At 40.7% G+C, this 72089-nt stretch overlaps 1 protein-coding gene across 1 annotated transcript; it reads left to right on the top strand.

Moving 5' to 3' along the window:
- The first annotated feature begins 48748 nt into the window (after positions 1–48748).
- On the top strand, positions 48749–69248 carry LOC147422076 (TATA-box-binding protein 2-like). Its single transcript, XM_086503164.1, has 8 exons — positions 48749–48780; positions 48896–48983; positions 49091–49162; positions 49557–49607; positions 68662–68718; positions 68798–68890; positions 68979–69080; positions 69171–69248. The coding sequence occupies exons 1-8, from the start codon at positions 48749–48751 to the stop codon at positions 69246–69248; spliced, it is 573 nt and encodes a 190-aa protein (XP_086359290.1).
- Positions 69249–72089: the final 2841 nt, after the last annotated feature.

Genomic DNA, 72089 nt, shown 5'->3' with positions numbered 1-72089 from the left:
AGGATGTCCTATATGGATGGCAAATGATGTTCAATTGGGTTGAAATTTGATATATAGGCTTCTTATACCATGTAAAAGACTCCCATGAAGTCAATTCCTACACAAAAGGTCAATATGACCCTGGAGACATTCTACGCGTAGGATGTCTACTTTTTCAGAATGACCTGATTTTGGTTCTGTGGGTAGCCCTTAGCATGTAGAACATGGCCCTACTCTTAGATTTTGGTTTTGTGGGTAGCCCTTAGTATGTAGAACATGGACCTGCTCTTAGATTTTGATTTGGATAAGCAGTGGTGTTGTTAGGAGCATGTGTAGTGTTTTTAGGCTCAGAAAGTGCATCTTGGAGGTTTTGGGGACCAAATGTGATGGGTCTGGCTTGAAATTTGATATATGAGCTTGTGAAGATGTTATTAAGATATCTGGAACTCAAAAATGTTACCATATACATGTGGTAGTGATGTGTGTGAACACACTAGGACCGCCGGGGTATTTTTTTCCCTCTTTAGGAGGTTTTTTCCCCGGTGCATTGTATATACGCCCATCACTCTAGGGCTATCTATTTTTCCATTGCACACTAAGTAACACACTCTCTATTGTGTGCCTTGAGCTTCCTTTGTCTTCTCCAAGCTGTGTGTGTTTCTCTGCAACCCTAATTCCAACAATTGGTATCAGAGCAGGTCACGTCCTCCCGGGCTTAGTCGCCAGCTGCTCTAGCACACGCTGCTCACTTTCTCCGATTTCAGTGAGCTTTGGTGAGCGTTCGCAGGTCGACAATTTTTGGGAGATCTCAAAGAGCTTAGTCTGCTCAGAATTTTGATTTGGGCTCATTTCGGCCTCCGTTTCCACTACAGGCAGTACTGCACAGGCTATTTTATCATTTTGTGCAGAATTTCTGTCAGTTCCGTTTTCTGCATAACAGGTGTCTTATAGTCTTCTAAGGTTTGTGCTATATAGCACAGGTTGTTCCCGCTCCATTTCTCCTATTTTCGGGCAGTTTTCACATCAGGTGCAGCATTTACCATGGCTGACAACAACAACACAGATGTGTTCAAGATGTTTGTTGTTGAGGACAGGTTGGATGGGGACAACTACCCTATGTGGGCTTATATGATGCAACATGTTCTTGTGTCAAAGGTGTCTGGAACATTGTGCAGGGTATTGATGTACGTCCTGGTTCTGAGGATGTAGGCGATGTTGAGGATGTTGCAAGTCTTGCTGCAAGGATTGCAGCTGTTAGAGTTGTTTTGCCTACGACAGAACAAGCTCGTTGGGATGTTAAGGATGCGCAGGCTCATGCATTGATTGTGTTGTCTGTGAAGCGCACCATTGTTCCTCACATCCGTTCAGCAAAATCTGCAAAACAGGCTTGGGATATTCTAGCAGGTCTTTATGCAAGCCGCAATGAGGCTAAAATTGCTTTGCTGCGTAAAGAGCTGGAGTCGAAGATTATGCATGAGGAAGATGATATGGACACTTTCCTTGCTAGTGTCAAGGATATCAATGACCAGCTTATTTCTGCAGTTGAAGTCATTTCGGACAGTTCCCTTGTGCAGGCTGTTCTTGATGCCTTACCAGATTCCTACCAGACTTTTGCTAGTACTTGGAGACTGATGACCCAAGGAAATCCTGAAGTTGTCAAGTTTGATGCATTATGCACATTGCTGTTGCAAGAGTCACTTTCTAGAAAAAACAGGACTAGGCAGCGTGCAGTTGAACAGGCTTTTATTGCTTCTCAAAGAAAGGGTGGTAACAGTAATGCAGCCACTTCTTATTGTTCTGCTGCGAGTGGCAAAAATTCTGTTCCTAATGCTTCTGCTGGCAGCACTTCGTCTGGAAATTCTGGTGATAAGGGCAAAAAGAAGATGCGTTGCCATTATTGTAAAGCTAATGATCACTTGATCAAGTTGTGTCCTAAGTTGAAGGCCAAAGAGGCTAAGAAGAAAGAGGGTGGTTCCACTGCAAATGCTGGTTCCACTACAAATGCAGCCATTGTTGAGTCTTATGTGAAAGGAGACTGTGTTGCTGATGTTGATGCAGAATGGGCTTTTAGCGCAGAGTGCACTTACAATCCTGTTGTCCATGATGCATGCTTGTTAGTTGCTGCAGATTCACATGTGTGGTATTTCGACAGTGGTGCTACAAAGCACATTACCTCACATCGTGAATTGTTTACCTCTCTCGAAACTGTCCCTCATGGGAATTCAGTCACTTGTGCCAACAACGCCTTTTATCCAGTTCAAGGAGTTGGAAATATTGTGCTCACTGCTGCTAATGGCAATTCCTTCACACTTGTTGATCCACTTTATGTACCTGGGATCAAGAAGAATCTCTTGTCTGTATCTGCACTTGCTAGACTTGGACTTGTAGTCAAATTTGTGGATGACAGATGTACAGTTCATAATCTCAGTTTTGGTGATGAAATTGTTGCATCTGGCCTTTTGCGCCGTGGGCTGTATAAGCTCACTTTGTATGACAAGTGTGGACAAAATTTTGCAAATGCTATTGCAGATTCAAGGGCTATTTCAGATGCAAAACTTTGGCATGCACGTTTTGGTCATCTAAATTTTGCCAGTTTGCTACGTTTGCAGAAATCTGATATGGTTGCTTCTTTGCTGCCTCTTGAAGCACCTATCAAACATGTTTGTGAAGGCTGTATTTTGGGTAAGATACAGTGTTCTAAATTTCCAAAGGATGGTTCAGTTAGGGCCACATGCAGGTTGCAGCTTGTGCATAGTGATGTTTGTGGGCCCATGCAATCTCCGTCCTTGGGCAATTACCTATACTTCGTGACTTTCATAGATGATTACTCCAGGCATGCATGGGTATTTCCGCTTAAAGAAAAGTCCGAAGTTTTTATGTGCTTCAAACAATTTTTGGCTATGGCTGAAAATGTCTCAAAATGTACTATGGGCACCCTCCGTTTCGATCGAGGGGGGAGTATATGTCTCATGAATTTAATGCATTTCTGGCTAGTCGTGGGATAAAACACCAATGTATAGTGCCTTATACACCTCAGCAAAATGGTGTTGCTGAGAGGAAAAACAGGTCACTGACGAAAATGGCACGATGTATGGTCAAAAGTCAAGCTTTGCCGCATTCTTTTTGGCTTGAGGCCATTATGTGTGCCACTTATGTACTTAACAGGTGTCCTACGAAAGCTTTGCAGTCTATTACTGCATATGAAGCATGGCATGATAGAAAACCTTCTATTGAGCACATGCGTGTTTTTGGCTGTTTGGCATATGCTTTGGTGCCACAAGTGCAGCGCAGAAAATTGGATGATAAGGCTATCAAATGTATTTTTTTTGGTTATAGTGCTGAAAGCAAAGGTTACAGGTTGTATCATCCGCAAACAAAACGTATTCTGGTTTCTCGGGATGTAGTGTTTGTGGAAGATTCTGTTCAGCCCTTGCTGTCATGTACTAGAGACAGTAATGTAAGCTCACAGGACATTTATGACACTTTGTTGCCTCTTTTCAGTGGTGGAAATACGAATGTAAGTTCCAATGAGGCAAATGTACAACCTATGGGGGTTTCTGACAATGTTCTAGATCAGCCTATTACTGATGTAGATGTACATGATGTACTTGATGAGGAAAGGGCTGAAAATGAGCAGGCTAGAGGTATGCCAAAATGGCTGGTGCACACCTTGCGGGACAGTAAATTGGATGCACCTTTGTCTAGTCGTACTCGTTCAGGATTTTGCCATGCATCTTATGCATCAGATTGTTATGCTTTGGCTATGTCTAGCTTACATGATGTTGAGGAGACTCTGTCTTTTGATGAAGCACAGAATTCAGAAAATTGGATGGCTGCCATGCAATCAGAATATGATGCACTTATAGAGAATGACACATGGACTTTATGTGATTTGCCTCCTGGAAAAAAGGTCATTGGTACGAAGTGGGTTTACAAGTTAAAACGCAAGCCGGATGGTGAGATCGATCGCCATAAGGCTCGACTTGTTGCAAAGGGTTATGCATAGCAAAAAGGCATAGATTATGAAGAGACTTTTGCTCCCACTTGTCGTATGACTACTGTGCGTTTTCTATGTGCATTGGTAGCTCATTTTGGTTGGGATGTACATCAATCAGACATTGTTACTGCTGGTGATATATTTGAGGAAGTTTATGTAACGCAGCCTCGCGGTTTTGTCATAAAAGGACAAGAGGACAAAGTGTGCAAATGTAACAAGGCTTTGTATGGGTTGAAGCAATCTCCTCGTGCTTGGTATGAGAAAGCTGACACTCATTTGGTCAAACAAGGCTTTTGTAATAGTCCAACAGAAAGCACATTGTATGTAAAGCGTGAGGGTGATGTACTTCTCATTGTGGTTCTTTATGTTGATGATTTGCTGATCACTAGACCAAATGAGAGACATATTGCTGAATTTAAGGCTGATTTGAATGCTACTTTCAAGATGAAAGATTTGGGGCTGTTGCATCATTATTTGGGTATACAGTTTAAGCAGTGTGATGGTGGTATTGCCTTGTGTCAGAAAAGTTACATAGAGACATTTCTATGTAAGTTTGGACTTGAGGATTGCAAACCTATTGCCACTCCCATGGAAACAGGTTTGAAGTTGAGTCTACATGATGCTGGCGATCCTACTGATGTCACTCTTTACCAAACTGCTGTTGGCTGCCTCATTTATGTATGCAACACGAGGCCGGATATTCAGTTTGCAGTCTCATAGGTTAATAGATTTATGCATAGCCCAGGGTCTAAGCATTGGCAGGCTGTCAAGAGGATTTTCCGCTACCTTAGTGGCACTTTACATCTTGGCTTGTTTTATCCCAAGGGGGGATCATTGCCGCCAGACTTACATGCTTTTTCGGACTCAGATTGGGCTGGTTGTTTTGACACGCGAGTGTCCACAAGTGGTTTTTGTTTCATGCTTGGCAGTTCATGTATATCATGGTTGAGCAAGAAGCAACCTACTGTGGCCACTTCGAGTTGTGAGGCTGAGTACAGGGCAGTCTTCACAGCTACGGTTGAGTGTGTATGGCTCAGACGCCTTATGGCTGATTTGGGTGTTGGACAAGACACTGCCAACACTATCTACACTGACAATCAGAGCGCATTGGCAGTTGCGAGGAACCCAGTTTTTCATGCTCGCACAAAGCACATTGAGGTGCATTACCACTATGTCAGGGAGAGGCTCTCAGTAGGAGAGATCAGCTTGGCTTATGTGCCAACACAGGACAACCTTGCAGATCTTTTCACAAAGGCATTGTCTCGTGAGAAGCTTGAAGCTTTCCGCAAAGCTTTGGGCTTACTCCCCTTTGTGAACTGATCCTGTCCTCAGGGCATGGCACTTCCCTTTACTCATGTGCCAGCTCTCGTTCATCGCATCACTCCAGGGGGGATTTGTTACCATATACATGTGGTAGTGATGTGTGTGAACACACTAGGACCGCCGGGGTATTTTTTTCCCTCTTTAGGAGGTTTTTTCCCCCGTGCTATCTATTTTTCCATTGCACACTAAGTAACACACTCTCTATTGTGTGCCTTGAGCTTCCTTCGTCTTCTCCAAGCTGTGTGTGTTTCTCTGCAACCCTAATTCCAACAAAAAACACTAGCTAGAGGTCAAATAGGACATTTAGACATCCTATGCGTAGGATGTGTATTTCATTAATTTTCTTATCTGACCCCACAGTTAGCTTGGCAATGTGCTAATGAGTATATTGTGCAAGTTTCTTGTGATTTGGATTAGTTTTGGTAGGTCTATGACCCATTATTGCCTCTATGCTCTGACTTTTCATTTTTTGATGCATATGAGGTCAACTCGTGTCCAAATGTGAAGAAACTTGATGGCTAGCATGTATAAGCTATGTAGAAGCTGTGTATGAGGTGAGATATTGAGTTTGGTGCCCAGACATGGCCTTGAGACATCCTACGCGTAGGATGTCTCCTGATGAATTTTTTATGAGAAATGCTACTAGTATATGCCCTGAGCCCCCCTAAGTCCCCTTTAAGCCCTATTTCAATTAAAAAGTCAAAAAGATAGATAGAAACACCCTGTTTGGCTTTCAGATCCTTTGAGTCGTTTTCTGGCTCTTGGAGTGCTTTTCAGCCAATGAAATTTCTTGATGTTAGTCTCCATAGCTTCATGGTTCCTTGGGGATCCTTGCCAAATGGTTTTTGTTGGCTTTGGCTTCGCTCTGGAAGCGCCCGTGGTTGCATTTGCATGCCATCAATGACTTGTGGTGGTCTACCACCATAGGACTTGGTTGTTGATGGTTTAGAAAAGCCGCTCCTGAAGTTTGGTGGCAAACGGACATTCGGTTTGGCCGTTAGAGCTAGTTGACGCTTTGTGTGTCTGATGCCGTTTCTGAAGCTTAGTCCCGCTTAGGGTCGCCCTATGGACATGTAAGCTATATAGCCTTGTAAAGCATGTCGAGATGCTCCTACCCATGAGTTTTGGTAGCATTTGGGGGACTTTCCACCGATTTACCACTTGGTGGCCTCTTGCAGGGCTCTAGAAGTTAGGGTTTTTCCCAATGGCTTTTTGCCACCTTTGTGCATGCAAGAGTCGTCTCCTATGCTAGGGTAAACCCCCTATGAAGCCTTATTGCTTTTGGGTTAGCCGTTAGGTGGCCACCTCTACCTATAGGTCTCTACTGCCCGTTCCCCGTGTGAACCCTACACTAGTTTTCGCGACAAAACATCAAACATACGCGAAAAGCTTAAGGTGTTGAGCCTACCTCTCATATCTGGAGCCTTTTGGGTGGTCGTGCATGTCGTAGAAGCAGCTGGAAGTCCGGTTCGCTCTAGGTGGCAAGAGCTCTCTCTCTCAAGAAGGAAATAGTAGAAATGAGCTCTAAGTGAAGTGAAAAAAATATTATAATGGGGGTCCCCGGACCACTTTCTATGAAATTTGACATGTGCTCCCAACTTCTTGCAAGATGTGGTTTAGGCTCAAAAAGTTCTTGATTTGGACTCCATTTGCCCAGTTTTCGAGAAATTTGACGTTTCGGTCAAAAATCTGGCCAAAACACGCCTTCCGCTCCATTCACATAATTGCACCCCCATTGTACCATAGTTTTTCCTATAGTCACTGATTATCCCCATATTTTTTGTTTTTCATTACGACCGTATTTCACCTGCTTTTTGTATTTTTGAAGTTTTTCTGCCGATAATTAGTAAAATTAAAAAGAAAATAGAAAAATAAATCCAAAAAATCCTCAAAAATTATAATAACTCAAAAACATCACCACATAACACTATGTACACTCACATGCAATTTTTATGGCCAGATTTCTCCGTTTCACCAATATTTTGCTCAAAAAATGGTTATTTTTACATATATACACACACACCTAGAGGCCTAATTTGGCATTTGGCCCCATATACTTGTAGATTCATGCTGTATAAGGGCATATGTACTTAGGTTAGTCCAAAAAAAATTGCAATCAAATAAAACCTTTCAAAATAGTCAAAAAATATGCCCTTTTTTGCTCTTTTATCTTCATTGGGTCCGCATTGAGAATGCCTCCCCCCCTCCTAGTCGGAGTCCTCCCGGACAACAAGGTATCACCTCGGGGTATGTGCAGTGCATGGATTAAAAATTGTGCTAATACGCGGCCTTGTAATGTGGCCCTATTTGATGCATACTCAGTCAATGCATGGAAAAATCAATGTTGTGCAAGAGGAGGGAATAAGCAAGATGCTTATTGGCATTCGATGTCGAGGTTTCCTGTTTGTTGTTGATTTGTTTGTCTGATTTTCTTTGCAAGTAAAAGTTGTAACTCTACAGCTCTTTGTTTGATCGTCTTTCTTGCAAAAGTTGCTTGGTTTGCCGCTACTATCGATATGGCCGTGGTTGTCTCCGTGGAAAGAATTGTCGTGGCTGAATTGGTCGTAGTCTTTTTCTCTTTTGCTTGCCATTTGTAGCTTTTTTTTGGAGGCTTTTGTAGGTTTATTGCCTCATCCATGATCGTCATTGTTGTTTTGTTGATCGGCACCCACATAGATCGGTTTGCCGGTTTCATATGTAGTGAGTGTCTGGCTACTGGTGTTGCTTGTAGTGAAGGGAGTTCCTGTTGCTTTGGTTTTGGGATCCAAATACGATTCGCATTTAAGTGGTTACTGAGAATTCTCTTTGGGATCCATATCTTTTTTATTCCCGTGGTTGTTGGTTTAACTATGTTCTTCTGTTGACTTTTGCTGGTGTATGGTGGTTTGTATGCCATTTTGCCTCTATCCTTCCACACCCATACTTGTTTTTCGCATGTTGCTAACCTTGATCTATTCACTGTGGTCTATGTTGTCTTATTTTTGTAGTGAACATGGTTGGAATTTTCCTGGTTGTTCTCCATGTGTATCGTGTTGTGCTTTATGGTGGTGCTATCATCTGGTTCTTCTGGGTTGTCTGAGCAAAGGCTACCACCTGTTGTTCTTGTGCATGCTGAAGTTTGTTGACTGTATCCGAATTCCAATCTATCTGCACATTATACTCTTTCTGCCAAGGTTGTCCCAACAACATGGCATGTAGTGTGCTCACATCCTCAACCACATAAAATATTGTCCAGCCCAATGTTCCTAGCGAATGTGATGTACTACTTTCCAACACTTGTGGAGTAGGATGTAGTTGATATTTGGGCTTGAGCTGTTTATATAATTTGTAAGAGATCAGATTTGCTTGAGCTCCAGAATCAAGCAATGCCGTCGATTCAACTTGATTGCTACCCACTTTGAATGCAATTATTGGTTCCACTGTGTCTTCACAAAAATTCGTTAATCGAATAGCATTTATTCGCAACGGTGATCCACTTTGTTGTTATTGTTGTTGTCATAGAATTTTTCTTTTTGCAATGCGTTCTTTTGCTTCTGCTTGTGCTTCTTCTCATACCCTCTGCTTCTCCTTCATCCGTTGTTTTTCTTGATGGATTTGTTGAAGCATATTCTATGTTAGTGGTAAATGATACTTTTTAAACGACACCCACTAATCCAATTTGGCATTTCTTCTCCTGCCAATGTAGTAAGTTTGATAGCTCCACTTTGTGATAAGTCACTAATCACAAAGGGTCCCATCCCTTGCTTTTAAAGTTTCTTGGCATGTTGCTTTAAAGTATAAACAAGTACATAATCACCTGTTTTGAACTCTTTTATATGCACATGTTTGTCAAAAAACTCTTTTTGTCTTCTCTTTTTAGCATAGATCAAAGCTACAACTCTCAGTCAAAGTTCATCTAGCTTTTCAAGATCATCTATTCTTGAAGAGATCTCATGACCTGTCCATTCTAAGCATTTCGCTACTCGTAGAGTTGTAACTAAAAACTCTATGGGTAATATAGCGTTTAGATCAAACACCATGTTGTACGGTGTTGTTCCGATTGATGATTTGTCAGCTACTTTGTATGCCCATAGTGTTGAGCGTAATTGTTGATCCCAGTCTGTCCTTGACTCTGATACAATTTTAGTCAAAACAGTGTATAGTGTTTTATTTGTGGCCTCAGCTTGTCCATTTGCCTGTGGATGATATGGAGCAGATTTTCTATGTAAGACCATGAATGGGCCTCTATCAAATATTCAATGACTTCATTAAGAAAATGTGTTCCTCGATTACTGACAATTTCTATTGGTAATCCATATCATAGAAAGACATTCTCATACAAAAATTGTGCAGTGGTTCTTGCATCTGCTTTTTGTGTTGCTTTGGCTTCCGCCCATTTTGTGAGATAGTCCGTAGCCACAAGGATATATTGGGTATGGGTGCAATATGCAAGGGGTGAAATAGGCCCCACAAAATCAATTCCCCATTTTGCAAATGCCCGTGCTCCCATCATTGGCCGTAGTGGCATCTCATCTCTGTTTATTAGCACCTTAGTGCACTAACATGCGTCACAACGCTTTACGAACTCCTCAGTATCCATGTGCAATGTAGGCCACCAGATTCCTGCGGTTAAGACAATTTTTGTTGTCTTATCGCCTGAAAAATGGCCTCCACTTACTCCTCCATGTGCGTGTTCTAGAATGAGCAGGTATTTACTTTCACTTGCATAGATTCTAAGTTGGTTGTCATTTTCTCTCTTGTAGAGTTGATTTCCAATTAAATTAAAGGCTCAAGACTCCAACTCTATAGCCCTTTTTTGCGCTTTTGTTATGTTTTTAGGAAATGTTCTTGTTGTTAAGAAATCAATGATATATTGACTCCATGCAGGTGCAATGCTTACCTGAAACAATGTCGCGTGATCCACCGGTCGTTTGGCACTACATATAGTACAATTGTTAACATAATCATGTGAGTCAGCATACATAGTTGGCCAATAGACTCCTAAGTGTTTCAATCTTTGGTGTGTTTTCATTGTTGAACAATGAAATGCACAATCCTGGATGTGTGCTTCTTCAAGATAACACTCGAATTCCTCTAGATTTATACATAATCGTAGAATTTGGTCCGAGCCTAGATGGTACAGTCGTCCTGCAATCAACTAAAAGTTTTTTGTTTGTTGAAATGTTTGTTGTTTGGATCTGTCTTCCTTGTTATCAAATCTACCTCCAAAGGAAACAATGCTAACAATTTCCTGAGACCATTTGGGTATCATTGCAATATTGAAAAGATAAGCATCAGGTATGTCATCGTCTACTCCTTCAGGAGCTTCCCTGTTTTGCAGCCTTGAAAGATGATCCGCCCGTAGATGAGTTTTACCCTTTTTGACTACCACTGTGAAGTCAAACTCTAGCAATATAATAAATCAGCGTACAATTCTCCCAGTATTGCATGGTTTATTTACTAGATACAAAAGAGCTTGATGATCTGTGAAGAACACAAATTTGTTTGCAAGCAAGTAATGCCGAAATTTCTTTACAGCATAAATCATTCCTAATCCCTCTCTTTCAGTGGTGGTGTAGTTCTTTTCTGCACTATTTAGTTGTCGGCTCGCATAACAAACTGGGAAATCCATTGTTCCTTCTCCAGGTTGAATAGAATACCCCCAATTGCATATGCAGATGCATCAATGTGAACATGGAATATCTTTTCCCAATCTGGTGCTTTAAGTACAGGTGCTCATACAAGGTTTTCCTTAAGCTTTTGGAATGAATTCTCACACTCCTCAGTCCATTCGAAACTAACTAATAAGCGATACAAAGGTTGTGCAATGATTGCATACATATATATGAATCTTTGATAATATATGCAGTGTCCCATGAAGGATTGTACTTGTTTGGCATTATTAGGCCTGGGCAAGTCTACTATGACTCTAATTTTATCTAGGTCACTGGTTATGCCATTTCTTGAGACAATATGTCCTAAGATGCGGCCTTGTCTAACCATAAAAATGGACTTTTCCGGGTTGAGACAGATTCGATATGTTCTACACTTCTCAAATATCTTTTGTAAATGGTCAATATGTTCTTCTCGTATAAGAGAGTGGACACAGAGATCATCCATATATATTTCTAAGAATATTCTCAGGTATTCTTTGAACGTATGAGTCATTAACCTTTGGAAGGTAGCTAGGCCATTGGTTAGGCCAAAAGGCATAACTCTATACGCATATATTTCCCACTCTGTGGAAAATGTTGTTTTGTGTTGATCCTCTATTGCAATTGCCAATTGGTTATACCCTGAAAACCCATCTAGAAAGGAGTAAGCCCATTTTTCAGCCACCCTCTCAAGCACATATTTTGTGATCAGCAAGGGATAATTATCCCTTATTGTGGATGCGTTCACTTTTTTGAGGTTCACACACACACGCAGCTTTTCGTTCTTTTTGGGGACAACCACAATGGGTGACACCCAATCTGTATGCTTGATTTCATAGATGAATTCAGCATCCATCAGCTTGTCAATCTCCTCTCTGATTCGTTTAGCTGATTTTTCTGTCTTGGATGGTGAATTTTTGATAGTGGAATGGTACATTCATGTTTCCTTTTTCTGAATCCTCCTTACCATCACTTTCTCCCTTAGTAGTCCATACCTCTCGTAACGACCATTTTAGTTCTTGGTATTTCTTTTTACACTCCATTTTGGTACACTCTGGATCTTTTGTCTTTTTCTATTTTGATTGTTGAGATTTTCTTGATTTTGTTTTTGTTTTAGTCTTCCGTGCTTGTTTTATTTCCTCATACGTCCTTTCCTCTCGAACTCTTGAGAATCTTCCTAAATTTGGTCTTTTACACAATCCTCTGCCTCGAAAAACATTAGATAGTGAGTTTTGTCTTTTATCTTGGGCATCAGGCTCTCTCTAATTTTGTTTTCTGCTCTTTTTTTTCTATAGCGTTCTTGGCGTCTAGGGTGTTGATTTGCAAAATCATAAAACTTGATATTCGCGGTTGTCTCCCCACTCTCGCTTGAGCTGTCTGAACACTCGTTATCTACAGCGTTATTTAACTCCAGATGCTCAGAGGAGTCATAAAACACTTCTTGTTCTGGTGAGTCTACATTCTTATCTCCTACTGGTATAAGGCTTACCATGTAATAGGGTAGCACATCATAGCCATCCTTATCGCAAAATTTTGTCGTTGGGCTATCTGTAATGGTACAGACATCCAATGTTGCTACTATGTGTTCCTATTCCAGAGGTTCTAAGGCATCTTCAGGAAAAGGTTCCGGAATGTAATCCTTGTCCTCAATAGCTCTTTCTAAAATGCATTTCTCTCTTTTTAAGCTCCCACAATGTGAAGCTCCACACATCTATAGCTCTTTTTTCTGCCCTAACCATGCTGGGAGTTCAGACCCTGCCATGTAGCTGAATCAAACTTTTCCACTGGTGTTTGGTTCACATCCTTGTAACTATGGTCTTTTAGGTATATTTTGGTTGTATTCTTCCCACGTCTGAGGTATATATGGTCATAACCCCAATCTTGGACCATCTTTAATTGTCTCATGAATGGTCTTCCCAAGATGATCTCGTAATTGTTCTTTTTGTCGAAATCAACTATTGCAAATGTATGCTCATACTCGATTCCGCAAGAGGTGACAATTACTTTTTCTAAAAATCCTAGAGGCTTTTCCATGAACCCATCTGCCAATTGCAATTTCATTCTGGTAGCTCTCAAAGCCGGGTTTTCCCATTTTTTCTAGATTTTTTTGGTGGCGATAGCAACTCCCGCTCCACTGTCAAGAATAGCTTTGGAAACTACTCCTTGGAATTCTATTGGTAGTGTGGTATTTCCATCTTCTCCCTCGCAATATTCTCTAACCTTGTTTAAAGGTAATGGCCTAGTGTTTAGTTGAGGCTTGTCCAATTCTCTGATCCCTTCTTGAATCTTCAAGGTAGGGTCTTTTACTCCAAATTTTTCTAAGCATTTGCCTACGGTGATCCACATGTTTGGTTGTAACCTCAGGAGTTCGGCTAACGTGATTGTGCATGCCACAGGGGTGGACAATAACTCAATCAACCCTTGTGAATCCATCACTCTGTTGGAAGAAAGTCTTTGAGATGGGATTTCTCTCACCTCAAACTTAGCTTCATACTCCCCTAGGTAGGAGAGTAGAGTTTTTAGTGAGTCTGGTTGGCTGTGCCCCGAACTAATTGAACCCTGGTCTCCCCCTTCTGAATGCATATCAAAGTTCATTTGTAATCTTGCCTCAAATTCTTCAATGGGAGGTAAGATCTCATTTTCCTCCTTTCTCGTGCTATTTATTTGGTGGCTCACCCTGTTAGCTTCATTTGCTTCCCGGATTTTCTTCCACAGGTCATCTAGACTGTTACAATCTTTAACCATTTCTACCAATGTTTTAGGCTAGAAACCATCAATTGTCTCATCTGTCATTTTTGGCACTATGATAGGTTCTCTCCTAGACTCAGAGACAGTCGTGAGTCTCTCCTTCGTGTCTACTTGTTTCTCTAGAGTTGGTTTGATAAGGGTTGGAGCTGGTACCTCATGCCAACTTGCAGGTTTGCCAAGCGGGTTTTCTATCAAGGATTGGGCTGTTTCAATCATCTTTTGACACATTTTCAATCTCTGTTTTTCTATTTTTGCATATGGATAAGTCATCATCTTTGCTCTTGGGTCTGCTTGTTTTTGAGTCAGGCTTCGTATGCTTTTAAAAGTGTGTCTAACTGCTCATTTACTTTTTCTACCAGCACTGATCCTCCTGATCCTACACTTTTGGGTTCTACTATTTCCTTGGGTCCTATTGTTGCCGCAGTGTGTGAGCTTAAACTAGTTAGATCCTCTAACCGCTCTAATCTATCCTTTGTGTGTTTAACTCCTCGGATAGAGCCGTTTGCTCTCGTTCTCTCCTAGATTTCATACGCGCCTTTCTAGCTTTCCAAGTGCTTCTTTCATTTTTCATTTCTTCACTTGGGGCATCGGTCTTTGGTTCTTCAATTATGGGTTTTTTTGTCATTCGTTGAGCTTGTGCTCGTGTCACTGCATGAATAGGTATTAATGTCTCTTTTTCTGACCCTCCACTGGAAGGTACTACTTCCAGCATGTTCAAAGTAGTTTTTGCTCCTTTGCTTGGGTTCTTAGGGCAATGAGGAATCAAGTGAGTAATTCCACACCCGGTGCAATACGCGTTGACTATAATGATTTCATCATGAGGACAGTCTCTTAGCCAATGGTCTCCACCACACTTGTAGCAGGGTCCCTTAGGCTGTTGAGGTGCTCCTTGAGCTCCTCTTTGTTGGCATGCATTCCTCTATCCGCTCATGCCTCCGTTGGCTATGAAAAACAGTGTTCGTTCATCCAAGCTGTATCTTCCTTCTCATGCTGCCTATGTAGCTGTTGGTGGTCCTGTACTTCCAATCATGCTCCAAGGTTCTGGCGTTGTGGGTTCTTCCGATGGATAATAGACAGGATTTGCAGCATATCCATTGGAATCTGCATAATATGCATGCATAGGTACCAAAGCCTTCTCTTCTGGTTCGTTTACCATTGGTGTGTATCTTATGCCGACTGGTCGTAATCCTGGTAGGGGTGGTTGTTGCCCCAATATTGGTTGTGGTCTTTCTACACCTACAGGTCCTGGTAGGTTGCCTGCCTGATACCTAGGCATCGGTGGAAGTTGAGGAGATGCTACCTGAACTTGGGGAGCATATGGTCGCTCTCTCACATATCCCTTGTTATAATAACATTCCTCCATCACATGGTTTGTCCATTTTTGTTCAATAGCACACCACTTCAGCTGTTTAGGCTTGGCATATATATTAATTTTTTTTAGCACTTCCTCCACAAGCTGCTCCTGGCTTACATCTACTTCTCCTTTCGGTGTTGTCTTAGCGGACTTGCTTCCACTTTGTTGTGAAGATGAATCGTCATCAAGATCTTTGAATTCACCCTCCTTGTAGACCACACAATTGTCTACAAGGTAAAGAGCCTCCATAGTTAACTCATTTAACGTCGTTCTCCTCTTCATATGTAAGTCCTTATGGAGATCTGCGTTCCTTAGTCCTTGAATAAATATAAGCATAAGTATGGACTGAGTTGGTAGTCCTTCCACAGGGCAGAACTTCACATATCTTTTTAGTCGTAGGGCTGCCTTTCGCACAGATTCCCCTTCTTTTTGTTTGAATTTATGGATTTGTGAGACTGTATTATGAGCTATCCCACTTTGTGAGAATTCCTCAATATACTCGTCAAACACCTCCTCCATAGACTCAAAGTCTCTACGCTCTACAGGGTCAAACCAAGTAGCAGCATCCTCTTTTAGGGTAAGTCCAAACCCTGCAAATTGGGTAGGGAAGTCCAACACTTCTTCAGCTCTAATTACATGCACAAAGGGTACTACATGATCCCTAGGATCTCTGTTTCCCGTGTATTTCTTGTTTACCCATTTTTGCACCTGAGAAGGTCTAATTCTACGATGGTCTACAAATCTCATCATTGGTTCTCCTCGTGCCTACTCCATATACCTCCTCTGGCCTTCGGTAGTGGCAGGGTTCCTCTCCCAAAGGTGCCCCTAAGCCATAATTTCTGATGGTTCTTGCAAGAGGTGGTTCATCTCTCTTCGAACTCGTTCTATGGGTTGTCTTCCGGGCTGTGCCGACTCTTGAGTTTTTGGCTTACTCTCACCTTGATACTGTGAATAGAGTGGTGGTTCTTGTAAATCTCTTAGCCCTCGTGCGGCTAGATAACCATCTCTGTTTTGGTCTTGTTCTAATGTCGCACTTTGTCAAAGCCATGCCTGCAATGATGGTTGGATTGCTTGTTGGTTCTGATAGTTGAACGTCTGTTGTCGGTTAGAATGTGATGTTGCGTCGTACTCTTCTGAAAATGGATTTGTCGACTTGCTAGGGGTATAGGTGGGACCTTGGTACTTCTTCAGGGGCATATGTTGATGTTTCTAGAAATGTTTCCTTTTCTACCTCCTCTGGGAGAATTCGTTTGTATTCTCGTCCGTACCTGTCAACAAAAATGATATCCTTACCCATAGCAATTTCATAAGAGAATAAGTAAAGAACCTTGTCTTTGCTTAATTCATTTGGGTAGGGTTCTTTGCAAAATTGCATCAAAAATAAGAGACTACTCTCTCGCTCTCATGCTTGTAAATTCCCACATTCTCATTATAGGTAGAGACCCTGGTTGTTTTTTTATCATACATAAAAAGAGCTCCAGGTTGATCAATTTTTGGAGGAGGCTCTTGAGCCTTTGAGACCATTTTTCCTTTTGCCACGTTATCTCCATATCTGTTGTAATCCTCAGGGTTACTAACTCTCGGATAGTGGTTCCCCCTTTCGTCTCGGAATCTATCTTCATCATCATAGACTCGAATTATCTCCAGTCTCTGAGAAGGTATTTCTTCTATACAAATACACTTGCATCCCCGATAGTCAGAATAAACTATGGCTCCCCTAGAGTTTGTTCCTTCTAAGAAGATTATAGTGAACTTAGCATCGTTCAAAGGGTTTTGGGAGGTACTTCCTCCTAGCATCGGTCCTTCACCGAAGAAACCTCTTGGATGTTGACTACCCATCATGAAGAAGGACTTATCTAATGAAGTGTCAGTATCACTACCCTCCTCAATGATCGGTGCTAATGGATTTAGCCTTGCTTGAGTTACGCTCTCCTCAGTGGACACTAAGCTACCCTGATCACCTACCGACCACTTTTTGGTCTCTAGGAATGTGTCTTCCTGATCTTAAATTCATCAAACTTAGCAATGCAATTTATCACAAATTCAACCACTCACCTTGCAAAGGATTAGTTTCCGCAGAACTGCTTGTCTTGCCGCTGAATATACCTGTACACAAACGTTTAATTTCGGCAATCGAATCAAAGCATTTAGCTGCTAGAGGTGGTCTTAGTAATGATTGGTATAACTAGAGGGTTAACCTCAACCACTACTGTACTTTATACACTTTGGATGTTCTTGATTTGGTCTGCTAATCTAGAACTCTACTTTACTCGAATGTTTATCAATTTAGAGGGAAAGTCTTAATTCCGTCTTTGCTTCGTCAAAAGGTCAAACAAGGTCCAATTTCACTTCTGAAAGAAGTTTTGGAACTCTTAGGTCAATTGGAACATCACTCTATGTCCAAGTCAGATTTTGACTTCAATAAGCCCTTGTAGACATCCTACATGTAGCATGTCTACCTACTCTGTTTTGGCTTAAATTTGCACTATACATTCCCCTTCATGTGTTGATTCCACAGGTGTTCTCACTTTTTTATTTGGACACCTATAAGTTGGTCAATTGATCAGAAATCTATTCCAACAGCCTGATGTTGGTCTGACCAGTCAAATCAACTCCAATTTGGACCAAAATTGACTAGGAGACTTGCCTCAGGCTATACAACACCCTGCTATGCCTACAGTCAGATTTTGACTTCAATATCATGTAGTAGACATCCTACATGTAGCATGTGTAACTGCTCAAAATTGCTCCAAATGCAAACCACAGACTCCTCTTAAGGTGTTGATCACTCTGGTATGCTCACAATTGGATTTGGAGTGCTAAATCACTGTGAGCACATCCTACACGTAGCATGTCTAAGAGATCTGTTTGACCCTAAACTTGAGCCATAGCTTCCTATTGATGTCAGCAACCCAATGCTATGCTCACATTTTAGTTTGGATTTCAAAAGACCCCAATTTTAGCTATCCTAGCCTTTTTTTAGTCAAAAATGCTAAAGTCTACTTAAAACCCAATTTTCTCTCCCAATTGGGATGAAACCTTTCTCATGCACTCAATAATCATGTAGATCATGCTCATGAAGCCATCCTACGGTTTTGGTCTTAAAATAATGCCTTGGCACAATTTGGGTAGGATGTCTGGCAATTTCCTTTCTTTTGCCCTTATCCTATCAAGATATGGTCAAACTTCCACTTTCCAGGTGAAAATAGGGTAAAACCTACCTTCTAAACACACTCGTCAACTCAGATTTTCAAAATTCTCACCAGAACACCCTGTAGACATCCTACACGTAGGATGTCTACTATCTTAAAATTTAACTTTTTTCTGACAGAAGAACTCCCTATGCTCTGCAGCTCTCTCAAAAATACTCACAAAAACGTTTGAACCTCAATTCAACTTCTAAACACTCTTTTCCGTCTTTTACAGCTCTTTGATGAGCCTAAAAACAAATATAACATGCATGAAGTGCTCCAGATCATAAATCATGATATCCTGCTTACCCTACTCCTACTCATCATGTGAGATGGTGATTTTGGTGTCTCGGTTCCTTCCTGGCCTCTTCGGACTCTCAAGCTATCCTTTCACCGCCTCTACCACTCCAACTCCTACTCTCTACACCACAACTTAACTAATACCTAAAACTACCTAAGTCTACCTAAGTCTTCCTAAGTTGAAGGATCTAGGCCAGACACTCGCTCCCTAGACTCCTCCTAAGACCTAGAGAGTCCCCCACCCCCTAATCCTATCTAAATGTAAAACAAGACTCTGGCAAGCTAGAGAATCCCTATCCTCAAGGACTAGTCTCGGTCACCTACCTAGGGTTTTCATCCCCGGCAGTGGCGCCAATGTTGGCGGATATGCCACGACGGACGTCAGCACAGCGAGAACTCACCTAACAAGATTTGTCGGCTAAGGACGAAGCTCGACCCGCAGGCGCGTGGAAGCAAGCATAGGGTGTCAACCTACTCTCGACCGACTATTGACTACTTCCTACAGAGGTCTCTATCCAATGTCTAAGCTACATCCTTCAAGAGTACACAAGAGGAGATTTCCTACAACGCTTTCAAGAGTCAAATACCCATCAAACGTTCTCGAAACGCTACAGAACTTGAGGGAAATCCTATTAACACCAATAGGTCGCTCTCCCTAAGGTCCAAGAACCAAAACTCCAACCCTAAATACCCGGTGAAAAATCACGTAGGATGTCTAGTCGAAATTTATAGGTCGACGTTTCTGAAATCTAAAGTGCCTAATGTGTAGCTCTACTCATTGCGAATGCGTGGATATGCTGAAATGAAAAAACACACAGCGTATGCTCATTGAATCACCAGATATAGCTCGTGGGTCGATTTTGTGAAGCTGGGCCGTACACCTGCAATGTAGGTGTTGGCGCGTAGCTCTCTTCGGGGGCAACACACTGCACTTCTTCGCACTCAATTCCGACCACTAGTGCACGCGTAGCGTCAAGATAAAACTCTCACTCTCTCTCATACACAGAGTACGCTCAACTCACACAAACAAAACTTATAAAAATGACAAAGGTTTTTTGCATTAAGGTCAAAAGTGGTATAAATACCTTACAATCTCAAACCCTAATGTTCCAATTTAACCATTTACTCAGTCTAAATGTCAAAAATGAGATACAATTTGGAAGCTTCTGCAAGCCCCACTATTTACAAAGGTGAAATGACGTTTCTTCTCAATTAAGGAATAATTACAAAAGAAATTAGTATCCCGCCGGGCAATCATCCTCCGTTGGGTATGTCCAGCCGCTAACAGAGCCCCTCCCTAACTCCATGGCTTGAAAGATCGTAGCTCGCAAGCTGCTACGGAGTGTAGTGCCAGGGGATATCGAACTATGAAGAAATATCATAGCTCGCAAGCTGCTGCGAAGTGTAGTGGTTAGGGGATGTCGAACGGAGGTACTGGTCCCGTAAAGAGAGCGTCCACTGTAGGTCTAGATCTATCACCGATGGAGGAACCTGAGTAGAGTAGGTGTAGGATGGCCATGCCTGCAAATAACAAAGAGAAACCTATAACACTCATGCTCACAAAGAACTAGCCACAAATAATCTTAATTTCTTTGCTTGGTCTCACCACCTTAAGACTCGGGTACACTAGAGGCAATGTCCACCCCGAGTGGGAGCCCACCTGGGATGTGGACAAACCAAAAGAAGAACCAGATGGATGCTCCCCAGCAGATGGTCTCTCGTTTGACATCTACATTAGAGAGAGCAATATGAGATTTAGCTACTCCTATTTCTCTTTATCTCCCTCTGTTTTCCTTTCCCTCTATTGCTCATTATCTACTCATATTGCACTTTATTGTCCTCTCTCTATCTCTCTGCTTTCTCCCTCTACTCACTCATATATATATACATATATATATATATATACATATATATATATATATATACATATATATATATATATATATATATATATATATATATATACATATATATATATATATACATGTACACAAGTATATTTGCACACAAGCACATAGATACATATACATACCAGTAGACCTAAGCAGGGGCTAGTAGTGCAAAGGTCAAGTGGCACCTCTTTAGATATCATCACAGTCTCAACCATGGTAGAACCAAAGATACGTAATCCATCCATGAGTGGATCAATGATTGCAACGCCACGATTAAAAAAGGACTATACCCAAGAAGAAGCATTTAACCTTTGGGTTCTATGATCCCATACTTAGTGCCTACATACATGCATAAAAAAATATATACGTACACCCCCTCTATAATTCAAGTATACACAATTACATACTCTCTACAATTAAGTACAATTTAAGTATATACAATAACGTATATGTAGCCATCATCTTGTGTAAATTTTATAATTTAAGTATATATGTCATTAAATATCTAATATCTAACCAACCCAAATGATTTTCTCATATTAAATTGATCATTTAATGTGGGGTAATAAACGGGAACAAGGGTTAGAATATAGACATGTGCTTACGGATCTATCTCAACACGGGGCCAATGGTAAAGGGACCCAAATGAGAGATGGTATGTCAAAGAACAAGGTTAACTAATGGATCTTAAAAGACCTTAGGGTTAGCTTCATTAAAGACCTCCAATGGTTAGGGTTAAAAGTCTTTTGCCCGTAAGCAAGCTAGGGCTGAAGCTTGAGGTGGGAACCCGACCTAAACTTGTCTTTGACCTTAAGCAAGCTAGGGTTGTGCTTGAGGTGGGAACCCGACCTAAACTTGTCTTTGACCTTAAACAAGCTAGGGCTGAACTTGAGGTGGGAACTCCACCTAAGGTTCTTGTCATGCTTGATGACTAAGGTACTTGAGGTACTTGCCATACTTAATAACGAAGTTGCTTGAGAAGCTTCCTATGCATGGGGGGTAAGATGGTAGAGTCAAAAAGAGACCCTACACACTTAATGAGGAAGTTGCTTGAGAAGTTTCCTATGCATGGGGGGTAAGATGCTTGAGTCAAAAAGAGACCCTACACACTTAATGAGGAAGTTGCTTGAGAAGCTTCATATGCATGGGGGGTAAGATGCTTGAGTCAAAAAGAGACCCTACACACTTAATGAGGAATCTACTTGAGAAGCTTCCTATGCATAAAAGTCCCAAAGTTAGGGGAATCTTTGACCTAACCTTCCACTCAAGGGGCACCCCTTTTCTAAAAGGGCACATCGGACACATGTAAGACTCTCACTAAGCCTAACCACATGGTGTGCTTGAATGCTATTGGTTGGGCTAAAGAGGGGTCCAATGAGCTTCTACTTCCATCCAACAAATATCTAGATATTTTCAAGCTCTCTCTCTCTCTCTCTCTCTCTCTCTCTCTCTCTCTCTCTCTCTAAGGGGAAGGAGGACACTTGTCAAAAGACTACCCATGTACTTGACCCCATGGTGCATGTGATTGGCTAGGGGGAGAGGGGTCCAATGAGCTTGCATCATGTAGAAAATTTACCACTCGCCCAAAGCATGGAGGGCGGGTGCTAGGGGGATATACTCCACACACACGCTCATTTGCAGGGGATTCTCACTTGGTGAAAGTTGAGGAACACCACCTCCTTCTCCAAGCTTGTGAGAAGTGAGAGCCTACATCAACACTCTTGGCTATGGAATGCAAATCCAACCAAGAGCCATGCTTCAATGCTTAAGCTTGCCATCTTCTCCATCTCCATTACTATGCTATTATGTATGCTAACAAGAAGAGTAATGATAAGTGAATAACTATTTCTTTCTCCTATGGAATGTTTCTTCTTCCTCTTCCCTATCCTCATTCCCCGCTAGCTCTCTCCACCTTTGAAGGTGTTTGAGGCCTTGGGACTGAGGCTTGGGATAGTTAATGCTTTCTACAAGTTTATGGTATGCTTGCGATGCATGAAGCTTTCCATCTTCATTGCATCACGTAGGTCACAAGGAACACAAAGATTGTATTCTACCAAGTCTCTCTTGATGGGAGAAACTATAATACAAATACCTATTGGTGGGGAGACCGGCTCCATATGAATCCGGTCCTCAACTATTCTCATGTTCTCTAAACTCTCTCTCTCTTGCAAAAGTATTGTTCATGCCAAGTTAACTAAGTACCATGTTTATGTTGCTACCATCAATTAAGTTCACCCGCTATGCTCACAAAGTAATCTTTTAAAAGTGCTTCACCTAATTTCCTAATTCCGCTACTCTCAAAGTTCATAGGCCATTTCCATTACAATATATAATTATGTAAATGTAGCCATCGTTTTGAGTAGAGATAAAGAGCTATGGTTGTAAATGTAGACATCAATTTGTGTTGTGCATAGTATGAGAGTGCTCCCGCTTCTATAGAGTGCTTTGAAAAAGAACTTCTTTATAGTGCTTCTTGTACAACATCCCTTCACAATAGCTCCTTGTTCAAGGGATTACTATGCACATTGCATGCCTGCCTCCATTTTAAGGTACGTTATCGTTGAAATCTTTCCAACCTAATGTAACATCCGTGGGGAGAAAGAGAGCGAGAAAGCGATACATAGATAGGAAGAGAGACAAAAAGATAGAGAAGGTAAGGAGAAGAGAGTAGAAATTCATTTTTGAATTCCATCATTTTTGCGTAAAGGTGATCTTTTCAAAGCACTATACACAAGCAGAAGCATACCCGCACCGCGCACACCACAATATAGTGGCATCGTTTATTACAACCATTTCTCTTTATCTCTCTCTCTCTCTCCCCCTCTCTCTTTCCCTCTATCTCTCTACCTCTATTTCTCTCTCTCTCCCTCTATCTCTCTCACTTACCATCCCTTACCCTGTTTCTCTTTCCCTCTCTCTCTCCCTTTATGCCTCTCTCTCCATCTCTCTCTCTCTCTCTCTCTCTCTCTCTCTCTCTCTCTCTCTCTCTCTCTCTCTCTCTCGCTTTCTCTCTATCTATCTCTCTCTTTCTCTGTATCTATCTCTCTCTTTCCCTCTCTCTCTCTCTCTCTCTCTCTCTCTCTCTCTCTCTCTCTCTCTCTCTCTCTCTCTCTCTCTCACTATCTCTTACCCTCTCTCTCTCTCTCTAACTTACACTATTTTGACACTACTCTAAGATTCAACATCTCTCTCTCTCTCTCTCTCTCTCTCTCTCTCTCTCTCTCTCTCTATATATATATATATATATATATATATATATATATATATATAAGGACTTATTTAATAATGACTATTAAATCATTTCTAATCTCTCATCATCCCTTTCTTTTCCTCTCTCTCTCTCTCTCTCTCTCTCTCTCTCTCTCTCTCTCTCTCTCTCTCTCTCTCTCTCTCTCTCTGTTCGATCCCCGCACACCTCGGTCTAGAGGGGCTTGGAGATTAGAACCAACGAGTTATAATCTCATCTTTATTGGTCAAAGCCTATATTTGTGGGTACAAGAAATCTACACACCCATGTCTACATGACAATGCATGTACTAGACAATATCCATTTGCCTCTTGTTCGGCTGTAGCCATTCCCTATTGTAAACTGCCTCGAAGAGCTATGGTTGTAAGTGAAGACACCATTTTGTGGTGTGAGCACCGTTTTATGTGCACATTGCATGTATGACTCCATTGTGAGGTACAGTGTTGTTGAAAGCTTTCCATTCTAATGTCGTATCTGTGGAGAGAAAGAGAGGGAGAAAGACAAAAATTATCATAAACCTACTACAAACATAATCATAAACCTAACTCTAAATTTAATCCGTGATATATCCTTAAGCTAAACTTAAATATAACAATTAAATCCAAAATATAATCTTAAATATAAACCTAATCTATCATCTCTGAATATCACTAAATATCCCTAACTATGCTCTAAACCTTAAATATAGAGTTAAATCCCAAACCTAACCCCAAAGCTCTAATATTAGATCTAAACCTAAACTCTAATCTAAATATAAAAACTAAACCTTAAACCTCTCTCTCTCTCTCTCTCTCTCTCTCTCTCTCTCTCTCTCTCTCTCTCTCTCTCTCTCTCTCTCTCTCTCTATGCATTGTATACAACAATGAGCAACTTGAAGTGGTAGATAGCTTCAAATACCTTGGCCTTGAGGTTCCATCCAATCATAGATGGAATGATTGCGCAATGCGTCGCTTGGAAGCCGGAAAGAGGGCTTATTATGCATTTGATAACATGTGCAATACTGGAGAGATCAAGTGTTGGCTCTCAAAAAGTACCTCTTTGACATTGGTGACACCGGTGCTTCTTTATGCAGTGGAGGTGTGGGGCGGTAGCATCGGGAAGTCTACTTGGAAAGAGTTTGAGAATGTCCAAAATCATTTTCTCACCAACTTTCTCCAAGTCAAGACACAAACACCCTACATGCTCTTACTTCTTGAGTCCGGATCGCTTCCCATTGAGGTCTTGGGCATGCAAAGGGTTGTGGAGTACATGCTTAAGACACAACGTAGCCCTTTGTATTGACTTCCTAGAATCGCATCTGAAGCAAGTCAAAAGGTCCAAAAGACATGCAAGAGCAAAATACTAAGTTTGGGGTGGATGCTTGACATCAAGAAATGGTTTGGAAGATGGGGTGCATGTCACCTGGTCAAGGATGTGTCGATCGACTCCCAAGTTAATGAGGCCTTCTTACAACACCAATGTATCACGGCTTGGGAGAAATATGGAGGTTCTCGCTTTAGCCATTACACCACACACGTTGCCCCAAACTACAAATCTCTCTTCTTCTCCGAATGTGGTAACTGAACCCATCCCTACATCCTTGAGCCCATCACATTGAGTGCAATCCGCACCATTTCATCCATTTGTCTTAGCTCCCATTCTCTACGCTGTGAGACAGGACTTTGGGGCACTGGCAAGGAGTCTCATCGACTTGCACCTTATGCCCTCGTCAAGTGCGAGAGAGTGAGTACCACACACTACTTGAGTGCTCAGCTTTTGACTACATTAGGTCCTCTTTTCCCCATATATTCAGCCATGAGCTCTCCCTACATACCTTCCTCTCCCAACCACGATGTGAAATCTCTATTATGAATCTCATTTCAACCATTTTTGAGCATCGAGAGTGCTGAACGATAGAGACAATAGCTATTGGACGAATTAGGCATGACGCATGGTGACCCTCCCACTAGCTCTACTTCAACAATTCCTCATCTAGCATCTCAGGTGCACTTTGAGGTAGAGTATGAGCACATGTTTGACATGTGTGATGAGTTATTGGCTCATGAACATGACTGTGCGAGAAGGATTGTCAGCCATGCACTCAACGAGCAGCGACAACCGAGGACAGATTGTTGACAAGTGCCCAAACACCTCTTTAAGATGGTGCACAATGCTTAGTGCTTTAAGCATCGTTGGAAGTCCTCAACTTGCAAGAAAAATTTGGTTGGAACAATGAAAGTGTAGATGCACTCCTTGGGTAAGTTCTTTATATGGATTTTTATACATCTCTCTCGCTTCATGGTCTCCTTGCAATTGTATTAATACTTTTTTTTATTGCAGTTTTATGGGAAAATGTTGCCAAAAGATCACCACATGCCTTTGGATCACCAACGAGCTAGATCATATGTCACTGCACTTGGCATGGAGTATGAGCTCATCCACGCATGAATCAATGATTGCATACTATACCGCAATGAGCACGCACATGCTACCTCATGTCCCGTGTACAAGGAAGCACGCTACAAGATTGCATACTATACCGCAATGATCACGCACATGCTACCTCATGTCCCATGTACGAGAAAGCACGCTACAAGATCGGAGTGATAGGGGTGCATACCCGGCAAGGTATTGATAATTTTTTAATTTATCCCTTGCATTCAATACATGTTTAAAAGCAAGTCTATTGTGGAGCTTCTCACGTGGCACACTGACCACCTCTCAAATGATGGAATGATGCTTGTCCCTGCCAATTAACCTGCATAGAGGCACATCAAACTCATTGGCCAGAGTTTGGGTTGGAGCCTCAAAAATTGAAGCTTGGGTTAGCAAGTGATGGTGTCAACCCCTTTGGCACTAAGTCTACTTCATGTAGCACTTGGCTTGTGGTGATCGTCAAGTACAATGTTCCACCATGGGTGACAACCCAGAAGGAAATATACTTCTTTCTTTGCTTGTGCCACAGAAGTATAAAGTGGAAAATGTTGATGTCTACCTCGAGCCCCTCATTGAGGAGCTGGAGGAGTTATGGAGACGCATCCCTATTGTAGATGTCTCACTTCCAAATGGGGGGAGAGAAGCCATTGTGAGGGGAATCCTTATGTGGACTATGCATGACTATCCTGGGCTTGTAGAGATTTTTGGTATCTCCCTTTCCATTCTCTCTCTATTTCACTCCCTCTATTTTGAAGCTTCTCTCTAACAATATGATATATATTTAGGGCTTTCCACATCGAGCCACAATGCATGTCCTACTTGCGGGCCATCATTGGTGATAGAGAGGTCGGATGCCTTGCGCAAGGTAATCTATCCAACTAGCCATTGTTTCTTACCCCAAGGTCATAGCAAGTACAAGGCTCCAACAAATTGTAAGATTCCAAGTGGAAAGGGAAAATTATTTAACACTAGAATGGTAACCTAACAGGACATAAAAGTGTCCTTTCAGGGTTATGGGGAAAAATTCCAAAACCATAGTAGATCCACTCATTTTGAAAAATCCTTTCATGAGCTTATAGTTCAATAACTACTACATATGAAAAAAAATGAGAAACTTGTAATTTTTCTCATCCCTTGGTCAATACAAGCCTCCAAAGTTGATGGACCAGTGCATTTTGCCCACAACAGCAATTTTCTTATGGTTGATTGCATATAAATAAGAGTGAGGATTTTTGTAGGACATGAGATAAAATGCCTCGTTAACTTCAATGGGTTGGTGACCAAAACATATGGTTGCTTTTACCTCACTAATTTGTTTTTGGGCAAAAAAATAGGTACAAAAAAGTTGCATTTTTGCCATTCTGCGGACCTATCATCAAAGTTTCTATAGTTATGCTCAATACAGATACTATATACATGTTTTCTTAGTTCCCTTTGGGCCTTTGGTTTCAAAAGGAGCCATGGAGCATGTCAAAAGGATAATGGATCTCTTATAATTGGAACCTTGGGGGCAATGATAAAGTGCTAAATACAGCAAATATGAAAAAACTGGGTTTAGCATTATGACCTCTAGAAACCCATAGAAACTACTCAATATCTATCCAGGTTTGTAGTCTATGATTAGGTATGGTTACTACCTAAAAAATACACACAATTGGCCTAAGAAACTAGCAATATGGAGAAAGTTAAACTTGCTACTCTAAAATGTATCGTATTCTTCAGCAATCAAAAAACTCAACCATCATCATATACTATGCTATATAGAATATTAGGTCCCCCAAAACTCAAGGAAGATTAGCTTTATGTTATACATTACACTTACACAATCAAAATTGAATTTGGATATCAAGGAAGTCACCAAAAAAATCATAAAAGTGCTAATTTTGGCCAAAAAACAAGATTATGCAATTCTTGTAAATTGGTCATAACTTTCAATTTTAACACTTAGCTCTCCCTACAAGCATCAAAACATGTTGAGAACTATGAATGCCTAACCTCTAGCCATCTAAACCTCACAAACATGAAGTTTAGAGTGGTATAGTTGCCAAAAGTTGAAAAAAAAAAGGCAAAAACAGGACCCGTTTTTTCACAGAGTTTAGGTTCAAAAATGTTGTGCAAGAGTAAAGTTAATGGTGAGATCGATACTCCAAAAAAAATGCTAAGTTTTTTTCAGATCATAAGGCAACTTTGTCGATATATAGCACCTAGAAATTCATTTCAATACTCTTCAAATAATTCAAGCAAAATGGTCACTTAACAGGACACAAAAGTGTCCAAGGACATTAAAGCGTCCTGTTACCATTCTAGTGTTAATGGTAACCTCGCAATTAGGGTTAAATACTAAGAGTATCTATGCATCATTAAGTTAAGCTTCAAAGGTAGATTTGTACTTTTAAGCTAAGCTTTAACACGAGAATGGTAACCTAACAGGACATAAAACTGTCCTTTCAGGGTTTTGGGAAAAAATTCTAAAACCATAGTAGATCCACTCATTTTGAAAAATCCTTTCATGAGCTTATAGTTCAGTAACTACTACAAATGGAAAAAATGAGAAACTTGTAATTTTTCTCATCACTTGGTCACTACAAGCCTCCAAAGTTGATGGACCAGTGCATTTTTCCCAAAACAGCAATTTCTTACGGTTGATTGCATACAAATAAGAGTGAGGATTTTTGTAGGACATGAGATAAAATGCCTCGTTAACTTCAATGGGTTGGTGACCAAAACATATGGTTGATTTTACCTCACTAAGTTTTTTTTGGGCAAAAAAAAAGGTACAAAAAAGTTGCATTTTTGCCATTCTGCGGACCTATCATCAAAGTTTCTATAGTCACGCTCAATACAGATACTATATACATGTTTTCTTGGTTCCCTTTGGGCCTTTGGATTCAAAAGGAGCCATGGAGCATGTCACAAGGATAATGGATCTCTTAGAATTGGAACCTTGGGGGCAATGATAAAGTGCTAAATACAGCAAACATGAAAAAACTGGGTTTAGCATTATGACCTCTAGAAACCCATAGAAACTACTCAATATCTAGCCAGGTTTGTAGTCTATGATTAGATATGGTTACTACCTACAAAATACACACAATTGGCCTAAGAAACTAGCAATATTGAGAAAGTTATACTTGCTACTCTAAAATGTATAGTATTCTTCAGCAATCAAAAAACTCAACCATCATCATATACTATGCTATATAGCATATTAGGTCCCCCAAAACTCAAGGAAGATTAGCTTTATGTTAAACATTACACTTACACAATCAAAATTGAATTTGGATATCAAGAAAGACACCAAAAAAATCATAAAAGTGCTAATTTTGGCCAAAAAACAGAATTATGCAATTCTTGTAAATTGGTCATAACTTTCAATTTTGACACTTAGCTCTCCCTACAAGCATCAAAACATGTTGAGAACTATGAAGTCCTAACCTCTAGCCATCTAAACCTCACAAACATGAAGTTTAGAGTGGTATAGTTGCCAAAAATTGAAAAAAAGTCAAAAACGGGACCCGTTTTTTCACACAGTTTAGGTTCAAAAATGTTGTGCAAGAGTAAGGTTAATGGTGAGATCGATACTCCAAAAAAAATGCTAAGTTTTTTTCATCTCATAAGGCAACTTTGTGGATATATAGCACCTAGAAATTCATTTTCATACTCTTCAAATAATTCAAGGAAAATGGTCACTTAACAAGACACAAAAGTGTCCAAGGACGTAAAAGTGTCCTGTTACCATTCTAGTGTTAACATGGATATGAATTTATCCCGAGTGGTCAATAAATTTTGTATTCTCAATTCAAAGGTTATGACCAAGTGTGAACTTGTGGACAATGACAAAGGCGAGGCGTTTGCAAGAGAGAGAAGCATGGAAACAAGTACATGGAGGAAGGAGGGCACCGGAAGTGCCTAGACACCTTGCATGTTTTCCATATCTCATTAGAGAATGACCAAAGCAAAAGTGTGTGGGGAAGACATCACCGACAAAGAATAGGAGTATGAACGAGGCTGCGTACCAAAGGTAGAGTACTCATATACCTAAACCATATTGTATAATTTATTCTTGATTTTATATTTTTAATTGATAAAAGATACTTTTCCATTTTGTAGTGCCTTTCCTTTAACTCTATGTGGTCAAAGGGTCATCACTTTGTATGTGCCACATTGATGAGCATAGAACCACCATGGATTGTGGCATCATGGGAAACTTTGACATAGATGGTGATGAAACCATGTACTATGGAAGTACTGAAAGGATACTAAAGGTTAATTTTAGAATCTTTCATACCCTTATCTTTGTGTGCAGGTGGTTTGTAAATGTATCTAGACAGCATGAGAATGGCCTCTACATGGTGGACTCTAGTGTGCATCACACAGGGAGGTACGACAATTTAGTTTTGCCATGCAATTGTGAGCAGGTGAGTGACTACCTTTTTTATTCTTATTTGCTTGTAACATTAATTATACCAATGTTACTCACTTTGAGATTCTCTTCTATAGGTCATCTATATCCCAATAATCCACCAACCAAAACTTTGGTTTGTAATTCCCATAACACCTCGGGTGAGAACCACTTTTTCCGCTAATGAAATGGAGACCATCTTCGACCCTCTTCTACCTCCTACTTTGGATGAGGGTGAGACAGAGGAGAGGGAGATCGCTGATTCAAGTTCGGTGGCCGCAAGTCTTAGCGAGGATGATTGTCATGATGATGATGATGATGAGATAGACGACGAGGAATTCAAAGATGATGAAGCAACATGTACATCCACAAACGACAATAATTCTATTTTTCTTTATTGATTTAAGAGCCGTGGGCTTTGAATTGGATGATGCTTCTTGTAGGGATCTTTTGGAAGACGATTCATAAACATTTTGTTTACTTTAAGTTATGAATTTTTTTGGTTGTGTAAGAGGTGCTACCGTCTCGTAAAATGTGGACACACTTCACTTTATCATGCCCATGCCTCAACAAAAGATGTCCTCCATGTTTAGCTTCTCATCTCTCACAATGCTCGCTTTACGTGAGCTGCATGCAATGCTTTAGGATGGAGCAGGCCCTTTGTTGTTTCATGTTTATCCACATATCTAACTATTGTTCCTTGCTTTTATATCTGTCTTTTTGAAATTTTCATATAATTTTCTTTAATTTTTATTAAGGGAGAGGGAAACACCAAAACAAAGGGGAATAGTAAAATTTGAATCTTTAGGCCCTAAACCGGGTTTCAAGAATAAACGCGGTAATTTTTGCGGCAATAACAAAGGCAACTATTGCACTAATAAGAGTGGAAATAAACATGGTAATATTTGAAATTAAAAAAATCCCCCCTGTCTTCCTCTCTCTTCTCTCTCCAGTTGATTTTGGACTCTCTAGATACAAAACGAGGTAAAAGGCCACGATAAACAATAAAAGATTTTCATAGTGAAATGATAATTCTATTTCTCTCTTTATTGATTGAAAAGCCATGGGCTTAGAATTGGATGACGCTTCTTGTGGGGATCTTTTGAAAGATGATTCATAAACATTTTTTATCCTTTAAGTTATGAGATTTTTTTGTCGTGTCATCTATTCATCTCTCTCTCTCTCCCCTCTTTCTCTCTCTAATTTTGTGAAGCATGCTAAATTATGTTAATCAAGTGATAGTGATTAACTTAATTGATAACAAAACTATAGACCATGTGCACATTACTGCAATATAAAGCTTGAGGAAACTAACATAGGTACTATCGTCTCGTAAAATTAGGGTACAGTTCACTCTATCATGCTTATGCCTCGACAAAAAATGTTTTCCATGTTTAGCTTCTCATCTCTGACAATGTTTGCTTTACCTGGAGCCGCATACATTACTTTAGGATGGAGTAGACCCTTTGTTGTTTCATGTTTATCTACATAGCTAACTATTGTTCTATGTTTTCATATCTTTTTGAAATTAAAAAATCATATAATCTTCTTTAATTTTTATTAAGAGGGAGGGAAACACCAAAACGAAGGAAAATTCACTAAAATTAAAATTTTTAAGCCAAAATTTGAATGTTAAGACACTAAAGCGAGTTTTGAGAATAAATGCGATAATTTTTGTGGCAATAATAGAGACAACTGTCGCAGTAATGAGCGCAAAAATAAGTGCGGTAATATTTGAAATGACCCCCCCCCCCCCCCCCCCCCGCCCTCATCTCTCTTCCCTCCCCAGCTGATTTTGGACTCTCTCTCTCTACAAAATGCGATAAAAGACCGCGGTAAACAATTAAATATTTTCATATAGTGCATGTAAAGTCCACCCTCACTGCTGTTATATGAATATAGATATAGATTAATGTATCTAGTAACCTCTATAAGTTTAGATTGTCATTAAAATTTAAATGTGCACAACAAATCTCTCTCTCTCTCTCTCTCTCTCTCTCTCTCAGCTTATTCAAACCCTTTTCATCTCAGACCAAACGTGGAGCTCTTGCCAAAGGCTTCATCTGTTGCCACGTGTAAAGGCCAGCCTCACTGCTGTCACATGAATATAGATAGATACTAGTACGGTCAGTCGCCATCAATGGCCTCTCTCTCTTTTTCTCTCCCTCTTTGTCGTAGATTTTGACACATGTAAAGAGTTGCCCCTTCTACATGGTGGAATCTAGTGTGCATCACACAGGGAGGTATGACAATCTAGTTTTTCCACACAATTGTGAGCAGGTGACTGACTACCTTTTTATTCTTATTTTCTTGTAACATTAATTATACCAATGTTACTCACTTTGAGCTTCTCTTTTATAGGTAATCTATATCCCAACAATCCACCAACCAAAACTTTGATTTGTAATTCCTGTGACACCTCGGGTGAGAACCACTTTTGCCACTAATGAAGTGGAGACCATCTTCAACCCTCTTCCACCTCCTGCTTTGGATGAGGGGGAGACAAAGGAGAGGGAGATCGATGATTCAAGTTTGATGGCCGCAAGTCTTAGCGAGGATGTTTTTCATGATGATAATGATGATGAGATGGAGGATGAGGAATTCAAAGATGACGAAGCCAACGCATCCACAACGACAATTCTATTTCTCTCTTTATTGATGTAAGAGCCATGGGCTTTGAATTGGATGATTCTTCTTGTAGGGATCTTTTGGAAGATGATTCATAAACATTTTGTATACTTTAAGTTATTAATTTTTTTGGTCGTGTAAGAGGTGCTACCGTCTCGTAAAATGTGAAAATACTTCACTCTATCATGCCCATGCCTCGACAAAAGATGTCCTCTATGTTTAGCTTCTCATCTCTTACAATGCTCGCTTTACATGGAGCCGTATGCATTACTTTAGGATGGAGCAGGCACTTTGTTGTTTCATGTTTATCCACATGTCTAACTATTGTTCCTTGTTTTCATATCTTTTCTTTTTTTAATTTCATATAATGTCTTTTCATTTTAATAAGGGGGAGGGAAACACTAAAACAAAGGAGAATAGTAAAATTTGAATGTTTAGGCGCTAAACCGGGTTTCAAGAATAAACACAATAATTTTAGCAGCAATAATAGAGACAATTATCGCGGTAATAAGTGCGGAAATATTTGAAATAAAAAAGCCCATCTCATCCTCCTCTCTCTTCTCTCTCCAATTGATTTTGGACTCTCTCTCTCTCTCTCTCTCTCTCTCTCTCTCTCTCTCTCTCTCTCTCTCTCTCTCTCTCTCTCTCTCTCTCTCTCTCTCTACAAAACGCGATAAAAGGCCGCGATAAACAATTAAAGATTTTCATAGTGAAACGATAATTCTATTTCTCTCTTTATTGATTTAGAAGCCATATGCTTAGAATTGCATGACGCTTCTTGTAGGGATCTTTTGCAAGATGATTCATAAACATTTTGTATACTTTAAGTTATGAGATTTTTTGTCGTGTCATATATTCATCTCTCTCCCCCCTCTTTCTCTGTAATTTTGTGAAGCATGCTAAGTTCCATCAAGAAAAATATGAACCCCAAAAGGGCCCTTTAGGTTAAGGGGTGATCAAGCATGGACCAATAGGAAGAGGGTGGTGGCCACAACTATAGACTCAAAAAAGTAGGGTAGGAGGGGGCATGGGGGCCTATTTGTCCCCTCATTATAGCGTTGTCCCCTATAAAGAGAGAAAAGGGGGACAGGGGGGGGTTCCCTCCATTTTCATGGGTGGCCATAAAGTAACTCTAAGATTTCAAAAAATTTCCAAAATCTCTAAATCTCACTTTTCTCTCCCCAAAAGCTCCCCTAACCAAATACATGGTCAAAAATCTATTTTCTTTCACCAAAATCTGCATTTCTCAGCCATTCTACCTCCTCCTCCTCTCTCTCTCTCTCTCTCTCTCTCTCTCTCTCTCTCTCTCTCTCTCTCTCTCTCTCTCTCTCTAGGCTTTGCCTTAACAGAAGCTATTGCCTTGTTTGCTTTGACGATGGCTTTTTCAATCTGATTTGTATCTTAAAAAAAGAAAACAAGATAAACATGAATAACCTCACCAGAAATCCCTCCTTTATTTTGAATAACCTCACCAGAAAATATGCTTTTGGAATTGTAATGGATACCCATGGAATGCGGGGGTTGGCATTGATGAACTAACAAGCAAAGCCGATGTTGTACTTCTTGTCGAAACTTGGGAGCATGATACACAAAGGATTAACGGCTTGGAGGATTACAATGTACATTCATTGATGTGGTCAAAGAATCTCAAGCAACGAAGAGGACAAGGAGGGTTAGCATGTATGGTTAAGAAAGGATTGGAAGATTTTGTATCAATTGTGAAAGATGACAAGTACAAACGTTATGTATGGCTGAAAATTATGACACCAAAAAGAGCACCCATTTTTGTAGCCGGTTGCTACATTCCTCATCATGATTCTCCCTTTTATGCTTGCATGGATAGACATCAACCATTTTCTGATTTGGAAGAGGACATTGCTTATTTCAAAGGTGAAGGTGATGATATTGTATTTGGGGATATGAATGCTCGCACAAAAACATTGCAACATGATACTCAACAATTTGATATGCCATACATTTCAAGGGAGTTGGAGGAAGTTCACTTGTATGATCGTACTTCAATGGATGAGAAAGAGCCGGATCACTATGGAAAGTTACTTTTACACATGTGTAATAGCACGGGTATGCTCATTGCCAATGGTGTATCTTTGTGGAGTGGAACCAATGGATTTACATATAGGAGACATAATGGGGATAGTGTGATTGACTATATGCTACTCTCTGAAGCCATCATGTATCGCATAAAGAGTTTTATGTTTGGTCAATGGACCCCGGAATCCAACCATCGCACCTTATGTATTGACCTTTCATGTGGAGAAGCAACTAAGCATGATAATCTCATCCAAAGGAAAGAGAAGTTATCACTATGTATGGATTTCAAATGGGCACCAATGTACATTGAAATGGTTGAGCAAAAATTATGGATGACAAAGCTTCAATGTGATGCACCATTGGAAACTAAATGGGAAGCTTTCAAGAAAGCTATTTGTTCTTGTGCGGAAGAATGCTTTTCCATAAAGCATCTCCATGGTATCAACAAAGATAGAACGCAAAAGGTGGTTTGATAAAGAATGTCAAGATGCTCGAAAGTCTTTGATAAAGCTTGATGCAACTATGGACAAAGACAACTATCAAAGTCATTTGCATACATACAAGGCATTGATTCAAAAGAAGAGAAGAAGATGGGAAGTAAAGCAACAAGAATTTCAAGTCCAAGAAAAGGCACATGCATGTGGAAGATTTTGGAGAAACTTGAGAGGCAAGCGGGTTGAGAATTTTGGTAACTTGAGTCTAGTGGATATGTACACACATTGTAGGCAATTATATGAGCAAGCAAATACTGAAAAAATGCCATTTTATGGTTCACTCCCATGTATGCCGTCTTTTTTTACTATTGAGGATGTATGCGGTGGGCTTGAAAAGTTGGCCACTCGCAAAGCGGGAGATCTTCAAGGTATCAAGCCGGAGATGATCAAATGGACGGGAGATTTTACCCATGAGTAGATGTGTGATATGTTCAACCTTGCACTTCAACATGGTATGCCTTATGATTGGAGTACTAATTGGGTTAAGGCTTTGCATAAAGGAGGGGATGTAAAGAATGTAAGCAACTACCGGACTATAATAATTGGGTCTCTTATGGCAAAGTTGTTTGGGTGCATAATGGAGATGAAATTGAGTGATTGGGCTGAAGAGAATGACAAGCGTGCAAAGGGACAAGCGGGTTTTTGTCGATGCCATAGCACCATTGATCATCTTGTCACTCTTCGTATTCTCATGGAGGAAAGTCGGTTGAAAGTCAAGCGATTGTATTGTTGTTTTGTGGACTTTAAGAAAGCCTTTGATATGATTCCACGTAACAATTTGTGGAGAAGGATGGAAGAACTCCAAGTGCCAAGTGAGTTTATGCTTGCGGTTTCTCGAATCTATGAGAAGGTGATTTGTCAATTGCGCATGGGAAGAGAAATTTCAGAAATTTTTGTAAGCACTATTGGGGTTAAACAAGGATGTCCATTGTCACCAACTCTCTTTGGTCTATGCATCGATCAATTGGAACAAATGGTACTTGACTTTATGCAAGAAGAAGGCATTGAAGAGGTCACTATTTGCAATGCGGTAATCATGCTTTTGTTGTATGCGGATGATGTAGTGCTTCTAGCACACACTTTAGAAGATGCACAAAAGCTTATGGTTGTCCTTGAGAACTTTTGCTTGCATAGTGGGCTGATTGTAAATGAATCCAAAACAAAGGTTATGCTTGTGAAAACCAACCATAAGGAGAAGCCATGCATTGTGTACAGCAACGAGACACTTGAAGTTGTTGAGAGCTTTAAGTACCTTGGCCTTGAGGTTCCATCCAATCACAAGTGGCATGAATGTGCTATGCGTCGTTTGGAAGTGGGAAAGAGAGCATATTATGCATTTGAGAACATCTGTAATGCGGGAAACATCACGTGTTGGGTTCTCAAGAAGTATCTTTTTGATGCATTGGTGACATCGGTTCTTCTTTATGGAGTTGAAGTGTGGGGCGGGAGCATCTCAATGTCTACTTGGAAAGAGTTTGAGAATGTCCAAAAGTGTTTTCTTACAAACTTTCTCCAAGTTAAGACACAAACACCATATATGCTCCTACTTCTTGAGTCGGGATCTCTTCCAATTGAGGTTATGGGCATGGAAAGGGTTGTGGAGTACATGATAAAGATGCGTCAAAACCCCTCACATCGACTTCCTACAATTGCATGGGAAGCAAGCAAAAAAGTTCAAAAGACGCATAAAAGCAAGATCTTGAGCACGGGATGGATGCAAGACATAAAGAAGTGGTTTGGGAGATGGGATGCATTACACTTGCTACATGATGCTTCAATTGACTCTCAAGTGAATGAAGCTTTTCTACAACGCCAATGTATTACGGCTTGGGAGAAATCCGGTGGGTCACGCTTCATACATTACACCACCTATATTGCCCCCAACTACAAAACCATGTTCTTCGATGAGAGAGGAAACCGTACTCACACTTACATGCTTGAGCCTATTCCCTTGTCCGCGATACGCACTATCGCAGCAATTCGGCTTAGCTCCCATTTCCTTCGATGCGAGATAGGGCGTTGGGGCAATGGAGATAAGTCAAATCGATTGTGCACATTATGCTCACTGCAAGTTCGAGAGTCTGAGTACCACACACTACTAGAGTGCTCAGATTTTGATCACATCCGAACTTGCTTCTCTCACATGTTCAGCCATAACTTAGACCTACACACTTTCCTCTCCCAGCCAAAGTGTGGGCTCTCCATTGCGACTCTCATCACTACAATTTTGGAGCATCGAGAGTCGCTCATCAGCCATACACATACTACATCACATGTAACTTTGGTCCCATAGGTCATATTTGACCTCTGAGGATGATAATAAAATCTCTCTCTCTCTCTCTCTCTCTCTCTCTCTCTCTCTCTCTCTCTCTCTCTCTCTCTCTCTCTCTCTCTCTCTCTCTCTCTGTTCCCCCCCTCCAAGCTTTCCATAGCTACAGCAGGTACGAAAGCTTTCCATAGCTGCAACACATATAAAAGCTTTACATAGTTGCTCACGATCTAAACACACACTCTCTTTCTCCATGCTTTCCCATTTTCATCTACACCTCCAGTGTCCTCTCTCCCCAAGGTCTCCATGGCTGCAGCACTTGTGGAGACTTTACCAAGCACCTCTTTTACCTTTTCTTCTACCACTTCATAGCCCATCATCTACAAATCTATCCATGGATATGGTTGCAGCACATATGGAAGCTTTCCATAACTGGAACACATATAGAAGCTATCCATAGCTGCTCACAATCTAAAATCTCTCTCTCTCTCTCTCTCTCTCTCTCTCTCTCTCTCTCTCTCTCTCTCTCTCTCTCTCTCTCTCTCTCTCTCTCTCTCTACGTACTTTCCTATTTTCATCTACACCTCCACTGTCCTCTCTCCCCAAGATCTCCATGGATGCAACACTTGTGGAGACTTTACCAAGCACCTCTTCTAGCCTTTCTTCTATTGCTTCCTAGCCCATCATTTACAAGCTATCCATGGCTATGGCTGCAGCATTGGGGTAAACTTCTCTAGCCCTCTTTTACCCTTTCAGGTACACCTTTTTAGCTAATCATCTCCAAGCTTCCCATGGCTGGAGCACCTACAAAAACTCTATCAACCACCTCTTGTCTCCTTGCCATGGCTACAGTATTGCACTCCAAGGTTCTCCATTGAAGGTTTAATCTTGTGTATCGACCTCTCTCTAAAAACATTTACTTCTTCCTCCATCTCTAGCTCATTCAAAACCACCATCAAGACCTCTTATTGTAGCGTCTTCCTCTCTATAGTAGCAAACTACTCACAAAAAGCCAAAGGATGAGGTAGAAATGGTTGTCTTGTACAACACCAAAGATTCTAATGGGGAGTGGGTGCCTCAAGTGTTTTGCAAAGGCGCTTGGGTCTTCATGCAACCTGCAGCCATCCGGACTTATCGTGTTTGAGATTGTGACAACTTGGATCAACATTGTTTTGGGTTCAAAGACCATAGGATCAATGGGATGGTGGTTTCTATTTAGTATGTGTATTCAATGCCTAATATGCATTTGGGTCACACTAATCCAAGACTTTTTCCACCTAACTGTAAGTTGCTTCCCTTTGTTGTTGCAATAGACATATGCATTGAGTTGACCTGTGTGTTCAAGTATGCTAGTATGTTTATTTTGGGCCATTTGATGTCTATGTAGATATACTTCCATCAAACTTGGTGAGAAACAACAATTAAGAAGTCTCTCTGGAAACTTTCAAAATTTTCATGTTGACATTGGTGCCATGATGCTTCCCAGTGTGCAACCATTGATGCTACTGCAAAGCAAAATCTTCTTCTACACACACACACACACACACACACACACAATAGTGCCCACCTCTGAGCATTGTTATGGTAAGATCAACGGAATTGACATGCAATCACTTCTTAGCATGGAGTGGCTACAACCTAATGTTTGTCATCCATGTTATCCATAAAGGAGAAGATGGTTTTTGACATTCTTTCCTTGTTAAAGTTTGAGAAGGCTTTTAGGTTTGTAGGTCTAAGTCGATGTTGTTTCATGCATGATTTTGTGTATTTATTTAAGGCCCTGCCATCAATGTCACACCCACTATATTTATATGCAAGAATATGTCTTTTGAAGCATTACAACCCTTGTTAGGAGAGAATTAGGGGTTTACAGAGGGTATGCATCAGGGAGATAGATATTGATACAAGCTAGGGGCTTTAGGTGTTGGGATACAATACTTAAAAGTTTGCACAATTTTGTATATACGCTTCCACCTGGAGTTGTGGATGTGTAAGACAAGGAAATGGGTACCTTACAAAGCCTTGAAGGGAATCTTGTGAAATTTGACTTTCATATTACAATACCAAATGATGTCTCTGAAACTGTGCAAGTTAGTGATCGCACAAGCTAGGGGCTTTCGATACGATACTTAAAAGTTTTCACGACTTTTGTATACACGCTTTTACTACGAGCGATGGATGTATAAGACTCGGAAATGGATACCTCTACAAAGACTTGAAGGTAGCCTTGTGACATTTGACATTCATATTACAATGCCAAATGATGTCTCTAAAAGTATGCAAGTTAGTGATCGCAGTCGTTGACACAGTTGCCTTGGTCACTTCAAATATTGTCGTTGCAGAGCATGCAATTTTCATGGAGGAGGAGTTCATGGAAACCCAAGCCAAGCTTGTGGAAAATCAGCAACCTCTTCATGTTGAGTCAATTGACTCTTATACCCCAAAAATTGTTGATGAGGAGATTATCCCTCAACCTTTACCACACACCAACTATGGACGACTTCCTTGTGTTATTGGCCATCCCAATGTATTTTCCTAACACGAAATTTTGTAGGATCTTTTGGACATGGAGGTGTAGGCAACTCGCAAGGCAGGAGAGAGCAATGTTTTTGGCCCAAAAGCAGCACTTGCAAACTACATTGGCAAACTACCCATGGGTGACATCTGCATTATCCACAAGGACTTCTCCCTTGATGGAAATTTTTCTTGTGGGTCTTGAAGGCTGTCAATAAGCTCTTGTGCTTGTCTACTATACCTCAGACTATGCAAGTAGTTTTTCTTGTAAACAAATTTCTTGCAATGGCCAATTTTGGCATAGGTTTTTGTGGCAAGGTCTTAGCCCGTGTAGCTATCAATCAAGCCTTAGGACTGGAAGACCCACAAGCCATAGCAGCCTCAGTCCTAACTTCCATTTTACCTAATGAAGAAGTTTCACAGTGCCTCCTAACAAAAAACCTGTAATGAGCCCCTTTTGTAATTTCATATAACAATATAATATCAATTCCACGTGTACTTTCCTATCTTGACTTACAATTTGGTGTAAGTACATTTCAGCGAAATTTAGTTTTTTAGTTCTGAATGGGCAAATTGATTGTGAGTTTTATTAGCTGCCTTGAATCTTTATTTGATATAGAGACATGGTGTTCATTAGATCAATTTAAAAGCTATGATTGTGCAAGTGCTTTGTGGGTCAATCTCCATCTATTGTGACGATATCGAGTGTCCCAACTTTCCACACGGAGGGGTCAGTGTACAGGCACGTAATTGTCACAAGATGTTTCATTAGCTTTCAAATGGTATTCTTAATGCTAATGTTGTGTTGGGGTTGTCCCAAAAATTGCAAAAAATCCCTATCCACAAGGCACCAATTTTGGGGAAAACAAGTGCACTTGTTTTGCCCAAAATTGATGTCTTGTGGACAATGTTTTTTAACAGTGTTTGGGGCAAAACAAGCATATCTGGTGCCTTCCAGATGCCAATCAAAGGAATTTTTTTTGTCTCTCAGTCTTACAGGTACAAAAGGTTGGGAAGGCACTAGTAGCAAAAAAACTATGAGTGATTACTTTGTTGGGTCTTATTTGCTGTTGAGGCTAAAAAAATTTGAAATTTATGATTACAAAAATTTGAGAACTTTGGTGAGCACGAAAGATGGGAAGCCTTTGACAAAGGGTTTTAGGTGTATCCATAACCTAGCGCTGCCAAGAGAGCCTCCCCTTTGTCGTAGGTGGAGGTAGGTGTAGTTGCCAAAACAGGAAGTTTTTGGCTTACTTCCAAACCCTAGAGTTTTTGGATAGCTCTAGCTAACCTTGGGTTTAGGTTTACCCAGTAACCTCATGAGAGTGTGGTTTCAAAACAATCTGGGGATTTTTGTAATCTGTGAGGGAAGGTCTTACCATCGACATCATCATAATCATCGAGGCAGTGTCTAATCCCATGGTACATTATTCAATTTTCCTTTGTGACACTTGCAAGCATGTGGGATTTGCCAAATTTTGTTGGGCATATACATCATGTAAATACAAGATGCGGCTTGGGCTTGTGTGAACAATGCCTTAAAGTCAAAACATGCATTTAAGATTTAATGAAACTTTGACAAATCAAAAAGAAGAAAAGTCACAGACGATGTGCTCAAATCATTGAGGCCACAACTGTGTGTGTGGGTGTATGCGTGTCCACCCGTGGCCATGACACCTCCCCTGAGCCTTTGTTTCACGGCTTCTACAACGGTGGTCTCTACTATCATGGAAACTGCAGCACCACATTTTGTGCTTCTGCTTGCTCCTTAGCTCTTCACAGCTAGGTATGCACAAGCTCCAAAGCTCACAAACATCATCATTGACATAAGGCAGTCAACGCCTCTCTGTGTGTGCCATCTATGTGTGTGGCTGCAAGAAGTGTTGCACCACCTTGCTGAAGCGCCTCCCTTTGAACACGTTCCTTATATTGGTTCGTGAGCACTCCTTTGTGTGCTCTCTTGCCTCTGTTCCGTGTTTGTCGGCTGCTCTAGTCTCTGTCTGCTCCACGTCCTTCCAGCCACGGCGACGTTGCTCCGGCTCCACCCTCTCATCCTTCACACCTTTTCCATTTTGGTCTACAGCATGGCCTTGAAGACTGTAGAGCAACTAATCAGCACAGCACAATGTGCTCTAATCTTAGATCCATCAACACACTCTAATGAAATGTATGCATAGATTTCCTCCATAGCCTCAGGTGCCCAAGTTTTAAGAAACACAGGGAGCCGACCAAGAAGAGGATATGGATGTCTTCAGTGATGACAATGAAATTGTCTTCGCTCACCTAAGGAGGCAACACTATCATCAAAAAAATTGGCTTCAAGCAACACATGGGCAGCATGTAAACCAGTCACCGATCTTTAGCATGTCTCTCTTGCAAGGAGACATATACCTCACGACGTGCCAGGACCTACCGAGTGTTACGATGAAGCTGATCTACAAGAATTCCCTAAACTACCATAAGCTCCGATACCAGTTGTTTGCTGAGCACGTGCAAAAGCAAACGGAGTTGCACACAGACATGGCGAGGAGAGATGAGAGCACACAAGACAGGAGAGGATAGGAGAGGAGAAGACACGGGAGCTGTACAAATGAAAAAGAGAGTTCTCATTAGGTTTACCTGAGTCTTATAAAGCTATTTACAAGGTCTTCATACACATGTGTCCGCCCAAGTTAGGCTGACCTCAACATTTGCCACTTGAAATACACACAAATTATATGTTTTGTCCTTGGTGGTGTAGCCTTCTCCACTACTAGGGCCAAAACAGATAATATGTGTGTATTTCAACTGGCAAATAAGTCCCAACAAAGTAATCACTGAATTTTTTTGCTACTAGTGCCTTCCCAACCTTTTCTACTTGTGGGAGACTGAAAGACAACCAAAATGCCTTTGATTGACATCTAGAAGGCACAAGATATGCTTGTTTTGGCCCAAACACTATTAAAAACCCTTGTCCACAAGACATCAATTTTGGCCAAACAGATATTGTGTGTGCATTTCAAAATGAAGGTTTTGTAGCACTAGACAACAAAATACTCATCCACAACTCCCCGTCTCCCCCTCCGTGTTCAATGGCATGGTGTGCAAGAACCACCTGAAAATGTACAATAGACTTATAAAACATTATTGAACACAAATTAAATACAAAGAGCTTAAATGACATAAGAAGCGACACATTCCAAAATGAGTAAGCATCATTTCATTTCCAAATTGAAGTCATTACATATCCATTGCAAAAAGGTCTTGTTGTACATATTACTAGCTACAAGTTTGCTCGTATCTGATGGGCTAGTGCCAAATCTTTTTGTATTATAGTTACATGCTTGGCATGGCTGGCACACAAGTTAGCATACTCAAATAAACCCACCTAGTATGCCTCTATGTCTTCTTGAGTCCTTTGAGGCCGATGGGCTACATGCGTAACTCAGTGTAGTAGCTTTGCCCAATCTCCCGGCATGTCCACGCAAAAGGAGCCCTTCGGATGAGAAGTTCCACACACTTTTAATAATGTCGATTATCAGCAAAGGCTCTACTAAAATGGCTCACTCTGCAAGGTTGCCTATGTGGTGTTGCTTGCCCATCTTGCTGTAAAACTTTGTTTTGTGGCAGCGCTTGGAGAGGCTGTATCCTCTAAGACAAAATTTTCGTTGCTAGACTCGTATACTTGAGGTGTTAACAATAAAAAAATATGACACTCATCCTCTCTAGCCTTCATTGTTTCACAATTTGATATGCGTCAAGCTTGAAAACAAACACCAACTTAGTTCCAAGCACTGCAAGAGAAGAAAGGCAAAAAGTGAAGGTCATACAACAACAATGAAAGAAAATATCACATGATTCTTTCCTCACCATTAGAAGGTAGTGCATAAAAGACAACCATTGCTTGTTGAAGCCTCTTCAAATGAGCAAAATATTTTTTGACATAGAGTAAGGAAAACCCTTGTCAATATTATCAGCACGATTCCTTGCATTGGTAGCTTTCTTAGCACTTTGTGGAGATTGTACAAAGATAGATGAGGACAGTGTCTCCTCGGTGTGCAAATAGTGACCTACACATGAGAAAACGTCTTCATTGGAGGCCCCTCTAGCAAGTTTCACCTTGCATGGCACTTGGAATACATTCTCAATAACTCCTCGTTCCCTCAAAGCGTTTTTGAAGAGGCCATGTAGTGCAGTGTAACCCTTTGTAGTTATTCCAACTTCATCACATTCCTTTTGCAAATCAACATCACTCACGATATTAGAAAACTTATGCATCACCTCCTTGGGTACAGCAAAATAGATATGTTTTCCTTTTGGTGTCAGTGCAGTAGTGCTATGACATATGACTTCTTAAGGAAACTAGTAAGAAAATGAATGGGATCCTCTAATCTTTGGCTACCACATGTCTCTTGGATGGAATTATTGCAATAAGAATAAAAAACAAAACAATCACCACAGAAGCGACTTCATACATGTAGAAAATGTGATAGGGTATTCAAAAATGCAACTTGTAGCTATAACTCTTCTCATCCAAGAACCACCTTTGGGAGCAAGGTCTCTATGGATGAGAAGATCCTCTTATGGTCCCTTGCACCTAAAGGTGTCTCTTTCAAACTCAATATGGTACCCTCAAGCTTTGCAATCTTGCCGTCCTTCTCTTCCACATGTTGCAAAAGAGTTTGTGCTTCTTTCTACACATGAATGATCCTCTACTGGAGACTAGAATTGTTATGAATGATAACTTGGCATTGATGCATCCACCATTGCACACTATGAGCTCTGATAGTGGGCAACGGCTTGTAGTAGCCAAGGAGACTTGGCTCCCCTCTACCTACATATTGCAAGAAGGTAGGGAGACTATTGAATGTTGGATACACATTAACCAAAGGGTCATTGGGATAAAGGCATCCATCCACCCAAAGGTCCTCATTCATATGACCTGAACTGCGGCATTTCTGTGTTGTATATAAGTCATAACGCTTGGAGGGTGCAAGCTCTTTTGACAACCAGATATGTACGCGTTTTGTTTTTTACTGTCACGATCGTGCTGTGGAAGGGAGATTTGTATTGTCATTTGTATATATATCATGGAGAGATGGGGTTGTATAGAATAGAATGAAGGAGGTAGAGAGGGGCCAAGGCAGATATTATGGGTTGCAAAGACCCTTGTGTGCTATCAGCTCCAATAGACACAACAATCTCTTGCAGTATCCAAGTAGACTGCTCTCCCCTCTATCTACATATTATAAGAATGAAGCAATTCTATTGAATGTTGAATACACATTGATGGCTGGATCATTAGGGTAGAGGCAACCATGTAGCCAAAGGTCCACATTGGTGTGACCTGCACCACGGCATCGTTGTGCAATTTGCAAGTATTGACGCTTTGACGGTGCAAAGTTCTTTGGCAGCCAAACATGTAGAGAAATGGTTTCCGAACTTGACGATCTTGCTGTGGATGGGAGGTTTGTAATGTCGCCTAGCTCCATGGCAAGGGGGATAAAGTTGTCCTCAAGCAATAGTGGAGAGTTGCAGCAGAGCCATGGAGGGGAGAGGTGAGCTATGGAGTGAAGAGCTATGGGATGGAGAGCTACGGAGTGGATAGGAGAGATATGGAGTGGAGAGATACAAGAGAGCTATGGAGTGGACAGCTATGGGATGGAGAGCTACAGGAGAGCTATAGAGTGGAGAAGAGGGTACGAAGTGGAGATCTGCAAGAGAGCTACGAAGTGGAGAGGAGAGATTTGGGATGGAGAGTTGTAGGAGAGGTATGGAGTGGAGAGCTATGGGAGGAGAGTTGCAACAAAGCTACGGAGTGGACCTGCAACAAGGAGAGGGAAGGAGGAAGAGTGTGTGTTGAAAAGTAGGAGAGAGAAGAGAGAGAGAGAGAGAGAGAGAGGAGTGAGAGGGGAGTGATTTTGGAGGGGAATCAAAAAAGGTGGGAATTTTGATATTTAGCAGGTCTAGCAGCAGTGAGATTTTGAGAGAGAAAATTGATTTTTGGGTATACATATAGGTTGGCAAGAAGTTTTGAGTAAAAGTGAGGTTCTTTTGTTTTTTTTTGTTGAAAAAAGTGCTTTTTTGGCGTGAGGCAATGGATGCCCTTGATGATGTAACAAAAAAGGGGGGAGGATAGTCATTGTCATAGGACCACCACTCTTTTGGGTAGAGTGAGAATGTACCTATCCTCCCTCCCTAGCCTCTATTTCAACCGACAAAAAGTATATGACAGCCTAAAAAAATCCTATGAGAATACCCTCATTCAATGGCCTTGTCTCCTAAATCACACACATTTTCAGTCTTAATCCCTTAAAATTAGGGATCCTTACAAGGCCCTTTTGGACCGGGGTTCATATTTTTCCTAATCATTGTTAATCAAGTGATAGTGATTAATTTAATTTATAACAAAAGTGTAGACCATGTGCACATTACTGCAAAATAAAGCTTGAGGAAACTAACATAGATACTATCGTCTCATAAAATTAGGACACACTTCACTCTATCATGCTCATGCCTCGTCAGAAAATGTCATCCATGTTTAGCTTCTCATCTCTGACTATGCTTGTTTTACGTGGAGCTGCATACATTACTTTAGGATGAAGCAGACCCTTTGTTGTTTCATGTTTATCTACATAGCTAACTAATGTTCCATCTTTTCATATCTTTTTTTTATAAAAACATTCGTATAATCTTCTTTAATTTTTATTAAGGGAGAGGGAAACACCAAAAAAAAAAGAAATTCACTAAAATTTAAATGTTTAAGCCAAAATTTGAATGTTAAGACACTAAAGCCAATTTCGAGAATTAACACGATAATTTTCATGGCAATAATAGAGACAACTGTCGCAGTAATGAGTGCAAAAATAAGTGCAGTATTATTTGAAATGAACCTGTCCCCCCTCGCAGCCCTTGTCTCTCTTCCCTCCCCAACTGATTTTGGATTCTCTCTCTACAAAACGCGGTAAACGACCGTGGTAAACAATTAAAGATTTTCATATAGTACATGTAAAGGCCACCCTCACTAGCGTTATATGAATATAAATATAAATTAATGTATCTAGTAATCCCTGTAGGTTTGGATTGTCATTAAAATTTAAATATGCACAACAAATCTCTCTCTCTCTCTCTCTCTCTCTCTCTCTCTCTCTCTCTCTCTCTCTCTCAGCTCATGCAAACCCTTTTCATCTCAAACCAAATGTGACGCTCTCGCCAAAGGCTTCATCTATTGCCACGTGTAAAGGCCAGCCTCACTGCCGTCACATGAATATAGATAGATATTAGTATGGTCGGTCGCCTTCAATGGCCTCTCTCTCTTTATCTCTCCCTCTTTATCGCGTGCACACTAGGGGCTTCTTTCAGTTTTGACGTTTAACCTTCATGTCGTAGATTTTGACACGTGTAAAAGGTTCCCCTTTCCACCATATTATGTTAGTTTAGATTATCGCGTGCACATGAGCTTCTTTCAGTTTTGAAGTTTAACCTTCATGTAGCAAATTTTGACAAGTGTAAAGGGTTCCCCCTTCAGCCATATTATGTTAGTTTAGATAGATATGAATTTAAATTAATGTATCAAATTCAAATGTGTGAGTTAAGGTTGGTGGCGTCACAGGAATTTGTGCCTTCATATGTTTGAACAGGCAGGCAGAGCCGCAGCAGGACAAGTAGACGATGCTGAGAGATATGGCGATGTTTGAGCGTTGAGCAGGCACCAGTGCCGGCCAATATGTGGGGGGGGGGAGAGAGAGAGAGAGAGAGAAAGACTGCGTGATGAGCCAAAGGTTCATGGGCAGCTCATAATTGCTGCCGCCGTCTCTCTCTCTCTCTCTCTCTCTCTCTCTCTCTCTCTCTCTCTTATTTTTGAACAGGCAGGCAGAGCCGCAGCAGGACAAGTAGACGATGCTGAGAGATATGGCGATGTTTGAGCGTTGAGCAGGCACTAGTGCCGGCCAATATGTGGAGAGAGAGAGAGAGAGAGAGAGAGACTGCGTGATGAGCCAAAGGTTCATGGGCAGCTCATAATTGCTGCCGCCGTCTCTCTCTCTCTCTTTCTCTCTCTCTCTTATTTTTGCCTGCACACGCATGCACGACGTTTATAATTAAGCTCTTCTCGCGAAAAAATGTAGACTACAATCATAATACATAATTACATTTAATAATTAGTCGGAGGGCTCCGGTCGGCTTCGAGTAGCTTAATCATATTTAAACCCTCCTCTGGGTGCCCACTTTGATTATTATCATCTACAAGTATTCATTGTCCTCAGCGTTTGAATTAAATCAGCGACACTTAGAAAGAGTGCGGCAGCCTGGTTGCGCTCCTGCATCTGCAAAATGGCTGAGTTTGGGATAGTTCCCACGCTTCAGTATGTACTCTCTCTCTCTCTCTCTCTCTCTCTCTCTCTCTCTCTCTCTCTGTGTGACTAGCTTTGGTTTCCATTAAAGCTTAAACCGGGCCCCTCTTCTTCCTTTTTGTGACAGGAACGTTGTCGCCACTACAAATCTGGGTTGTACGCTTGATTTGAAAGAGATCATTTTAAGCGCAAGAAATGCAGAATATGATCCTGGGGTAATTATAAAGTTTCTTTTCCAGTTTTAAATTACTACTTTTGGAGCCTATCAAGATGTATTCCTCGACTAATGTTGCATTTAATCAATCAACTATATATTTTGCAGCGTTTCTCAGGTGTTGTGATGCGTATCAGAGAACCCAGGACTACAGCTTCAATTTTTTCCACTGGAAAATTGGTGAGCATTCATTATTTCTTAGCCTCATTAATCTATTGACCTAGATTGGGTATTAGTATCTGTTATAGTAGTTATCTAGCTATTCAATTTTACTTGCATGAGGGTATGTATGGAAACAAAATCCTAGGATTATACCATTTGTACTTAATTATCCAGTTCTTTGTCTAACATGGACAACCCAGGGCCATCAATCAATGTATTCTGTGTTGATTTCATTGATAGTCTCCCTTCATACATACATAGGCCTTTGTCTTAGTGATGCGGATGTGTTCATGACTACTATCACGTTCTTAACTTGCCCAATGACATGCTTCATTTGTATCATCCTAGCTAAACCTTGGAACATTCCATTTTTTGAGATATGTCTTGATGATGTTTAACTTGCAAATCATAGGTATGCGTTGGCGCAAAGAGTGTTGAAGAGTCTAAGTTGGCTATAAGAAAGGTATGGGCAGCTTCTTTACTGTTTTGATACAATTGTTGCATGTGATATTGATTGTGAAACACTAAGTAAGGGACCGACATGCCTTTATGGTCTTGGACCAAGAGGCACAATGTATTGTATACATTCCGATTACAATTATGGTATGTAACTAAATCTAGTTTTTCTAAACGCAATAAGAACAAGAATGTTTTTGAGATTTCATTGTATAGAGTTAAAAGAAGTGTCTCTACACATGATATGCACAAACTATGAGTGTGCGATGCGTGTGTGCCTGTCTGCAGGGAAGAGAGAGAATAAGGAGCATTATCTGTGGGTGGAGAATAGGGCAACCAACTCTATCTCCTTGCTCTATTGTATATATAATGAAGGGTGAGTGGTTAGTGAGTCTGTAAACGACAAGATATCAGACATCCAACCTAGGACAAGACACATCGCCTTTACCCCAACCATCTCATTCTTAAAGACAAATGTGTCGATAAATGGGTCATACTAGCTACTTACTAGTCTATACAAAAGAACTATAGGTGAGAGACTCTCTCAACCTATGTCAACTGGCTCACTCACTTGATCTACATGAAACCTTATCTGCTCTAATGATAGGTGAGCGTGAGTGTGAATCCATGTTAGAGCCTACATGTAAATTCTGTAGACATCTCTGCATGGCCTCCATGGCTCCACCAAGCATCATGCTAGCATCAATCATCATAGAACTGAGAATCCCTTATTTAAATCCTCCCACTGTATCTGCTAAGTTATAAGGCCTAGACAATAATAGCAAAACCAATAGCAAATCAACTATGATCAACACCAAACATGGCAAACACAATCCTTACTAGGTTAGAAATACTTTGTGCCAACAAACCTAAAATCTGTACACAAAAAAATTACGGTTTTTTCCTAGCGGCAAAATAGCAGATCATTGAATCTGATATGGGACAAGCCTACGAGGTGCTCCTAAGCATTGGAAATCTAATGCAACGGACAAAATCTCAAAACAACGGTTGGATAGTGAGATATGTCGTCTCGAGAGTTGATGCTCATATCTCACAAAATGATTGTAATGTAGATATCCAAATGTAGAGCTCCTCGAGCCTAACGCGCTGATGCTCTCGGCTTGTCGACATGGTATCCGTGTAGTGCAGTGCAAAGAGATAAAATCTTGATAGCAAGAGAGTGCTCATGATGTATAGAGAAACCTTATCGTTTGAACTTACTTATGAATTGTCCCCTAAAATTCTTACAAAGTTGACTTTTATACCCTGGGTAAGGGTCTTATATGTACAAGGGTTGAAGTTGCTTCAAAAATAAATGACATATCTAGGAAAACTGTCTAACTTATGATACAGCTTGGCAGCTCATAGCCCCAGATTCTGCATAAATAAAAATGTGATCAAAGATCTAATGGTTTTCAGGTGAAAAAATTTACAATCACTTTTGGTTAAAAGGGCTCAAAAAACCTCTCGAGCATCTCCTTCTCTTGAGCAAGCATCTATTGTTGGAATCTTTCAACACTCTCTCCCTCCTACTTCATGTCATCCCTGACACAAGTCAAGGTCTGAAATTTAGGAGTCTCCTATCAAGCTCTCTTAATTGTCTCCTTCATGTGCTCTCTTAACTTGTTCCCTTACACAATCTCAATATTTGTCTCTGATTTTGTTCTCCAACTCCGTCTTTGTGTAGCTTATGTATCTTGCTTTCATATCTTTAGACCCATTGGCTTTCTCTTCTTTCCATAGCGTTTCTTGTGGCCTCCCGGCCCAATTTGCAAGGGCCTCCTCTTCCTTTGGTGTTAATTTGCTCAAGCTTTTCTTTGCCTAGAAATTTGTTGTCTATTCTCAAAGCTCTTTGTTTTCCTAGACATTGTTGCTTGGCGTCGGTCTTCATGGCTCCTATTAAACCATCATATTATAATATAATGGTAGCATCTTTAGTGATCTTTTGGAGCTACTTTTGTTATTTCATGCCTTTATGCATTCATTTGACTTAATGCTCGTACTTTGATTGGCTTCAAAGGATCATACGATTCATGTAGAATTCCCAAAAAACTTGAATTTCTTTTTCATTCATGTAAGATTAAAAGAAAAAACATTTTTTCCAATCTACCATGGATATTGATATTTCTAGATTTTGACCTTATGAGCCTGATAAACATTGTGACAATAGGCTATGGTATAAATATGGTGACATGTGGAGAACGACTGTAAGGAAACAAGGGTACTCTTCAATACTGGCTTTACCCACGTTTGGATTGTATTCACAATGGATATGCGTTTTTCGAGCTTTGGCTGTATAAAAGTGTTCTAGAGACTCTTCTCAAGCTTGCTATCAACTCAAAAGACTAGCTGGGCTTGTTTTCATGTATGCAAGGAATTTTTTTTTCCCAAGAAAAAGATCCTTCTATTAGTTAATGAAATTGCCCATAGGGCTACAACCACCTCTCGGAGAGAGGGCTACAACAACCATGATAAGGAGACTCTCCCAATGACAAAACAACATATGTACAATGAGGATAAATCAAGAAATGGGAGGTGGGAAAATTAAGCCACACAGGTGGACGGTAGTGCCATTTGAGTACACCCTGGATCATGGTGAAAAAAGGCCCAAGACGCCAAAGTCAGAGGAAGGCCTCTCTGCACTCCCTCATGCGATCAGAGCTGCCCGAAAGTCTCTCGAGCTGTCCTCTGAGAGTGTGGATCAGCTCTAACCAAAGATCACGAACAGTCTCTTGGTACATGGCAAGCCTCAAAGATGTGGAAGCAACGGGCCCGCCATATATATGAACCAAAGTGTCAGGCCACTGATGAGCTCCCAGCACTCCTCTCTCTCTCTCACTACACCACTCATGTGGAGTAAGCTTTGTGGCAGACTGGAGTGTAGGTCTCCCCCCTACATCAATATCATCATGCTGGTGGAAGATAGCTCAAATTGTAGTGTCGGGCCCGTGAGAGTGGACCAAGCAGCTGCCTCCCAAGTGTACTATTGAGCCTTGGAGAGAGCAGGCATCAGCCAAAGAACACGATGCCACACCTGATGTGCCAAGGGATAGTCCCAAAGACAGTGGCACTGACTCTCCACAAGATGGTCACAAGCTGCGCATGCGGTTCGAGAGACCACTATGCACAAGCCAGCTCCCAACTGTTGTAGCTCTCTGTGCGACCAGCCACTGAAACAAAGTGACTCGCCTCAACTGTCTGGAGTCCCACAACCTCTTCCAAAAAGCTACCAAGAACTCATCTATGAGACCCTCCTCCTGCCAATGAGGTGTTGCAGCAGGGTGAGCCTCTCTCTGTGTTGCCAGGATATGACGTCCCAGTCAAACAATGTACTGAAAGAAAGGGACACCTTGGTGGTCTGAAGAAGAGAAAGGGTCCCTCCATAGCCAGAATATGACATCCCAGTCAAACAGTGTACTGAAAGAAAGGGACACCTTGGTGTTCTGATGAAGAGAAAGGGTCCCTCCATAGCCACTCTCGAGGATCCCACTGCACGCGTGCTAGTGGACAACACTCCCAAGCCCACAGTCTCCAATGTCCAGTCTCAAGAGCAGTTGGGTCATGATCGATGACATAAGTCCTCCCACAGATGCCCACCACTCGGATCCTCTGAAAACAGCACTCAGCCACCTCCGAGGCCTCTACTACAACTCGCTATAGGCGTCCCTCACCCTCTAACTCAAAAAACAGGGTGGGAACAGTCTCTGAACAAGCCCAAACTGAAATGAGAACTTCCAGTCGCGTGAAGGCTCCCATCCATCTAGGCGCTGCTGACTCGAGAGGTGTGAGCCACTCAACTGGTATTGCCTCTGAGATGTCCTGGCACATGCTCTGCACCCCTCTCATGCCCTACAACTGAAAGCCCCGCAACTCCTCTGACAAGCCTGAAAATTGTAGCCAGTCACCTAAAGAGCGTGCTGGACCTGCTGCCATGGGACCCCAAGAAACATGAGGCCGACTACCAACCAAGTGGCCTCTCTGAGTGCTAACCATGGGGTTCCAAACAAGGGGTTGTCGAAGGTTCTCCTCCGTGCAAGTAGGCTACCACTGCTCCAGGCCTCGCCGCAAGTGCTCCCAATATCAAAGCAAACCCACAGCGAAGTGGTCCTCTAGTCTCCTGCTCAAGCTAACTCTGCGCATCTCTGTGAAGACCCATCTGGTCGAAGGTTGCAAGGATTTTTTTTTCCCCTTGGCATGAAGATTTGGGCTCAAATGAACTTGCTCCTGTGTGGTCATGTTTTCCTTGGTATCTTGATGATGTATATCAGCCTCAATCCCTGATGTGTCGAGGATGTGTCACCCTTGGGAAGGAAGAGACTATTTTTTGTCCTATTACAAGGTGAAAATCTCAAGAGAATAGTGATAGGCATTTGCAATGCATGTGATACTTCATAAACAGGGTATCCAAGCTAGCACAAAATTGTGGTACCACCAAAAAACCATTGTGGTTCAAAATGAACAAGGCAAAGAAAAAATCACATTTTTTGCGTACCTTACACAAATTTACTAATTTTCAAGCATGTAATGAAATCAATATGGACATATATTCCCTTGAGACACATTTGATGTCTCACTCCATCTTTTGGATGACATCATTGTTTCTTTTAGACATTTGTTGTGTGAATGAAGCTCTGAGTATTGTCAAGGAATGTAGGTCAAATCCAGCTCGCACTATGTATGATGCGGGACTTATTGTAGTAGTTGTGTAATGGATGTCATTTGGATGACTTTTAGCATTTTTTTATGCTTTCAACCTCCAAGAGAATCTTTTCTTGTATCACTTTGCTTGTAGAGTTTCTAGTGAGATTTCTTCATAGTATTTGGTAACTTTCATGCCCTTCATCTGTAAGTCAAGCTTGATCCTCATCTGACCGAGATATGATCATTTTGAATCTTGATCAAACGGCCTCTTAGACTTTTGGAAGTTCTTGTAGCTTCACAGACTCTTCTGCTTGTATTTTGCCTTTCTTGCAATTCTCCTTGCTTTTTTGAAAATTAGAAAAATAAAAAATTGCAATAGAAAATAGAGAATAATAGCAAAAAACAAGTGAAATAATTCTAGAAAGTAGCTACAAAATCATAGAACCGTAATGCTTCAAGATTCTTGTTACCACCTTCAATGGAACTTTTGCATCAAAATGGGAATGACCTCCACAATGTTAACTATTGCTTTTCCTTCCTTATCCACGTACGCTCTGATTCTTGTCCACGATCACCACAATGTCCACAATCACTACCATCCACATTAGGAACTTTGTTTACACCATTAGCTTAGCTTGTTGGGCAAACTCTAGCCAAATGGTATCCTTGACATTTGAAACTAGGTCCTTGGGTTTTTTTGTTGTCTCAGTTGCTAGTCAGATGGTCTCTAGGGATACACTACAAGAGGTTGTGTGCACTTGTGACATTTTTAACGACAAAAATACATTGGGTTTTTATGCTCCCCGGCGTTGCTACGACCGTAGCTAACAGTGTCGCTACGGGAACGTCGCTATATGCATCGTTATATAGAGACGCATATAGCGACCCTCATAGCGACGTTGCAGATTCTTATATAATGACGCTTATAGCGACGCTCGAGAGTAAATATTTTTGGGTGACATGCCCTGCCACCCATCAACCATATTGAATGTTTCAATAATAGAGTAAACCTAAATGAATCCAAGATAAGCCCAGATTCCCCTTTGAAAGAAAGTGCAAGGTATAGATCCAAAGTAGTCACCCACAAGACAATAAAACCATTAACTTCATCATGCATAGTATTATTTTGCAGAACAAAGATGCAAAATTGACAAAAGTAATTGGACGAAAGTAAATCAATGACAATTATACACACCATAGGCAAATCCACTTGATTGTTAAGCTTTGCAAATGTAATAGTTACAACACAATCGTCATTATTGAGAAAATACATGGTTTTTCAATAGTTACGTACAAAAAGACGTACACACGTCATCTCAATATACAATCTATGACAAAAGGAAACTAATGCTATCTGGCTACGGTACGGCTAGACTGACATCGTCTAATCAAATGTCTCATCGCGTCCAAGCGGCACATCTGTCAGATTTTGTAGGAAAAAGCAATAAGACGTACTTTCTGTATGTATAAACATATAATTACAAAATAATTTATTTTCTTAGCTTATCATTAAAATATAACAAATGTAAAAGAGTAAAGTGAAATACTAACCATGCCGCCGCAAGAATTCAAAATGTTCATTAGGACATTTAAGCCCTTTCTGCCTGTGTATTCGCGCTCGTACGGTGTGGGGTCACGTCCTGTCCCATCGACCACTGTTCAAAACATACAAAGAATCCGTTATGTTAGAATTTAAAAGTACAAATAGACGTAACTATCAAACCTAAAGGAAAATGCAAAAACACTTACAAAATTGGCCTCAAATGATGCCCACCCACCGCTCCCCAAGTGGTCCGAGATCCCTGCCTCTAGTCGCGCTTTGGCTGCCTCCTTTTGTTGCTTCCACTTGTCAGGATTCTCGCATGTTGCTTGCTTCGCATTCTTCCAATCTTCTGTGGCCGGCCAATCTGGTATGTTCCACCCATGCTTTATTGCTTTTTGTACTTCAAAACGCTTGTGCTTGCACTATTCACGCATTCAAACCTTCATCAGGTTTTCATTGAAGTGCTCATGCCGACTTGACACGGGAAACTCATCATGCAGCATGCTGATGACTCTATCTTTTAATTCACTTGGCACTTCAATCCATGTGTTTAGTATGTAGTGTTTAAACACCTGAGAGCAAGACTGCGCATGCGTAAGATCACCTGCTTGCTTGCCTCATCCAAGATGATGCCGCTGCTGATGTCGATCGAGTACGGCAAGCCCTCTTGCCTGTGACGCGTGAACTTGGGTGTCTTGGCAGGGGTCTCTAGCGACGTCTCGATGGGGGTAGAGGCGTAAGGTGTCTCCACTAGAGTCTGGGCCCCGAAGCGAGGAGTGTCGACTAGGGTAACTCCTAGAGGAGTAGCTAGTGGTGTGTAGCCAGGAACAGACGATAGTCGCACAAAACCTGGTGTAGATGGCAATGTCGTGGCTGGTGTGGGGACGGGCAAAGAAGGGGAAGGTAAGGAGCCTCATCAAACACGAGGTGGTGTCAAGGCATCGGTGGTGGCATCCCCACAGCAATCGCTGCTGCCACCACTACAGCGTCAGTTCCTAGACGAGTGTGAAGATCGTTTCGTTAACACTGAAGCTTCGAAGTGCGCTGAATGCTGAGACGGTAAATGTGTGGGACGACGTGATGGTGCTCCAGAGCGATGACGGTCCTCGTACCACCTCCTTTGCTAGGGTGACAAAGAAGAAAGAAACTCATCATCATCCATACGTCATTAAACACACAAACATTTAATCTTAATATTGAATGGAGAAGAAAACATGGACAAATTATAATCTATATTATAGCTTTTTTTATCTATTTCTCTCTCTCTCTCTCTTTGTTTTCTCCCCTTTACTCTCTCTTTCCGTCTTCTCCCCTCTCTTTCTCTTTTTTTTCTCTCTCTCTCTCCCTCTTTCTCTTTCTCTTTGTTTTCTCCTTTCTCTCTCTCTCTCTTTGCTCTCTCTCTCTCTCTCTCTCTCTCTCTCTCTCTCTCTCTCTCTCTCTCTCTCTCTCTCTCTCTCTCCAACAAAAACGCAGGTGTTTTTTGACCTAATACACAATAGTTTCACTCTTTTGATCATAACTTCTTCATCCGAACTCCGATTTGGGTGATATATAGCCTCAATCAAAGAGCACAAAGCCCTCTACGAATTGCTATAAAGACAAAAAATTTTAGAGTTATGAAAGGCGTTTTTGTAACAGTATTTCCAAAGTGAACAGGTTCAAGAAAATTGACTCTCATCTCTTATTTTACATACAATGTCTTCCGGCACTTGCAAGGGTTCTTCTTCTTCAACAAGGTCCACAACCATTGTGAAAAATGATCCAAGATCTCATAAGTGTGGAGATAGCAACACAACCACCCAACCAACGACATCGAAAACCATGTTCATGGCATACTTGGTATCATTGCAAGAGACCGTAAACAAACAAGGAGAATAATTACGAGCACTTGCAATGGAGAATGGCACACTAAGGGTACTTGTGGTTGAGAATGAGAATCTTAAGAGGACACTTGAGATGCAAACAACAAGTTTGATGCAACTTGAAGAGGAAATCAAGGAATGTAAACGCTCTCTTGTGGACTTGAATGCTTTGAAGGAGCGGATGAGCAAAGTAGAGCATGACCATGTATTGAAAGAGGAGAAATTTGACACCATGAGCGGGGATGTATGCAACATGAAAAATGTATGCACAAACAAGTCTTGGGCTGATGTATGTGGTAGCAATGTGGTTGCTCATTCCTCACTCATGCAAAATATGGCTCAAACAAAGAATGTTGAGAATGTGGATGTGGAGGAGTTGAAGAAACGGGAGCGACGTTCAAGAACATTGTTATTCTTGGAACTCCCAAAGAGAAGCTAGAGACACCTCCTTCTCTTACCATTGTTATCGAAGATTTTTTCAAAACCCACTTTGGCATGTCCGGAGTTATGGTCTATGGAGCACATAGAGTGGCGAAGCATTGAGCTCCTCGCTCAGGAGAACAGCCAATTGTATGCACCATGCCAGATGAGACCAAGCGAAAGATTATCCTTGATAATAGTTGGATCTATTTGAGGGATACAAAATGTTTCGTATGTGAAGATTGCACTATTAAGCAACAAAATGTGCGTCGCAAGGCATATGAGGAAAAGAATAAGAAAAACAAGGAGATCTCTCATGAAGAAAATGTGCCCAAAGAGGAGGCAAGTCCCTCGAGCAAATAGGGGTGTGTGACCTATGAGACCGAGTTACAATTGAAAAATATGCTTTTGGAATTGTAATGGATACCCATGGAATGCGGGGGTTGGCATTGATGAACTAACAAGCAAAGCCGATGTTGTACTTCTTGTTGAAACTTGGGAGCATGATACACAAAGGATTAACGGCTTGGAGAATTACAATGTACATTCATTGATGTGGTCAAAGAATCTTATGCAACAAAGAGGACAAGGAGGGGTACCATGTAAGGTTAAGAAATGATTGAAAGATTTTGTATCAATTGTGAAAGATGACAAGTACAAACGTTATGTATGGCTGAAAATTATGACACCAAAAAGAGAACCCATTTTTGTAGCCAGTTGCTACATTCCTCATCATGATTCTTCCTTTTATACTTGCATAGATAGAGATCAACCATTTTTTGATTTAGGAGAGGACATTGCTTATTTTAAAGATGAAGGTGATGTTATTGTATTTGGGGATATGAATGCTTGCACAAAAACATCGCAACATGATATTCAACAAATATGCCATACATTTCAAGGGAGTTGGAGGAAGTTCACTTGTATGATCGTTCTTCAATGGATGAGAAAGAGTCGACTCACTATGGAAAGTTACTTCTACACATGTATTGACCTTTCATGTGGAGAAGCAACTAAGCATGATAATGTCAGCCAAAGGAAAGAGAAATTATCAATATGTATGAATTTCACACGGGCAGCAGTGTACATTGAAATGGTTGAGCAAAATTTATGGATGAAGAAGATTCAATATGATGCACCATTGGAAACTAAATGGGAAGCTTTCAAGAAAGTTATTTTTTCTTGTGTCGAAGAATGCTTTGCTATAAAGCATCTCCATATTGGTATCAACAAAGATAGATCATGCAAAAGGTGGTTCGATAAAGAATGTCAAGATGCTCTAAAGTCTTGATAAAGCTTGATGCAACTATGGACAAAGACAACTATCGAAGTCATTTGCATACATACAAGGCATTGATTCAAAAGAAGAGAAGAAGATGGGAAGTAAAGCAACAACTTTTTCAAGTCCAAGAAAAGGCACATGCATGTAGAAGATTTTGGAGAAACTTGAGGGGCAAGCGGGTTGAGAATTTTGGTAACTTCAGTCTTCTGGATATGTACACACATTGTCGGAAACTATATGAGCAAGAAAATGCTGAAAAAATACCATTTTATGGTTCACTCCCATGTATGCCTTCTTTTTTTACTATTGAGGATGTATGCGGTGGGCTTGAAAAGTTGGCCCCTCGCAACACGGGATATCTTCAAGGTATCAAGCCAGAGATCATCAAATGGACGGGAGATTTTACCCATGAGTGGATGTGTGATATGTTCAACCTTGCACTTCAACATGGTATGCCTTAGGATTGGAATACTAATTGGGTTAAGCCTTTGCATAAAGGAGGGGATGTAAGTTTGGGTGCATAATGGAGATGAAATTGAGTGATTGAGCTGAAGATAATGACAAGCGTGGAAAGGGACAAGCGGGTTTTTGTTGATGCCATAGCACCATTGATCATCTTGTCACTCTTCGTGTTCTGGAGAAAAGTCGAAAGGCAAGCGATTGTATTGCTGTTTTGTGGACTTTAAGAAAACCTTTGATATGATTCCACGTAACAATTTGTGGAGAAGTATGGAAGAACTTCAAGTGCCAAGTGAGTTTATGCTTGCGGTTTCTCGAATCTATGAGAAGGTGATTTGTCAATTGCGCATGGGAAAAGAAGTTTCAAAAAAAATTGTAAGCACTATTGGGGTTAAACAAGGATGTTTGTTGTCACAACTCCCTTTGGTCTATGTATTGATCAATTGGAACAAATGATACTTGACTTTATGCAAGAAGAAGGCATTGAAGAGGTCACTATTTGCAATGCGGTAATCATGCTTTTGTTGTATGCGGATGATGTAGTGCCTCTAGCACACACTTTAGAAGATGCATAAAAGCTTATGGTTGTTCTTGAGAACTTTTGCTTGTATAGTGGGCTGATTGTGAACGAACCCAAGACAAAGGTTATGCTTGTGAAAACCAACCATAAGGAGAAGCCATGCATTGTGTACAACAATGAGACACTTGGAGTTGTTGAGAGCTTTTAAGTACCTTGGCCTTGAGGTTCCGTCCAATCACAAGTGGCATAAATGTGCTATGCGTCATTTGGAAGCGGGAAAGAGAGCATATTATGCATTTGAAAACATGTATAATGTGAGAAACATCAAGTGTTGGGTTCTCAAGAAGTATCTTTTTGATGCATTGGTGACACCGGTTCTTTTTTATGGAGTTGAAGTGTGGGGCGGGAGCATCTCATAGTCTACTTGGAAAGAGTTGAGAATGTCCAAAAGCGTTTTTTCACAAACTTTCTCCAAATTAAGACACAATCACCATATATGCTCCTACTTCTTGAGTCAAGATGTCTTCCAATTGAGGTTATGGGCATGGAAAGGGTTGTGGAGTACATGATAAAGATGTGTCAAAACCCCTCACATCGACTTCCTACAATTTCATTTGAAGCAAGCAAAAAAGTTCAAAAGACGCATAAAAGCAAGACTTGAGCACCGCATGAGATGGATGCAAGACATATAGAAGTGGTTTGGGAGATGGGATGCATTACACTTCGTACATGATGCTTCAATTGACTCCCAAGTGAATGAAGCTTTTCTACAACGCCAATGTATTATGGCTTGGGAGAAATCCGATGGGTCACGCTTCATACATTACACCACCCATATTGCCCCCAACTACAAAACCATGTTCTTTGCTAAAAGAGGAAACCGTACTCATAGTTACATGCTTGAGCCTATCCCTTTGTCGACGATACGCACTATCGCAGCCATTCAGCTTAGCTCCCATTTCCTTTGATGCGAGGTAGGGTGTTGGGGCAATGGAGAAGAGTCAAATCAAATGTGCACATTATGCTCACTGCAAGTTCAAGAGTCTAAGTACCACACACTACTAGAGTGCTCATCTTTTGGTCACATTCGAACTTGCTTCTCTCACATTTTCAGCCATAACTTAGACCTACACACTTTCCTCTCCCAGCCAAAGTGTGGGCTGTCCATTGTGACTCTCATTACCACAATTTTGGAGCATCAAGAGTCACTCATCAACCATACACATACTACATTACATGTAACTTTGGTCCCATAGGTCATATTTGACCTCCAAAGACGATAATAAAATCTCTCTCTCTCTCTCTCTCTCTCTCTCTCTCTCTCTCAAAGACACAATGTGTGTGTGTGTGAGAGAGAGAGAGAGAAGGAGAGAGAGAAAAAGGGTATGGGAACATGAGAGAGAGGAGAGGGAAGGAGCATACCTGGCTCTCCTTCCTCTCCTCATGTGTGTGTGTGTGTGTGTGTGTGTGTGTGTGTGTGTGTGTGTGTGTGTGTGTGTGTGTGTGTGTGTGTGTGTGTGTGTGTGTGTGTGTGTGTGTGTGTGGAGAAGAAAGAGAGAGAAAGAGAGGGAGAGTGTGGGTTACTTCTTTTGCTTGAGCATCAAAACTCAGATCTGAGATCTGAGATCTGAGTTTTTGGCGCTCGGTTTATTTTGTACCCTTGTCGACATCATTGTGGGCGTTGCTATGTAACAAAGACAATAGAGACGCCCTTAGCAATGCCCATAGCGACGCCATGCATTTTCACTTTTGAGCATCGCACTGCAAGCATCGCTAATGTGAAGTATCTCTTGTAGTGATATTCATTTTATTTAGCCTCTCCTTGATTAGCTATGAGTGTTTTCTGACTCAACATAATTCCTTCATTCTAAGATACACTCCCCATTTGCAAGTGAGGATTACTAGAGGATGAAGCAATACTCTCATGGTCATATGACTCCATGATCACTGGTGGGTTAGGATCATGTGCATATTGGTACACAGATAATCAAGGAGAGGCTAAATAAAATGCATATCCCTAGAGACCAGTTGCCCAACAACCGAGACACGACTATACCAGCACTATGGCATTGTTTTCTAGGTATTGGTATGGATACACAAACCTCACAACTGCCTGGTCTTCACGTAGCAGTGGTGGTTGGTACCCCAACACTGGTCTCAATCTTTCAACTGCTAGCTGAGGATTCATTGGTCTTGATGCATATCTTGGTAGTGGTGGTGTTCGCCTATTCTGCTGATATTGATGATTCATTGGTGGGTTAGGTTGGTATTGTAGGTTAGGCTGATAAGGCCTTTCCCTAACTTGACCTCTATTGTAGTAACATTCCTTAGTGGTATGATTTGTCCACTTATTCCCAATGGCACAACAATTTTGTCTAGGATACTATTGTGGCAACACAAGACATTGATGTGTCATGAGATGATCTCCTCCACATGTCAAGAAATGTCTTAATGGTGGTATTCTATGGTTCTATACTCTTAAAGTCTGATCCATTCTCTTCATAAGTTCATGTACAAGATGATCCATATTTACTTGTTGTTGTATCCTCACTATATTTGCGTCACTAGGTGTACCTCAGTGATTTGAAGTTATATCTATGTCCAGTGATACCTCTTCATAGATTGTTTAATTGTATACTAAATAGAAAAATTCTCTCGTGACCTCATCTAATGTCACACACTTTTTCAAGTGCAAGTACTTCTTGAGGTGCTTGCTCTTAATCCCCTCAATGAACAACATTAATCTCTTTAAATCATTTTTTACCCGGCTATACGTGCGTCCTATCCTCCTAGTTTTTCTCTTGTGGTGGACAGCTCTCGATATACTGCTTAAATCACAAGGAAGTCTCTTGTAGTCTCTCAATGTCTTTCTTCTCCTTTTCATGTAAGGGTGGTGCCTTCCAAAAATGATCCAAAATCTTCAAATTGAATGGGAAAATTTGTGATGTATTCATCTCTCAACACCTGTGTAAATGATGTGGAATGTGCATGGGGATCCTGTAGTACATTATACTTTGATGCCATGCATTTTGCGACTTGAGATAGGTGCATGGGTCTTGGATCAACGACATATCTCATCACATTTGGACCTCCTAGTAAAGTAACTTCATACATCATAGGTGTTCGTGCTCTAGTACAACTCTCAATACTTCTCTTGCCCACAGCTAGCCATGCATCTCACAACTCATTTCGAGCCACACATCATTGCCACACATGAAACCTCACTCTCACTAACATTTTGTACACAAGGAAGGGGTCCGGGGGGCACACACATCCGCACCGACACCGTACATAAAAGCAAAAGAAATAGAGAAGGGGGCAGAGGGGATACAATGCAAGAGAAACACCATGGAACCTTCACCATGGTCATAAACACCATATACAACTCGACTGCAACAAACGCTGCACCCACATGGTTGTCGGGCAAGAAAACATACACTTGGGGCTTTGTAGGCACACACCTTTGCACAAAAGCCCTTAGGATAAAACACCCATTCACCTTGGCTCCCCTGAAAACGACAGGCAATGACTTTTTAGGGGGTTTGCTCTCATTTTTGGTAGCTCGGCTCCGATTGGTCCATTTGGGCATCCCAATTTGGCAACTTGGAAAGGGGGTGTATTTCTTTGCTTGATCTTCTCTCTCCTCTTTGCACTTGAACTTGAGGGGGGTGCACTAGCGACATTTCTATTTCCCCTAGGATTGTTTATATTTTTTAAACTTTATTATCTCCTTTTTTTCCACCTTTGGGAGGTTACACTTTGACCACTCTCACTTGCCTTTAACAGCTTTGAGTCGGCTTGGTTTTGCACTCTTCACCTTGGAACTTCCTAGACTGCCCCATCTCTACCTTTTTCCTCCCACATCTCCTCTTCTCCTCTCTCTCGAGCACCTTGTGGGGCTACTTGCCTCCATCCATGCTTGAACTCCTCCTTGGATCCCACTTCGTCCGTCTTTTGAATGGCTTGGAGCCTTTGAATCTTCCACCCCTCTCTCTCACTCTCACTCTGCTCCATGTTGGGGAGGCACTAGCGAGGTCGCTAGTGCCCCTTGGGCTGCTCCCTAAAAATCCCCTAAGGGCGCGGGGACCCTGCCACATCATCACACTTCAGTGAACCACCAAACCACCACCACCTATCAAACCAAGCTGGCCGTCTCCAACATGTGCCAAAACACTGTCGTCCTTCCCGACTGTGCCACTGCGCACAAAGCTGCTCAAATTCACCATCGCTCAGCTCCATGAGAGAGATCTCCCCATTTTGATACCCACCAATTGGCCACGAGCTTCTATAAATACCCTTCCCTTGGATCTGGCACACTCGCATATGGGACAATGTCGCCTGCCACATGGAGCTCCCAGCTTCATCGACCTCCAAAGCCTCAAAAATATCTCACTCCATGAGGAAAAACACCATCCTGGGGTACCAACTTAACCAAGTCCACATCCCCTCTTCACATATCCAATCTCCGAGCTGCAAAGCCCCACCGCAACTCCATTGTGCTAAATCCAACACGGGCAAACTCCATTGCCTTTGGTCTTGTTTGAGTCTGCCATCCGAGGCTATAAAAAACCAAGAAAATCATATGTATATTGGACCATTTTGAAGCCTTCTTGGCCTAAATTCCACATCAAGAATACACCTGCACTAGCACTTGCTTGCCCAAGTCTTCCACATTGGCTTCAACACCTTGTCATGTACTTTCTAGCACCCATAGCTTGGCATAGAGCACTTCTTTGCACAGACTAGCTTTGGATGCACCATCATCGCCCACCCCCTAGCTGAACATTTATGTTCAACTACACACAAGCTTATTGAACTAAAAGTTGCACACTCCAAACATACCCTTTGTACACCAAAAAACACTACTATATGTACAAAAATTGGCACCTTCTACCTGCCATCATTGCTCAAGCGGGTTTCCCAAACCCCTACTTTAAAGCATAGAAACCTCTTGGGTCAAACACCTTGTACTGGTCTTCTCCACTCACCTATAACACCTTTGAATAGTGCCACACCCTCGCAGCCACACCAATTTATATAACCATCCACACACTCAAACTACGAGCAACATACCCCTACTATTCCATGCACCCATCGGCACACTATCCACTTGCAACAAAACATTTCTAAACACACCAAATTGGTCTTTATCCGACATCTTGGCTTGCACTTCATCTTGCTCCTTGCTCATATTCAATGCCTCTCCACTCACATGCAAGAGATTGAGCTCATCATACCTTGACTAAGACAACTCGATCTCCCAACTCGTGTCAGCATCCATAGAGATACTGTCATTTGACACAATCTCTTCTTTAATATCAAGCTTGAGAATATCCTCTAGCTTCACCGCTTCGACCTCGTTTGCAAACCGCACTCTTTGGCCTTTACCACACTTCAATGGAGCTTCAACAAATAAACTTGAGCTTGGCAGCACATCCTTTGTCCGATCTGGAACAAGCTACACATCCTCCACAATTGGAGCCTCTCTAACGGACATCCTCGGCATAGGAACCACCTTGCCACTCTATAGCCACAAAACCCTTGGCTCTTGTCACACATTTCAGTTCTCTTTGCACTACCTGTGGCTCGGCTACCACTGCATCACACTGCCTGGGGACCATCACACTTGGCAAACTCCACCTAGCTTCATGCTTCTTTATAATCCTTTTGGTCCGCCCTTGTGCTAGAGCTATTGCTTCTTCAAACAGCACCAGGCCATCTATTTTGACCTTGTCACACACTTCCTCATGCAGGCAATCGATGAATTTACTCAACTTTAAAAATTGGCATTATCTGCAGAAGTTACCTTGATTATCTTTCCCCAAAGGACTTTGAACTCCCATATAAACGCTTGAAAATCCCCTTCCAAGCATTGGTTCAATCCATCAAGCTTTCTCTTCACTTTGTCCAGCTGCACATCCGCTACATATCTGCTTCAAAAAGCCGCCTCTAGGGCTTCATAATCACTCTTTTCTTCACCACGGAGGCCATCAAACCATAGCCACGCTTTACCAAGAACCAAGAGAGAAGAAACACTTGTACCACGCCTTCTTCTCTCGACATACCACTCTCTAGCATGAACAATTTGTAACCTTGAAGCAAAGTTTTTGCATCTTTGACCCCATTAAAAATGAGAAAACCAGACCACACCGTCTCTTCTCCATCAGAACCTACTCTTCAAAGGGATAAAAAGATGACAAGAACAAGCACAAGGCAACACACAAGCAACAACAACCACTACAAAGACAAAGGAAAACTAAAATCAATGTTGCTATTGAAGATTCCAACACCAAAAATGAATTTGTTGGTCTAGTTTACATTGATATATTGTGAGCACATAAGCCATGTGTTCCTCACCCCTCTGTGTTGTAGGGGAGGATTTTTTGTATTCCACCTTGTGTCCAGGGGATTTTTGTGCATCCTTTTCCTATTTTTGTTCAAGGAGAGGATTGTACCTTGTGTACCTTCCCCTAGTGTGTTTTGAGAAGAGTTAGTGTGAGTGCTTTCGTTTGAAAAAACCCATAAGGGGATGGTTTTTACGGTGGGGTTAGGAGAACCCGCTTATAAGTGTATGTGGAGTCAACCTTGTGACATGTGACAGACCATGTGATATTTCCTATATGGAGTCCTAGTGTGCAACCTACTTGGCAATCCTAGTGACATGATCTTTTATGTGTGCAACGATGCCTAGCTCTAGGACATAAATTGAGCTTGTATCTACTTATTCCAATAATCAATAATCACTGTGTGTCTATGATATGCTCTTGTGTGTATTTATTGATTAGAGCATTCTAAATATCTTAATTATTTTATTAGCATGAATTCTACAATGGATTATCCACCATAATCCAATAGAAATTGCCGTTGATAAGGTGTTCTCTCCACAAAATGAACAAGATTTGAACTGAAATTCTTGGAGTGAGTGTGTGATGGAAAATCTCATTCGCACCTAGTCAACAACCAAAAGACAATCAATTATAGAGAGATCAGTTTGAAGGTTGAGTTTCACAAGGTGCATGGTTTTATTTGTGGCCTAGATCTTGAGTATCAGGCCAAATTTAAAACCCACCACCCAAATCTATCAACAAAATCTATTTGTCATGCAAAAATGCATGATAATATTTTGCATAAGAAATGAGAGTTTCTACAAGATCCCATGTTGATGCTACGAGTTGTTTTTTTAAATGCTAAACAAGCCCAAGACAAATATAAACAGTATGCTAATGAAAAAATACAGTTTTTTCTCTTTGGAAGATGTTTGACCGAGTTTATATGTGTTTCAAAACATTCCAAAACTCTAAAGACTAGACGAGTTCACAAACCATATCCTCGATATTGTGGTCTCCTTAAAGTTCTTATAAGCATTGGTGATGTTACATATAAGATAAATTTACTATCTTCTTTGAGTGTGCATCTGGTGTTCCATGTTATTTACTTGAGGAAATGGCTAGGCACGGATGACAATGTTATAGATACATATTTTTTTCTCAATATGTTGAGCCACCAAGTTTTCCTCATGGACTAGAACTTATTCTAGAGTCTCATGTTTATATACTAGGCATGTTGTATGCCATCTAGCTCTAGTGGAGTGGAAAGATAGGTTTGAAGAGTGTTTCACTTTGGAAAACATAAGTGTGATTAGAAAAGAATTTCCCACTTTTTGTTTGAGGAAAAAAACTAGTATCGAAGGGGGGTGTTGTTTGAGGACAAGGGGCAGGCAAGGGCATCCATGACACAAACATTATGGGCTCATGGCATGGATAAGGAGCCTTATATAGCCTATGTGGGTCTATGTAAGGGAGCCTGGGAGGGTAAACAAGGGTCCATACCATGTTCCCTTTCATGCGGTACCAAAAAGTGGTGCATTGGACATCCTTTGATAGCACTTTACAACCCCCATTTACATGTTTCAAGTTTGAAATCTACAACCTTTTTATACAATAGTGGAACTATACACTTCAAAAAAATTTGAGTGTGCTACAAAACTTTTACTAGTCCCCACCTTTTATAAAAGGAACCACCAAAAAGTGCAATAAGTGGGACCGCTAATACTTTCTTTCACCCTATTATAAAAACTTCAGCAAAACATGCACAAGAACAAAGTTTAAACACCCTATCTTGAATTTTCCATATAAAAATATCCACTTCTAAAAAAACATCTAACATACAACAGTTATTTTGTAGCAATGTTTTTATACCATTCAAGAACTATGTGATGCAATATTCATTTAGTCATGTCATTTACTGCGTATATATTTGTGAGACTAAAATATCTCACCTCATATTTAAAATGATCTTTATACTACGTGCAATTTAATACTTCTTTTTTTACAGTTTGCAAGAATAATTTCAAAGCTTCAACCTAATGCCATGCCTCGTCCTCAAGTGAAGGTAGATTTGTTTTCTCGTCTATAGTGTAGCTTATTTCTAGCTTTATAGAGCTTTATTGTGATATTGTTATGGTATGTAGGACTTCAAAGTACACAACATTGTAGCAACTTGTGATGTTAAATTCAAAGTGAGGCTGGAATCATTATCATATGCTCATGGAAACTTTTCAACTGTGAGTATTCTCTCAAGATATATTCCTTGTAGCATCACTATTATTAAAAATTCAACTAGAGGATTTGACAGTTTTTTGTAACTTTTAGTATGAGCCAGAGCTATTTACAGGGCTTATTTATCGCTTGATACACCCTAAAGTTATACTACTCATTTTTCAATCCGGAAAGGTTGTTATAACTGGTGCCAAGGTATATAAAGGACTTCTTGCTAAAAGTATATTAATGATGTGTGTCATATTTTCATATCCATTTTGCATGACACATCTTTCTTTGACTTAGGCTGTGAGTGACATCGAGGATGCCTTTGAGAATATCTATCCTATTTTGAGGACATTTCAAAAGATTCAAGATTGGTAACATGATATTTTGATATTTACCCTAATATTCTCAAAAAGAAATCGATTATGAATGTGCACTTTTATTTCAACTGGTATAAGCTACAATCTAATCAAATTACTTAATGTCTAATTGATTTTACTCTTTTGGCAGAGGATCGTATACTTTTGCAAAAGTTGCAGTCTTACCTAAAGGTCTGGTAGAATTGTGAAGAGAAACGACTTATCAAAAGACTTTGGAAATCCCAAAAAACTTTGTGAAAGAATGCAAGTTGATGAGACAATTTTTGTGACTTATCATATTTGTCCTCATTAAACATTCAAAATAAGGATAGAACGAGTGTTTGACTTCATGGAATTAAAAGGACTCCCATTAGATTCAATTGTATAAGTTTTATGAAAATTTTGAAGAGATTTTGACATTAATGGTGATAGCTAGTCATGATTTTTTAACATTTCCCATTTTCATTGTTTCTACTCTTGTTACCTCAATTATGTCATTGAACTTATTATTTAATATCACAAAAGATATAGACATTTCCCGACTTTTTTAACATCTTCTATGATATTAAACAATATTTGAGGTAACAAGAGTAGAAATAATAGCTTTATCATGAGAGGATAAAGGGTTATCTTGACTTATGTATAACTTTAAATTGTGTTGAGTAGCAAGAATGTAATAAAGCAAAAAAGGTGGAAATGTATACATGGACTTTAAAGATACACACACTAGAGGCATTCCCTTTACAATGGAGACAATTTCACTAGATTCATTTTACCCAGTTGGTTAGAGGTAGTAGAGGATCATATACTAACAAAAATGGATAGCCATATTTTGATAGTATCGAGAGAGTAAAATTCAAGCCCTACATTAGGGACTTTTTGGACTCAATTCTGGGAATTTTAGCTTTACAGCATGTCTACCATCATAAGTTTACTCCAAAACATGTATCGATACTCACAATTAATTGATTTAACTTGACCATAGCTACACCACTTTTGAAAAACTCCATGTATTCTTTGGCTCATAAAAAACATGTGGATATAAGAAATTTTGAAACTCATTTTTCATCTCTTGCAGCAATTGTAAATGGTGGGAAAATGTATATTATATATGAGTGTATAATAGTCTCTCAAAAATTCATTATTTTATTTCAATACATGATATGACGTCATGTCAATGGTCATACAATAGCTATTCATCATAAAGGTTTCTAGTGGATGGTAGTAATAACCGAGTCACAATCCTAGAGACATTATGTTGAGGCGGTTCAAGGCAAGCAGCAAGAAAGGTGGCCTCTAGACACCTCTCAAGGCTCCCATGCTACTCATAGGGTTTGAGGGTCTAACAAAAACACAACATGCAGACTCCAAATGCAAAAACACACCCAAATACCACACGAAAAATTTGGAAAATATAGGGGCACCACCTAGTTTTTTGTATCACAAACTAGGACATGAGCAAAAGTGGAGAGAGAGAGAGAGAGAGAGAGAGAGAGAGAGAGAGAAAGAGAGAGAGAGAGAGAGAGATGAGAGATATACCATGTTTTTATCCACCGCCATGAAAAATATTGAAGCATGATACTCAAAGCTTCAAGAGATTGATAAGTGATATAAGCACCTCAACTAAAAAAAAACCACAACACACATATGATAAACAAAATTAGTACTATAATGTTTAGAATTTCAGGTCCATTTGTTATCAACACAAAACACACACTCAAATATAACCACCCTATGCATTGTATTAGATTCAAAGGGAGTCCTCTCCACCTTGCAACCGTCTTAACACTAGATTGGTAACCTAATAGGACATAAAAGTGTCCTTTCGAGGTTTCGGAAATAAATTTCCAAAACCATAGTAGATCCACTCATTTTGCAAAATCCTTTCATGAGCTTATAGTTCAAGGACTAACACATATGGAAAAAATGAGAAACTTATAAATTTCTCATCTCTTGGTCACAACAAGCCTCCAAAGTTGATGGACCAGTGCATTTTGTCCAAAACAGCCATTTATTATGGTTGATTGCATATAAATAAGAGTGAAGAGTTTTTTAGGACATGAGATAAAATGCCTTGTTAACTTCAATGGGTTGGTGATCAAAACATACGGTTGCTTTTGCCTCACCTATTTGTTTTTGGGGGAAATAAATAGGTACAAAAAAGTTGCATTTTTACATTCTTCGGACCTATCATCAAAGTTTCTATAGTCACGCTCAATACAGATACTATATACATGTTTTGTTAGTTCCCTTTGGGCCTTTGGATCAAAAGGAGCCATTGACCATGTCAAAAGAATAATGGATCTCTTACTAAGTGGAACATTGGGGATGATGATGAAGTGCTAAATACAACAAACATGACAAAATTGGGTTTAGCATTATGACCTCTAGAATCCCATAGAAACTACTTTGTAGTTTATGATTAGATATTGTTACTACCTAAAATACACACACAATTGGCCTAAGAAAGTAGCAATATTGAGAAAGCTATACTTGCTACACTAAAATGTCTCATATTCTTCAACAATTAAAAAACTCAACCATCATCATATACTATGCTATATAGCATATTGTGTCCCCAAAACTCAAGGAAGATTAGATTTATGTTATACATGACACTTACATAATCAAAATTGCATTTGAATATCAAGAAAGCCACCAAAAAAATCACAAAAGTGCTAATTTTGACCAAAAGTAGGATTATGCAATTCTTGTAAGTTGGTCATAACTTTCAATTTTAACATTTAGTTCTCCCTAGAAGCATCAAAACATGTTGAAAACTATGAAGGCTTATCCTCTAGCAATCTAAACCTCACAAACATAAAGTTTAGAGTGGTATAGTTGCAAAACTTTGAAAAAA

The sequence above is a fragment of the Adiantum capillus-veneris genome, chromosome 27, assembly GCF_014529385.1.
Source record: "Adiantum capillus-veneris isolate H3 chromosome 27, ASM1452938v2, whole genome shotgun sequence".
NCBI lineage: Eukaryota > Viridiplantae > Streptophyta > Polypodiopsida > Polypodiales > Pteridaceae > Adiantum > Adiantum capillus-veneris.
Note: the sequence above shows the minus strand (reverse complement) of the source record. Positions and strands in the feature narration are given on the sequence as shown.

What these genes read in the sequence shown, in the direction of transcription:
- LOC147422076 (XM_086503164.1), top strand. Translation starts at nt 48,749, where the DNA reads ATGGCTGAGTTTGGGATAGTTCCCACGCTTCA. An exon ending in GGGATAGTTCCCACGCTTCA is followed by an intron (nt 48,781 to 48,895) that starts GTATGTACTCTC and finishes TTTTTGTGACAG; the next exon opens with GAACGTTGTCGCCACTACAA. An exon ending in ATGCAGAATATGATCCTGGG is followed by an intron (nt 48,984 to 49,090) that starts GTAATTATAAAG and finishes TATATTTTGCAG; the next exon opens with CGTTTCTCAGGTGTTGTGAT.